At 43.6% G+C, this 71093-nt stretch overlaps 3 protein-coding genes and 2 non-coding genes across 7 annotated transcripts; all 5 read left to right on the top strand.

Annotated features, from left to right (window-relative positions):
* The first annotated feature begins 39821 nt into the window (after nucleotides 1-39821).
* On the top strand, nucleotides 39822-47639 carry LOC121531619 (lamina-associated polypeptide 2). Its single transcript, XM_041836930.2, has 6 exons — nucleotides 39822-40722; nucleotides 41042-41159; nucleotides 41442-41609; nucleotides 41873-41985; nucleotides 42209-42318; nucleotides 45228-47639. The coding sequence occupies exons 1-6, from the start codon at nucleotides 40489-40491 to the stop codon at nucleotides 45643-45645; spliced, it is 1161 nt and encodes a 386-aa protein (XP_041692864.1). The 5' UTR covers nucleotides 39822-40488; the 3' UTR covers nucleotides 45646-47639.
* A 547-nt stretch (nucleotides 47640-48186) lies between these two features.
* LOC121531618 (phosphate carrier protein, mitochondrial) lies at nucleotides 48187-57810 on the top strand. 3 transcript variants are annotated; one of them, XM_041836927.2, is made up of 8 exons: nucleotides 48187-48294; nucleotides 48659-48822; nucleotides 51742-51869; nucleotides 52272-52451; nucleotides 52923-53104; nucleotides 54272-54444; nucleotides 54719-54829; nucleotides 57047-57810. In XM_041836927.2, the coding sequence occupies exons 2-8, from the start codon at nucleotides 48675-48677 to the stop codon at nucleotides 57205-57207; spliced, it is 1083 nt and encodes a 360-aa protein (XP_041692861.1). In that variant the 5' UTR covers nucleotides 48187-48294; nucleotides 48659-48674; the 3' UTR covers nucleotides 57208-57810. The 3 variants fall into 3 exon arrangements, with proteins under 3 accessions (XP_041692861.1, XP_041692863.1, XP_041692862.1); XM_041836929.2 differs by lacking the exon at nucleotides 51742-51869 and adding an exon at nucleotides 50711-50835; XM_041836928.2 differs by lacking the exon at nucleotides 48187-48294 and adding an exon at nucleotides 48468-48484.
* LOC121532393 lies at nucleotides 53384-53621 on the top strand. Its single transcript, XR_005994297.1, has one exon. It is a non-coding gene; the product is annotated as a small nucleolar RNA SNORA53 (small nucleolar RNA).
* On the top strand, nucleotides 55080-55317 carry LOC121532394. Its single transcript, XR_005994298.1, has one exon. It is a non-coding gene; the product is annotated as a small nucleolar RNA SNORA53 (small nucleolar RNA).
* A 4464-nt stretch (nucleotides 57811-62274) lies between the features above and the next one.
* Nucleotides 62275-68792, top strand: LOC121531617 (L-lactate dehydrogenase B-A chain-like). The gene is made up of 8 exons (XM_045227101.1): nucleotides 62275-62717; nucleotides 63468-63604; nucleotides 64135-64252; nucleotides 64491-64664; nucleotides 64765-64938; nucleotides 65181-65298; nucleotides 65585-65708; nucleotides 67762-68792. Exons 1-8 carry the CDS (start codon nucleotides 62663-62665, stop codon nucleotides 67927-67929), a joined length of 1068 nt encoding a protein of 355 aa, XP_045083036.1. The 5' UTR covers nucleotides 62275-62662; the 3' UTR covers nucleotides 67930-68792.
* Nucleotides 68793-71093: the final 2301 nt, after the last annotated feature.

Genomic DNA, 71093 nt, shown 5'->3' with positions numbered 1-71093 from the left:
TAAGAGACATCTGAAAGACAGTGAAGAAATCAACTCAAGTAAATTAGATTATGATTGTGGATATGCTTGCTCTAATAGAGAGGTTTACCCTGACGACCACACACACACGCACATGCAAACACTGCGGTTAGCCCTGCCAACCTTGTTGACCAACTGGCTTAGCATGTGGTTACATGCTGTACGCAGAGCGGTCATTGACGTATTGAATCTGCTCTTCACATAAACAAACATACAGGCTCAATCCGTCATTACTGTGTCAGACTAGACGTGTGTGTGTGTGTGTGTGTGTGTGTGTGTGTGTGTGTGTGTGTGTGTGTGTGTGTGTGTGTGTGTGTGTGTGTGTGTGTGTGTGTGTGTGTGTGTGTGTGTGTGTGTGTGTGTGTGTGTGTGTGTGTGTGCGTGCGTGCGTGTGTGTGTGTGTGGTTGCAGGGGTAAACCTTTTTATTAGACTGCCTTTTGAGTTTTAAATACTCAGTAAAACATCAGAAAGGGTCTATGAAATGACCTCAGTCCATTGGCTACACACCTTCTTCTTTTTTTGACTCCTTCTAGCTTCTAGTGGTCTAAAGAGTGCATCTACTCAGAAACGTCTCTATCCGAGGGTATAACATATTTATAATATAGCTCTGTAGCTCAGCTGGTAGAGCACGGCGCTTGTAACGCCAAGGTATTGGGTTCGATCCCCGGGACCACCCATACACAAAAATGTATGCACGCATGACTGTAAGTCGCTTTGGATAAAAGCGTCTGCTAAATGGCATATTATTATATTTTTATATTATTAATAACATACTGTAACTGTTCAGTAGTAGTAGTAATGGTTTAATAACATACTGTAACTGTTCAGTAGTAGTAGTAATGGTTTAATAACATACTGTAACTGTTCAGTAGTAGTAGTAATGGTTTAATAACATACTGTAACTGTTCAGTAGTAGTAGTAATGGTTTAATAACATACTGTAACTGTTCAGCAGTAGTAGTAGTAGTAATGGTTTAATAACATACTGTAACTGTTCAGTAGTAGTAGTAATGGTTTAATAACATACTGTAACTGTTCAGTAGTAGTAGTAGTAGTAATGGTTTAATAACATACTGTAACTGTTCAGTAGTAGTAGTAATGGCTTAATAACATACTGTAACTGTTACGATCCGGCACTGTTGGTCCTGCCCCCGCTTGTTTCCCTTTTCCTTTTTTCCCCTGTGTGTTGTCTGTGTCTGTCTCCCCTGCTGTGCAGCCCAGTCAGAGGATCTAGGTCAGGGGGCGTGGCCATTCTCTCTCATGCTCAGTCACCTCCAGCTGCGGCTCATTGTCACCAATCAACCAGCAGTTATCTACCCGGGCTGGACACCTCTCCAGCGCCAGTTCGTTCCTACACCACCTGTGATCCCGTCTGTTCCTGCTGCCTGCCTGCCTGCCTGCCATTCCCACGCCGCAACCTGCTCCTCTGTTGTCTGATATCCTCGTCATCCAGCTCTCTGGACTACTGGCTCTCCACCCCACTCAGCTCCTACCCCGGCCTGAAGCTACTCCACCCTGAACTGCTTCTCTCTGCCAAAACACGCTGAATAAATTACATCCTAATTCACCCTCTTTGTCCGTGTGTCCGTCTCTGCACCTGAGTCCCCCACCCAACCTAATAGAACGAACTGGCCAAACATGGACTCAGCAGAGATGCCACATGAAACAACGGGTGATGGCGTACAACGCGCCCTCCATTCACAGGGAATGTTATTGGGACAACACGACCAACTCATCCGGACTCTATTGGATAACAACCAGCAGTTGTTGGATCAAGTATCTCATCTCACCTCTCAGGTAGCTAACCTGGTAACACTCACTACCCTTCCTCCCTCTGTTTCTCCTCCACCTGTTCCTCCTACAGTGGCTCCAGGCTCGGCTTCCGCTCCTGCCCTTCGGGAACCCCCTACAACCTCACCCGAACCTTTCACCGGGGACCTGAACAAATGCCGTGGTTTCCTGCTTCAGTGCCGCTTGGTGTTCCAACAGAAGCCCCTGTCCTTCTCCACGGAATCCTCAAAGGTACATTACGCTCTGGGGTTACTGAGGGGCAAAGTTTTGATTTGGGCAGAAGCGGCTTGTTCTACTCAGCAGATTGCCAGCCTGTCGTTTGACGATTTTTCCTCTCAATTGGAAATTGTGTTTGATCACCCGGACCTTGCCGGGACCGCCACAAAGAGACTGTTGAAGCTACGACAGGGCACGGGTAGCGTGGCTGAATACGCCATTGATTTTTGACCTTGGCAGCCGATTCCAAGTGGAATGACGAAGCTCTTCAGGGAGCGTTTGTTAACGGTTTGAGTGACACGATCAAGGATGAACTAGCTGTTCGTGATGAGCCTGCTAACCTTCATTCTCTCGTTTCCCTTGCTACACGAATAGACAACAGGCTACGGGAGAGGAGACAGGAGAGGGGCGGTCGGGTCCGCACGCAGGCGGGGCCCCTCGCTTTCTGCAACCCGAGCAACACCACCACTCGGACACCGCCCACACATCTCAGCGGATCCCTCCACGGAACTAGACGAGCCCATGCAGCTGGGCCGTGCTCGTCTGTCCCCTGCCGAAAAGGAACGGCGCATGCGGGCTGGTGAGTGCATTTACTGTGGGGACCGCACTCATTTCCTGGTTAACTGTCCGGTTCGCCCAAAAGACCAAGCTCGCAAGTAAAGGTGGGCGTACTTGCGAGTGCTACACCTGACTCAATGCCCACAGCACCCCGTCTAGTTATCCCAGCTACAGTCCAGTTCAGGAATCTGTCTCTCCCATTAGCTGCTCTCATTGACTCTGGTGCTGAGGATAGTTTCCTGACGTTAACCTGGTCACTCAGGCGGAGATCCCTGTTAAGCCCCTGCCTAAGCCTATAACAGTAACCGCTATAGACGGCCATCAGTTTGCCAACATCACCCACCAAACTGTCCCCGTTTCTCTCGTGCTGTCCGGCAATCACAAAGAAACCATCCAGTTTAAAGTAGTCTCCTCCTCGGCCTCCCCTCTTATCCTCGGTTTCCCTTGGCTTAGCCTTCACAACCCCCATATTGACTGGCAAAACCACAAGATACACAGTTGGAGCACTCACTGCCATTCTGCTTGCCTTGGGTCGGCTATTCCGCCCTCGGTAGGTTCCCCTGTTTCCCCGTCAAACCCTCAGACCTCTCTTCAGTCCCTGAAGAGTACCTGGACCTGGCCGAGGTATTCAGTAAATCCAAAGCACTCTCACTACCACCTCATAGGCCATACGATTGCGCTATTGAGTTACTGCCTGGAGCCCCTTTGCCGTCCAGTCGGCTTTTCAATCTGTCCCCGTCCTGAGAGAGAAGCTATGGAAACCTACAGGCGACTCCCTAACCTCTGGCATCATTCGTCCCTCATCTTCCGCTGTTGGTGCTGGGTTCTTTTTTGTTGAGAAGAAGGACAAGACATTACGCCCCTGCATTGACTACAGAGGACTTAATAACATCACAGTCAGAAATACGTACCCCCTGCCTCTCATCAATTCAGCATTTGAACCCCTTCATGGTGCCACCGTGTTTACCAAACTCGACCTGCGTAACGCTTACCACCTCGTTAGGATCAGGCAGGGAGACGAATGGAAGACTGGGTTCAATACCCCTCTCGGACACTTTGAATACCTAGTCATGCCATTTGGTCTCACTAACGCCCCAGCAGTGTTTCAGGCCATGGTTAACGATGTGTTGAGGGATTTTCTACACCGTTTTGTGTTTGTCTATTTGGATGACATTCTAATATTCTCTAAGTCACAGGATGAACACGTCTCCCACGTCCGTCCTGGTTCTCCAACGCCTCATGGAAAATAAACTGTATGTGAAAGCAGAAAAATGTGAGTTCCACCGGCAGTCCGTCCCTTTTTGGGCTTTATTATCGAGCGGGGACAAGTGTCACCAGACCCTGACAAGATCAGAGCGGTCGCGGAGTGGCCCACACCCACGTCTCGGAAGCAGCTACAACGCTTCCTGGGCTTCGCCAACTTCTACCGCCCGCTTCATCAGGGGTTTCAGCCGAGTGGTTGCCCCTGACCAAGCTCACCTCCCCTAAGGTGCCATTCCTGTGGACGCCTGAGGCCGAGTCAGCCGTGAGTACATTGAAGGAACTGTTCTCCACCTCACCTGTTCTTATTCATCCAGACACTAGTTTGCAGTTCATTGTGGAAGTGGACGCCTCTGATTCGGGGGTGTGGGGGCTGTTCTGTCATAACGTTCCCCCACGGACCAGAAGCTCCATCCTGTGGCCTTTTTCTCCAGGAGATTGACCCCTGCTGAGAAGAACTACGACGTGGGTAACCGGGAGTTGCTTGCTGTCAAGTTGGCGTTGGAGGAGTGGAGGCACTGGCTAGACGGAGCAGAACAACCCTTCATAGTCTGGACAGATCACAAGAACCTGGCCTACATCCAGTCATCCAAGAGGCTAAACTCCCGTCAGGCCAGATGGGCTCTGTTCTTCAGCAGGTTCAAGTTTATTTTAACATATCGTCCTGGCACACGTAATGTCAAGCCTGATGCTCTCTCTCGCCAGTTTACAGACAATGAAGACTCCAGCAATCCCGAACCTGTTCTACCCGCTTCCTGTTTGGTGGCGGCTGTTCACTGGGAGATCGAGTCCCTCGTCCGATCGGCACAAGAGTCGGAACCTGGACCGCCGATGGCCCCCGACCTTCTCTATGTTCCCGCAGCCGTGCGGCCGCAAGTGCTCAACTGGATCCACACCTCGCGCTTCTCCTGCCACCCTGGTATGAACCGTACACTGTCGCTACTGAAGAGGCACTTTTGGTGGCCATCCGTCGAGACTGACGTCCGGGAATACGTGGCGGCCTGTTCCATCTGTGCCCAAAATAAGGCTTCCCACCGGGCTCCTTCGGGCCTGCTGCGGCCTCTCCCAGTCCCGAGTCGTCCTTGGTCTCACGTGGGCTTGGACTTCGTCACTGGACTTCCTATGTCTGAGGGTAATGACACCATACTCACCATCGTGGACAGATTCTCTAAATCTGCCCATTTTGTTGCATTACCAAAATTACCGTCTGCCAGTGAGACAGCCGACCTTTTTGTCCTACATGTATTCCGTCCCCATGGAATACCTGTGGACATAGTGTCCGATAGAGGCCCACAGTTCATTTCTCGGGTATGGAAGGAGTTTTGTTCTGCTCTGGGTGCCTCTGTCAGTCTCTCATCAGGTTTCCATCCCCAGTCCAATGGCCAGACTGAGAGGACCAATCAGGACCTGGAGGCTGCTCTACGCTGTGTGACATCCCAGAACCCGTCCACCTGGGCCAAACATCTCCCGTGGGTCGAATATGCCCACAATTCCCTCACCTCCTCTGCCACCGGCCCTCTCACCATTTGAGGCGGCTTTGGGGTACCAACCGCCATTGTTCCCGTCTCAGGAAAGGGAGTTAGCCGTCCCGTCAGTTCAGGATAACCTTCGTCGCTGCCGCAAGGTGTGGGTGGACACCCGTGATGCCCTTCTACGGACAGCAGAGCGTAACAAGAGAGTGGCGGACAGGCACAGGGTAGTCGCTCCCCCAGTTCCAGCCTGGTCAGCGAGTCTGGCTCTCCTCCAGCAACATCCCCCTGCGCACTGACTCCCGTAAGCTGTCGCCCCGGTATTTGGGTCCTTTCGAGATCGATTCCATCATCAACCCTTCGGCTGTTCGGTTGAAGCTTCCCCAGGCCATGAGAGTCCATCCTACATTTCACGTGTCCCAGCTGAAGCTGGTCTCCTCCAGCCCTTTGTGTCCGCCTGTGGATCCCCCTCCGCCACCGCAGTATTGACGACCATCCAGCCTACACGGTGCGGAGACTGCTGGACGTCCGGAGGCGTGGTAGAGGGCTTCAGTACCTGGTGGACTGGGAGGGATACGGTCCCGAGGAGAGGTCCTGGATTCCCCGACGATTTATACTGGATCCTCAGCTGGTGGCTGATTTCCGTAGGGACCACCCTGACAAGCCGGGTGGGTCGCCGGGTGGCGCCCGTTGAGGGGGGGGTACTGTTACGATCCGGCACTGTTGGTCCTGCCCCCGCTTGTTTCCCTTTTCCTTTTTTCCCCTGTGTGTGTTGTCTGTGTCTGTCTCCCCCTGCTGTGCAGCCCAGTCAGAGGATCTAGGTCAGGGGGCGTGGCCATTCTCTCTCATGCTCAGTCACCTCCAGCTGCGGCTCATTGTCACCAATCAACCAGCAGTTATCTACCCGGGCTGGACACCTCTCCAGCGCCAGTTCGTTCCTACACCACCTGTGATCCCGTCTGTTCCTGCTGCCTGCCTGCCTGCCTGCCATTCCCACGCCGCAACCTGCTCCTCTGTTGTCTGATATCCCTCGTCATCCAGCTCTCTGGACTACTGGCTCTCCACCCCCACTCAGCTCCTACCCCGGCCTGAAGCTACTCCACCCTGAACTGCTTCTCTCTGCCAAAACACGCTGAATAAATTACATCCTAATTCACCCTCTTTGTCCGTGTGTCCGTCTCTGCACCTGAGTCCCCCACCCAACCTAATAGTAACTGTTCAGTAGTAGTAGTAATGGTTTAATAACATACTGTAACTGTTCAGTAGTAGTAGTAGTAGTAATGGTTTAATAACATAATGTAACTGCTCAGTAGTAGTAGTAGTAGTAATGGTTTAATAACATACTGTAACTGTTCAGTAGTAGCAGTAGTAGTAATGGTTTAATAACATACTGTAACTGTTCAGCAGTAGTAGTAATGGTTTAATAACATACTGTAACTGTTCAGCAGTAGTAGTAGTAGTAATGGTTTAATAACATACTGTAACTGCTCAGTAGTAGCAGTAGTAGTAATGGTTTAATAACATACTGTAACTGTTCAGCAGTAGCAGTAGTAGTAATGGTTTAATAACATACTGTAACTGTTCAGTAGTAGTAGTAATGGTTTAATAACATACTGTAACTGTTCAGTAGTAGTAGTAGTAGTAATGGTTTAATAACATACTGTAACTGTTCAGTAGTAGTAGTAATGGTTTAATAACATACTGTAACTGTTCAGTAGTAGTAGTAATGGTTTAATAACATACTGTAACTGTTCAGCAGTAGTAGTAATGGTTTAATAACATACTGTAACTGTTCAGTAGTAGTAGTAGTAGTAATGGTTTAATAACATACTGTAACTGTTCAGTAGTAGCAGTAGTAGTAATGGTTTAATAACATACTGTAACTGTTCAGCAGTAGTAGTAGTAGTAATGGTTTAATAACATACTGTAACTGTTCAGTAGTAGTAGTAATGGTTTAATAACATACTGTAACTGTTCAGCAGTAGTAGTAATGGTTTAATAACATACTGTAACTGTTCAGCAGTAGTAGAAATGGTTTAATAACATACTGTAACTGTTCAGTAGTAGTAGTAATGGTTTAATAACATACTGTAACTGTTCAGTAGTAGTAGTAATGGTTTAATAACATACTGTAACTGTTCAGTAGTAGTAGTAGTAGTAATGGTTTAATAACATACTGTAACTGTTCAGTAGTAGCAGTAGTAGTAATGGTTTAATAACATACTGTAACTGTTCAGTAGTAGTAGTAGTAGTAATGGTTTAATAACATACTGTAACTGTTCAGTAGTAGTAGTAGTAGTAATGGCTTAATAACATACTGTAACTGTTCAGCAGTAGTAGTAATGGTTTAATAACATACTGTAACTGTTCAGTAGTAGTAGTAGTAGTAATGGTTTAATAACATACTGTAACTGTTCAGCAGTAGTAGTAATGGTTTAATAACATACTGTAACTGTTCAGTAGTAGTAGTAATGGTTTAATAACATACTGTAACTGTTCAGTAGTAGTAGTAATGGTTTAATAACATACTGTAACTGTTCAGTAGTAGTAGTAGTAGTAATGGTTTAATAACATACTGTAACTGTTCAGTAGTAGTAGTAATGGTTTAATAACATACTGTAACTGTTCAGTAGTAGTAGTAATGGTTTAATAACATACCGTAACTGTTCAGTAGTAGCAGTAGTAGTAATGGTTTAATAACATACTGTAACTGTTCAGTAGTAGTAGTAATGGTTTAATAACATACTGTAACTGTTCAGCAGTAGTAGTAATGGTTTAATAACATACTGTAACTGTTCAGCAGTAGTAGTAATGGTTTAATAACATACTGTAACTGTTCAGTAGTAGTAGTAATGGTTTAATAACATACTGTAACTGTTCAGTAGTAGTAGTAGTAGTAATGGTTTAATAACATACTGTAACTGTTCAGTAGTAGTAGTAGTAGTAATGGTTTAATAACATACTGTAACTGTTCAGTAGTAGTAGTAATGGTTTAATAACATATTGTAACTGTTCAGCAGTAGTAGTAGTAATGGTTTAATAACATACTGTAACTGTTCAGCAGTAGCAGTAGTAGTAATGGCTTAATAACATACTGTAACTGTTCAGCAGTAGTAGTAGTAGTAATGGTTTAATAACATACTGTAACTGTTCAGCAGTAGTAGAAATGGTTTAATAACATACTGTAACTGTTCAGTAGTAGTAGTAATGGTTTAATAACATACTGTAACTGTTCAGTAGTAGTAGTAATGGTTTAATAACATACTGTAACTGTTCAGTAGTAGTAGTAATGGTTTAATAACATACTGTAACTGTTCAGTAGTAGTAGTAATGGTTTAATAACATACTGTAACTGTTCAGTAGTAGTAGTAATGGTTTAATAACATACTGTAACTGTTCAGTAGTAGTAGTAGTAGTAATGGTTTAATAACATACTGTAACTGTTCAGCAGTAGTAGTAGTAGTAATGGTTTAATAACATACTGTAACTGTTCAGCAGTAGCAGTAGTAGTAATGGTTTAATAACATACTGTAACTGTTCAGTAGTAGTAGTAGTAGTAATGGTTTAATAACATACTGTAACTGTTCAGTAGTAGTAGTAATGGTTTAATAACATACTGTAACTGTTCAGCAGTAGTAGTAATGGCTTAATAACATACTGTAACTGTTCAGTAGTAGTAGTAGTAGTAATGGTTTAATAACATACTGTAACTGTTCAGTAGTAGCAGTAGTAGTAATGGTTTAATAACATACTGTAACTGTTCAGCAGTAGTAGTAATGGTTTAATAACATACTGTAACTGTTCAGTAGTAGTAGTAATGGTTTAATAACATACTGTAACTGTTCAGTAGTAGTAGTAATGGTTTAATAACATACTGTAACTGTTCAGTAGTAGTAGTAGTAGTAATGGTTTAATAACATACTGTAACTGTTCAGTAGTAGTAGTAATGGTTTAATAACATACTGTAACTGTTCAGTAGTAGTAGTAATGGTTTAATAACATACTGTAACTGTTCAGTAGTAGTAGTAGTAGTAATGGTTTAATAACATACTGTAACTGTTCAGCAGTAGTAGAAATGGTTTAATAACATACTGTAACTGTTCAGCAGTAGTAGTAATGGTTTAATAACATACTGTAACTGTTCAGTAGTAGTAGTAATGGCTTAATAACATACTGTAACTGTTCAGTAGTAGTAGTAATGGTCTAATAACATACTGTAACTGTTCAGCAGTAGTAGAAATGGTTTAATAACATACTGTAACTGTTCAGCAGTAGTAGAAATGGTTTAATAACATACTGTAACTGTTCAGCAGTAGTAGTAATGGTTTAATAACATACTGTAACTGTTCAGTAGTAGTAGTAGTAGTAATGGTTTAATAACATACTGTAACTGTTCAGCAGTAGTAGTAATGGCTTAATAACATACTGTAACTGTTCAGTAGTAGTAGTAATGGTTTAATAACATACTGTAACTGTTCAGTAGTAGTAGTAGTAGTAATGGTTTAATAACATACTGTAACTGTTCAGCAGTAGTAGTAGTAGTAATGGTTTAATAACATACTGTAACTGTTCAGTAGTAGTAGTAGTATATGGTTTAATAACATACTGTAACTGTTCAGTAGTAGTAGTATATAATGGTTTAATAACATACTGTAACTGTTCAGCAGTAGTAGTAGTAGTAATGGTTTAATAACATACTGTAACTGTTCAGTAGTAGTAGTAATGGTTTAATAACATACTGTAACTGTTCAGCAGTAGTAGTAATGGTTTAATAACATACTGTAACTGTTCAGTAGTAGTAGTAATGGTTTAATAACATACTGTAACTGTTCAGTGTAGTAGTAGTAATGGTTTAATAACATACTGTAACTGTTCAGTAGTAGTAGTAGTAGTAATGGTTTAATAACATACTGTAACTGTTCAGTAGTAGTAGTAATGGTTTAATAACATACTGTAACTGTTCAGCAGTAGTAGTAATGGTTTAATAACATACTGTAACTGTTCAGTAGTAGTAGTAGTAGTAATGGTTTAATAACATACTGTAACTGTTCAGTAGTAGTAGTAATGGTTTAATAACATACTGTAACTGTTCAGTAGTAGTAGTAATGGTTTAATAACATACTGTAACTGTTCAGTAGTAGTAGTAATGGTTTAATAACATACTGTAACTGTTCAGCAGTAGTAGTAATGGTTTAATAACATACTGTAACTGTTCAGCAGTAGTAGAAATGGTTTAATAACATACTGTAACTGTTCAGTAGTAGTAGTAATGGTTTAATAACATACTGTAACTGTTCAGTAGTAGTAGTAATGGTTTAATAACATACTGTAACTGTTCAGTAGTAGTAGTAGTAATGGTTTAATAACATACTGTAACTGTTCAGTAGTAGTAGTAATGGTTTAATAACATACTGTAACTGTTCAGTAGTAGTAGTAGTAGTAATGGTTTAATAACATACTGTAACTGTTCAGTAGTAGTAGTAATGGTTTAATAACATACTGTAACTGTTCAGTACAGTAGTAGTAATGGTTTAATAACATACTGTAACTGTTCAGTAGTAGTAGTAGTAGTAATGGTTTAATAACATACTGTAACTGTTCAGTAGTAGTAGTAATGGTTTAATAACATACTGTAACTGTTCAGTAGTAGTAGTAATGGTTTAATAACATACTGTAACTGTTCAGTAGTAGTAGTAATGGTTTAATAACATACTGTAACTGTTCAGCAGTAGTAGTAATGGTTTAATAACATACTGTAACTGTTCAGCAGTAGTAGTAATGGTTTAATAACATACTGTAACTGTTCAGTAGTAGTAGTAATGGTTTAATAACATACTGTAACTGTTCAGCAGTAGTAGTAATGGTTTAATAACATACTGTAACTGTTCAGTAGTAGTAGTAATGGTTTAATAACATACTGTAACTGTTCAGTAGTAGTAGTAATGGTTTAATAACATACCGTAACTGTTCAGTAGTAGTAGTAGTAGTAATGGTTTAATAACATACTGTAACTGTTCAGTAGTAGTAGTAATGGTTTAATAACATACTGTAACTGTTCAGTAGTAGTAGTAATGGTTTAATAACATACTGTAACTGTTCAGTAGTAGTAGTAGTAGTAATGGTTTAATAACATACTGTAACTGTTCAGTACAGTAGTAGTAATGGTTTAATAACATACTGTAACTGTTCAGCAGTAGTAGTAATGGTTTAATAACATACTGTAACTGTTCAGTAGTAGTAGTAGTAATGGTTTAATAACATACTGTAACTGTTCAGCAGTAGTAGTAATGGTTTAATAACATACTGTAACTGTTCAGCAGTAGTAGTATAATGGTTTAATAACATACTGTAACTGTTCAGTAGTAGTAGTAAATGGTTTAATAACATACTGTAACTGTTCAGCAGTAGTAGTAATGGTTTAATAACATACTGTAACTGTTCAGTAGTAGTAGTAGTAGTAATGGTTTAATAACATACTGTAACTGTTCAGCAGTAGTAGTAATGGCTTAATAACATACTGTAACTGTTCAGTAGTAGTAGTAATGGTTTAATAACATACTGTAACTGTTCAGTAGTAGTAGTAGTAGTAATGGTTTAATAACATACTGTAACTGTTCAGCAGTAGTAGTAGTAGTAATGGTTTAATAACATACTGTAACTGTTCAGTAGTAGTAGTAGTAGTAATGGTTTAATAACATACTGTAACTGTTCAGTAGTAGTAGTAGTAGTAATGGTTTAATAACATACTGTAACTGTTCAGTAGTAGTAGTAGTAGTAATGGTTTAATAACATACTGTAACTGTTCAGTAGTAGTAGTAATGGTTTAATAACATACTGTAACTGTTCAGCAGTAGTAGTAATGGTTTAATAACATACTGTAACTGTTCAGTAGTAGTAGTAATGGTTTAATAACATACTGTAACTGTTCAGCAGTAGTAGTAGTAGTAATGGTTTAATAACATACTGTAACTGTTCAGTAGTAGTAGTAGTAGTAATGGTTTAATAACATACTGTAACTGTTCAGTAGTAGTAGTAATGGTTTAATAACATACTGTAACTGTTCAGCAGTAGTAGTAATGGTTTAATAACATACTGTAACTGTTCAGTAGTAGTAGTAGTAGTAATGGTTTAATAACATACTGTAACTGTTCAGTAGTAGTAGTAATGGTTTAATAACATACTGTAACTGTTCAGTAGTAGTAGTAATGGTTTAATAACATACTGTAACTGTTCAGCAGTAGTAGTAATGGTTTAATAACATACTGTAACTGTTCAGTAGTAGTAGTAGTAGTAATGGTTTAATAACATACTGTAACTGTTCAGTAGTAGTAGTATTAATGGTTTAATAACATACTGTAACTGTTCAGTAGTAGTAGTAGTAGTAATGGTTTAATAACATACTGTAACTGTTCAGCAGTAGTAGTAGATGGTTTAATAACATACTGTAACTGTTCAGCAGTAGTAGTAATGGTTTAATAACATACTGTAACTGTTCAGCAGTAGTAGTAATGGTTTAATAACATACTGTAACTGTTCAGTAGTAGTAGTAGTAGTAATGGTTTAATAACATACTGTAACTGTTCAGCAGTAGTAGTAATGGTTTAATAACATACTGTAACTGTTCAGCAGTAGTAGTAGTAGTAATGGTTTAATAACATACTGTAACTGTTCAGCAGTAGTAGTAGTAGTAATGGTTTAATAACATACTGTAACTGTTCAGCAGTAGTAGTAATGGTTTAATAACATACTGTAACTGTTCAGTAGTAGTAGTAGTAATGGTTTAATAACATACTGTAACTGTTCAGTAGTAGTAGTAGTAGTAATGGTTTAATAACATACTGTAACTGTTCAGTAGTAGTAGTAATGGTTTAATAACATACTGTAACTGTTCAGCAGTAGTAGTAGTAGTAATGGTTTAATAACATACTGTAACTGTTCAGTAGTAGTAGTAGTATGGTTTAATAACATACTGTAACTGTTCAGCAGTAGTAGTAATGGTTTAATAACATACTGTAACTGTTCAGTAGTAGTAGTATATGGTTTAATAACATACTGTAACTGTTCAGTAGTAGTAGTAATGGTTTAATAACATACTGTAACTGTTCAGTAGTAGTAGTAATGGTTTAATAACATACCGTAACTGTTCAGTAGTAGTAGTAGTAGTAATGGTTTAATAACATACTGTAACTGTTCAGCAGTAGTAGTATATGGTTTAATAACATACTGTAACTGTTCAGTAGTAGTAGTAATGGTTTAATAACATACTGTAACTGTTCAGTAGTAGTAGTATAATGGTTTAATAACATACTGTAACTGTTCAGTAGTAGTAGTAATGGTTTAATAACATACTGTAACTGTTCAGTAGTAGTAGTATAGTAATGGTTTAATAACATACTGTAACTGTTCAGTAGTAGTAGTAATGGTTTAATAACATACTGTAACTGTTCAGCAGTAGTAGTAATGGCTTAATAACATACTGTAACTGTTCAGTAGTAGTAGTAATGGTTTAATAACATACTGTAACTGCTCAGTAGTAGTAGTAGTAGTAATGGTTTAATAACATACTGTAACTGTTCAGCAGTAGTAGTAATGGTTTAATAACATACTGTAACTGTTCAGTAGTAGTAGTATAATGGTTTAATAACATACTGTAACTGTTCAGTAGTAGTAGTAATGGTTTAATAACATACTGTAACTGTTCAGCAGTAGTAGTAATGGTTTAATAACATACTGTAACTGTTCAGCAGTAGTAGTAGTAGTAATGGTTTAATAACATACTGTAACTGTTCAGCAGTAGTAGTAGTAGTAATGGCTTAATAACATACTGTAACTGTTCAGCATAGCAGTAGTAGTAATGGTTTAATAACATACTGTAACTGTTCAGTAGTAGTAGTATATATGGCTTAATAACATACTGTAACTGTTCAGCAGTAGTAGTAGTAGTAATGGCTTAATAACATACTGTAACTGTTCAGCAGTAGCAGTAGTAGTAATGGCTTAATAACATACTGTAACTGTTCAGCAGTAGCAGTAGTAGTAATGGTTTAATAACATACTGTAACTGTTCAGCAGTAGTAGTAGTAATGGTTTAATAACATACTGTAACTGTTCAGTAGTAGTAGTATTTAATGGTTTAATAACATACTGTAACTGTTCAGTAGTAGTAGTAATGGTTTAATAACATACTGTAACTGTTCAGCAGTAGTAGTAGTATATGGTTTAATAACATACTGTAACTGTTCAGCAGTAGCAGTAGTAGTAATGGCTTAATAACATACTGTAACTGTTCAGCAGTAGTAGTAGTAGTAATGGTTTAATAACATACTGTAACTGTTCAGCAGTAGCAGTAGTAGTAATGGTTTAATAACATACTGTAACTGTTCAGTAGTAGTAGTAATGTATTTATTTTATTTATTTTATTTAACCTTTATTTAACCAGGTAAGCCAGTTGAGAACAAGTTCTCATTTACAACTGCGACCTGGCCAAGATAAAGCATAGTAGTGCGATAAAAACAACAACACAGAGTTACATATGGGGTAAAAAAACATAAAGTCAAAAGAATACAACAGAAAATATATATACAGTGTGTGCAAATGTAGAAAGTTATGGAGGTAAGGCAATAAATAGGCTATAGTGCAAAATAATTACAATTAGTATTAACACTGGAATGCTAGATGTGCAAGAGATTATGTGCAAATAGAGATACTGGGGTGCAAAATAGCAAAATAAATAACAATATAGGGATGAGGGAGTTGGGTGGGCTAATTTCAGATGGGCTGTGTACAGGTGCAGTGATCGGTAAGGTGCTCTGACAACTGATGCTTAAAGTTAGTGAGGGAGATAAGAGTCTCCAGCTTCAGAGATTTTTGCAATTCGTTCCAGTCATTGGCAACAGAGAACTGGAAGGAATGGCGGCCAAAGGAGGTGTTGGCTTTGGGAATGACCAGTGAGATATACCTGCTGGAGTGCAGACTACGGGTGGGTGCTGCTATGGTGACCAATGAGCTAAAATAAGGCGGGGATTTGCCTAGCAGTGATTTATAGATGGCCTGGAGCCAGTGGGTTTGACGACGAACATGTAGTGAGGACCAGCCAACAAGAGCGTACAGGTCACAGTGGTGGGTAGTGTATGGGGCTTTGGAGACAAAACGGATGGCACTGTGATAGACTACATCCAATTTGCTGAGTAGAGTGTTGGAGGCTATTTTGTAAATGACATCGCCGAAGTCAAGGATCGGTAGGATAGTCAGTTTTACGAGGGCATGTTTGGCAGCATGAGTGAAGGAGGCTTTGTTGCGAAATAGGAAGCCGATTCTAGATTTAACTTTGGATTGGAGATTCTTAATGTGAGTCTGGAAGGAGAGTTTACAGTCTAACCAGACACCTAGGTATTTGTAGTTGTCCACATACTCTAGGTCAGACCCATCGAGAGTGGTGATTCTAGTCGGGTGGGTGGGTGGGTGCCAGCAGCGTTCGATTGAAGAGTATGCATTTAGTTTTACTAGTGTTTAAGAACAGTTGGAGGCTACTGAAGGAGTGTTGTATGGCATTGAAGCTCGTTTGGGGGTTTGTTAACACAGTGTCCAATGAAGGGCCAGATGTATACAAAATGGTGTCGTCTGCGTAGAGGTGGATCTGAGAGTCACCAGCAGCAAGAGCGACATCATTGATATACACGGAGAAAAGAGTCGGCCCAAGAATTGAACCCTGTGGCACCCCCATAGAGACTGCCATAGGTCCAGACAACAGGCCCTCCGATTTGACACACTGAACTCTATCTGAGAAGTAGTTGGTGAACCAGGCGAGGCAGTCATTTGAGAAACCAAGGCTATTTAGTCTGCCAATAAGAATGCGGTGGTTGACAGAGTCGAAAGCCTTGGCCAGGTCGATGAAGACGGCTGCACAGTACTGTCTATTATCGATCGCGGTTATAATATCGTTTAGGACCTTAAACGTGGCTGAAGTGCACCCATGACCAGCTCGGAAACCGGATTGCATAGCGGAGAAGGTACGGTGGGATTCGAAATGGTCGGTGATCTGTTTGTTAACTTGGCTTTCAAATACTTTCGAAAGGCAGGGCAGGATGGATATAGGTCTGTAACAGTTTGGATCTAGAGTGTCACCCCCTTTGAAGAGGGGGATGACCGTGGCAGCTTTCCAATCTCTGGGGATCTCAGACGTTACGAAAGAGAGGTTGAACAGACTAGTAATAGGGGTTGCGACAATTTCGGCGGCTAGTTTTAGAAAGAAAGGGTCCAGATTGTCTAGCCCAGCTGATTTGTAGGGGTCCAGATTTGCAGCTCTTTCAGAACCTCAGCTGTCTGAATTTGTGTGAAGGAGAAGCGGGGGGGGCATGGGCAAGTTGCTGCGGAGGGTGCAGAGTTGGTGGCCGGGGTAGTGGTAGCCAGGTGGAAAGCATGGCCAGCCGTAGCAAAATGCTTGTTGAAATTCTCGATTATTGTAGATTTATCGGTGGTGATAGTGTTTCCTAGCCTCAGTGCAGTGGGCAGCTGGGAGGAAGTGCTCTTATTCTCCATGGACTTTACAGTGTCCCAAAACTTTTTGGAGTTAGTGCTACAGGATGCAAATCTCTGTTTGAAAAAGTTAGCCTTTGCTTTCCTGACTGCTTGTGTATATTGGTTCCTAACTTCCCTGAAAAATTGCATATCACGGGGGCTATTTGATGCTAATGCAGTACGCCACAGGATGTTTTTGTGCTGGTCAAGGGCAGTCAAGTCTGAGGAGAACCAGGGGCTATATCTGTTCTTAGTTCTGTATTTTTTGAATGGGGCATGTTTATTTAAGATTGAGAGGAAATTACTTTTAAAGAACAACCAGGCATCCTCTACTGACGGAATGAGATCTATATCCATCCAGGATACCTGGGCCAGGTGAATTAGGAAGGCCTGCTCGCTAAAGTGTTTTAGGGAGCGTTTGACAGTGATGAGGGATGGTCATTTGACCGCGGACCCGTTACGGACGCAGGCAATAAGGCAGTGATCGCTGAGATCCTGGTTGAAGACAGCGGAGGTGTATTTAGAGGGTAAGTTAGTCAGGATGATATCTATGAGGGTGCCCATGGTTACGGATTTAGGGTTGTACCTGGTAGGTTCGTTGATAATTTGCGTGAGATTGAGGGCATCTAGTTTGGATTGTAGGATGGCCGGGGTATTAAGCATATCCCAATTTAGGTCACCAAGCAGTACGAACTCTGAGGATAAATGGGGGGCAATCAATTCACATATGGTGTCCAGGGCACAGCTGGGGGCTGAGGGGGGTCTGTAACAAGCAGCAACAGTGAGAGACTTATTTCTGGAAAGGTGGATTTTTAGAAGTAGAAGCTCAAACTGTTTGGGCACAGACCTGGATAGTATGATAGAGCTCTGCAGGCTATCTCTACAGTAGATTGCAACTCCACCCCCTTTGGCAGTTCTATCTAGACGGAAAATGTTATAGTTGGGGATGGAAATTTCAGAATTTTTGGTGGCCTTCCTAAGCCAGGATTCAGACACTGCTAGAACATCAGGGTTGGCGGAGTGTGCTAACGCAGTGAATAACTCAAACTTAGGAAGTAGACTTCTGATATTTACATGCAGGAAACCAAGGCTTTTGCGATTACAGAAGTCAGCAAATGATAGCGCCTGGGGAGTAGGAGTGATACTGAGGGCTGCAGGGCCTGGGTTAGCCTCTACATCACCGGAGGAACAGAGGAGGACTAGAATAAGGATACGGCTAAAGGCTTTAAGAACTGGTCTTCTAGTGCGTTGGGTACATAGAATAAAGGGGGCAGATTTCCGGGCGTTGTAGAAAAGATTCAGGGCATTATGTACAGACAACGATATGGAAGGATATGAGTAAAGTGGAGGTAAACCTAAGCGTTGGGTAACAATGAAAGAGAGCATCACTGGAGGCACCAATTGAGTCGGTCTCCGCGTGTATGGGGGGTGGGACGAAGGAGCTATCTATGGCAGGTTTAGCTGGGCTGGGGGATCTACAGTGAAATAGTACAATTAGAAATAACCGAAACAACAATAAGCTAACCATATTGAGATGGGAGAGAGGCATAAAGCAATCACGGTGTAATTTGAGAGAGCTAAGACAACAGCTGGTTAAGACGACACAGTTTGGGCTGAGGCTAAACATAAACAGGATGCGGTACCGTAAAAAGGAACAGTCCAGCAGGCATCAGCTGTATAGCTGAGTTATCATAAGGTCCGGTGAACAGCAATAGGATAGTTCGGGGGCTGCTAAAGCACTAGCGAGCAAGAGGCCAGTAATGGTTTAATAACATACTGTAACTGCTCAGCAGTAGTAGTAGTAGTAATGGTTTAATAACATACTATAACTGTTCAGCAGTAGTTGGTTTAGTAACATACTGTAACTGTTCAGTAGTAGTAGTAGTAGTAATGGTTTAATAACATACTGTAACTGTTCAGCAGTAGCAGTAGTAGTAATGGTTTAATAACATACTGTAACTGTTCAGCAGTAGTAGTAATGGTTTAATAACATACTGTAACTGTTCAGTAGTAGTAGTAGTAGTAATGGTTTAATAACATACTGTAACTGTTCAGTAGTAGCAGTAGTAGTAATGGTTTAATAACATACTGTAACTGTTCAGTAGTAGCAGTAGTAGTAATGGTTTAATAACATACTGTAACTGTTCAGTAGTAGCAGTAGTAGTAATGGTTTAATAACATACTGTAACTGTTCAGTAGTAGTAGTAATGGTTTAATAACATACTGTAACTGTTCAGCAGTAGTAGTAATGGTTTAATAACATACTGTAACTGTTCAGCAGTAGTAGTAATGGTTTAATAACATACTGTAACTGTTCAGTAGTAGTAGTAGTAGTAATGGTTTAATAACATACTGTAACTGTTCAGTAGTAGTAGTAATGGTTTAATAACATACTGTAACTGTTCAGTAGTAGTAGTAGTAGTAATGGTTTAATAACATACTGTAACTGTTCAGTAGTAGTAGTAGTAGTAATGGTTTAATAACATACTGTAACTGTTCAGTAGTAGTAGTAATGGTTTAATAACATACTGTAACTGTTCAGTAGTAGCAGTAGTAGTAATGGTTTAATAACATACTGTAACTGTTCAGTAGTAGTAGTAGTAGTAATGGTTTAATAACATACTGTAACTGTTCAGCAGTAGTAGTAGTAGTAATGGTTTAATAACATACTGTAACTGTTCAGCAGTAGTAGTAGTAGTAATGGTTTAATAACATACTATAACTGTTCAGCAGTAGTGTTTTAGTAACTTGCTATAACTGTACAGTAGTAGTGGTGGTGGATCCACCAAAGGCAACCAGCACCATGGCAACACCACAAGTCACAGAACATAAAACACCATGGTGGGTTTTTATGCTGCGTGTAAACTGTCACCACCAGAACCAAGAGAGCCTCCACACACACACACACACACACACACACACACACACACACACACACACACACACACACACACTACACACACACACACATACACACACACACACACACACACACACACACACACACAACCACCTCCTCACCCTCCTCCCTTCGTCCCTCAGACTTTACTGCAGAACTATCTTTCCTTGGGCTCGGGGGTGGAGAGAGGGTCTAACTGTGTCTGACTCTGAGCTGTGCTGTGTGTGTTGCTTGGCAGCGCGGCTGAAGTTTATGGTAATGTTTTGGGTGATAGGTCAGTCGGGGCAGTGGGGTGGCGGGTGGCAGTACCAGGCCAGAGCAGCCATTGGTGGTGACTGTGTGGTGACTGTGTGAGGTTTCAGGCCGTGTCCAGCTGGCCAGGGTTCGTTCTCTGAGGTCAGGGGAATGAGAGGAGGCAGGTAACAGGCAGGTCGACCTGGAGCTGCTTGTGGTCAGGGTGGGCGGGGGGGGCGAGACGGAGCCCCCCTCTCTTGTAGACCAGAGCACAGGGCCAGAAAGGGTAGCCACAGTCAGACACACAAACACACACACACATACACACAGAGTCAGACACCCCCAATGCTCTCTCTCTCCCCACAGACAACATCTGCCAAAACTGAGAAATGCCACAGTGACCACTTCATGAGGCCAGGGAAGAAGGCTCGGACTCTGGGCTTGATTTTCTGCTTTCTGAATCCCTGAATCTCTTTAAAGTACTGAGGTGTTATCACACAGGCAACGCACGCGCGAACACACACACAGTTTAAAAAGGAGGAGGGTTAGCGACTACGGGAGCTTAACATTTTATAGAAATTATCTACATAGTTTTCCAAGTTCGTGTTCCTTGCATTCTCCAGCAAAACTCCTTCCCCTGACTTTTAATACAAAGGCCTCTGTGAATTCACACTAAAGAAATGTTTTGGAATATTTACTGTAAATGCCTATTTTTAGGACCCATATGTATAACATTTCAGTTGCCACCCCAGTCATCTCTCCTGTCATCATCAGATCCACCCATCTGATCCCAAGGTGACAACAGTTGTTCCACCTGGTTTACCTCCCTGCATCAATCCAAGCCACATTGTAGATGCTTTTGCTACAAAGAGGTGGGTGGAGAGATAAGAGCGTCTGCTAAATGACTCAAATGTAAAATAAATAAAATGCATACAAGGGGATGGGTGCGTTTTGAAGCTACAGGGTGAAAAGATAGACTGTTGGCTAAGTGTATGTTCTTTTCATGTTCCAGGCTCCACCCCTTCTTTGAATTTCAGTACAAAAGGTTCTGTGAATTCAAACTAAGAAAAAATATATATAAATAATAAAACAAATAAATAATATTTATAAAAAAAATCAAATTTCTGAGGAAATGAGACATAGAGAAAGGTAACAACAGTTGTTCCTCCTAGTTTCCCTCCCAGCACCACACTGAGTCTGACAAGCCGCTGAAAAATAGGACCAGCTCGAGTTTCACCCCTCAGAAAGAATGTGCTGTGAGGAGCTGTGACTGCTACCAACTACCAACCCTGTGGTCTGCCCTGGCATGTTTGGTCTGGCTCTTCTGAAAATCATGTTGAGTGCCATTGAAGACCTAGCTAGGCGGGGTATGTACTGTACACCAAAGAGCTACTCTGAGTCTGTGTTCCAATTGGCACCCCATACCCAATATAGTGCACTACTTTTGACTAGGGCCCATAGGGCTCTTGTCAAAAGTAGTGCACTACATAGTGAATAGGATGCTATTTGGGATACACTCTGATTCTAACTGAGGGTGTTTCTACTCTGGAACTCGGGAGAACTTTGGAACTCAGGAGAACAGACTTTGCCCGCCAAGACCTAATAGTAGCACTGGTAATCAGTCTTAACCTGGGCCTCAACATCAAAGCGTTTTCTCAGGGGCGGTTGGGACGTTTGGTTGGTGACTTTGGCGGGATGCGTTTTCTCAGGGGCGGTTGGGACGTTTGGTTGGTGACTTTGGCGGGATGCGTTTTCTCAGGGGCGGTTGGGACGGTTGGTTGGTGACTTTGACGGGATGCGTTTTCTCAGGGGCGGTTGGGACGGTTGGTTGGTGACTTTGGCGGGATGCGTTTTCTCAGGGGCGGTTGGGACGGTTGGTTGGTGACTTTGGCGGGATGCGTTTTCTCAGGGGCGTTTGGGACGGTTGGTTGGTGACTTTGGCGGGATGCGTTTTGTCAGGGGCGGTTGGGACGGTTGGTTGGTGACTTTGGCGGGATGCGTTTTGTCAGGGGCGGTTGGGACAGTTGGTTGGTGACTTTGGCGGGATGCGTTTTCTCAGGGGCGGTTGGGACGGTTGGTTGGTGACTTTGGCGGGATGCGTTTTCTCAGGGGCGGTTGGGACGGTTGGTTGGTGACTTTGGCGGGATGCGTTTTCTCAGGGGCGGTTGGGACGGTTGGTTGGTGACTTTGGCGGGATGCGTTTTCTCAGGGGCGGTTGGGACGGTTGGTTGGTGACTTTGGCGGGATGCGTTTTCTCAGGGGCGGTTGGGACGGTTGGTTGGTGACTTTGGCGGGATGCGTTTTCTCAGGGGCGGTTGGGACGGTTGGTTGGTGACTTTGGCGGGATGCGTTTTCTCAGGGGCAGTTGGGACGGTTGGTTGGTGACTTTGGCGGGATGCGTTTTCTCAGGGGCGGTTGGGACGGTTGGTTGGTGACTTTGGCGGGATGCGTTTTCTCAGGGGCGGTTGGGACGGTTGGTTGGTGACTTTGGCGGGATGCGTTTTCTCAGGGGCGGTTGGGACGGTTGGTTGGTGACTTTGGCGGGATGCGTTTTCTCAGGGGCGGTTGGGACGGTTGGTTGGTGACTTTGGCGGGATGCGTTTTTGATCATTGGCACTGGGACATTATAAACACCTGGTATTAGATTAGCATCATAAGAAGGCTGCACACTGACTGCTGAAATACAGAAATAGCTTCAGGACAGGAGTAGCACTTAGTTTAAAGTGTCACTGAAAAACGATAAAAGCTTTTAGGAGATACAGGTAGCTTAGTGATATCTTAAATGGCAGGTAGCTTAGTGGGTAAGAGAGTAGTGCCAATAACCGAAAGGTTGCTGGTTCTAATCCCAGAGCCAACTAGGTGAAAAAGCTGTCAATGTGCCTTTGAGCAAGGCACTTAACCCTAATTGCTCATGTAAGTCGCTCTGGATAAGAGCGTCTGCTAAATGAGTAAAATATAGGATCAACAGTGTTCGTTGTATAGTGAACGCTTTGTTTGTTTTGAAACAAAAGTATACTATCCCAGCGGTGCCCTTTAAAAAAGAAAGGAACGATTATTCACAGACTGAGCCCAAAAAGAGGAAAAATTGGCTATTTAATAAAATGATGTTATTGTATTATAAACTTATTAATCTCCCATAAAACACAATAATACCTAATTTGGTCAATTCTGTTTCATAGTATGCCAACTGCTCAGCACTCACCTCCGGGCAGAACATCTCAAATACTCAACATCTCGTTTTATCAAAACCAGAAGTATTGGAAGCCGCCGGCCAAAGCAAGGCTGCGATCTGGTTCAGTTACATAGAAACATAAAGTCCCAACGGAGGAAGAAAAGCACTCAAAGACAATTTGGTCAAAGCACCTGATCTCGACTGGAATGTATTAGGTGTCACCCCCATTGGTGCTTGGTACCCTACCAAATTGTATTCCTTACACCGCGTCTGTCTTGCTATTGCACCTGTTCTGAATTTGCAGGAAGACAGAAAACACATACTATACACTAATGAGAGGAAGAGTATCGCTCCGTCTCAACTGACACCCTATCCTTATGGTTGCCCTTTGGGCCCTGGTCAAAAGTAGTGCACTATATAGGGAATAGGGTGCCGTTTGGGATGCACACTATGTCAATTAGAAAAAGGAGGTAAATCAGATTAAACCACCCAGCATGCAGCAATCTCACTGTGAATTAATTCAAATTGATTTCCCCAGCAAGGCCAATATTTTTTTGTCCTGCCTGCCACTAAACGTCGGGCGATTTATCATCCAAACATCCTAGGCTAGGGTGAGGGGTTTTGTGTATAGGTACTCTTGGACCTCAGGACCAGTGGGTTTGATGCCCGGCCAGGGACAATATGACCATCTTGCCAAGAGCCCTAGCTGTGAACGCTTGTCTGAGAGTTACCGTAAATCCTTCTGCCTGCACCACTAAGAAGCTCAGAAAGCCACAGCCCTGCTATTCGCCACCCCTGTGGTCCTTTACAGGTAGCCTAGACTGACTTACAGACTGAACTATGATCTCCCTCCTCCGTTTGTAGAAGGGAGCATTGCAAGGACAGACAAAGCTCTCAATAGATAAATGATACTTTACTTATTTTGTATTATTATCCATAGGTGAAACCATGAGCAACAACTTTGCTTCATGGATAATGAAAAATAAAATAATTCAAAAGCTTCTCTCTTTAAAAATATATATACATTGCCTTTAGAAAATATTCAGACCCTTTGACTTTTTCCACATTTTGTTACATTACAACCTTATTCTAAAACATATTAAATAAACAGAATTCATCATCAATCTACACATAATGACAAAGCGAAAACAAGTTTGTAGAAATGTTTGCAAATTTATTAAAAATAAAAAACAGAAATACCTTATTTATATGAGTATTCAGACCCTTTGCTATGATACGCGAAATTGAGCTCAGGTGCATCCTGTTTCCATTGATCATCCTTGAGATGTTTCTACAACTTGATTGGAGTCCACCTGTGGTAAATTCAATTGATTGGATATGATTTGGAAAGGCACACAAATGTCTATATAAGGTTCCACAGTTGACAGTGCATGTCAGAGCAAAAACCAAGCCATGAAGTCGAAGGAATTGTCCGAAGAGCTCCGAGACAGCATTGTGTCAAGGCACAGATCTGGGGAAGGGTACCAAAAACATTATTCAGCATTGAAGGTCCCCAAGAACACAGTGGCCTCCTTCATTCTTGAATGGAAGAAGTTTGGAACTGTATATATCTATATATATCTTGAAGCTGTCCTGAATTGGATGGAAGACTAGCCAAATAACAAATGATTGTATGAAGGGCATGCCACTTTCAGAAAGCCTGTCTCAGTTCTAGTACAGATGTAGGATCTTAATTTGACCAGTTTCTCACAGCAGTAAAATAATCCTACAGCAAAAGGAAATATGAATTATTGTTGGATTATAATTAATGGATTTGTGTAGGGATTAATTCATTTCTAGTTTTTAAAATGTTAAAGTGGAAATTGCAAAGTTTAGAAACCTTTTAAAACCTTGAATACACTACAATTTTGCATTTTCTGTTATGCAGTTAATTTCCTGTAACAACAGGGTGATCAAATTAAGATCAAACATCTGTAGCTGCTTTGTTCAGTCAATGGATCGCTATTTGTTTCCTCTCTCTTGTTTCTGGAATTGCCCTCAAGTGTTTTCTTTGGCATTCTCGTACCATGGTCTATATAGCATTCCTGGGTGCAAACGTTTTGTCAAGTACACCTCTTGGAAAAAGCTTTTAAAAAGGTGTTTGGGTATCCTGAGACCCAGCAAATATCCTTGTTTCATGGAAAGTAAGAAAAAACATAATAATAATAATAATAATAATAATAATAATAATAACAATAATAATAATAATAACAATAATAATAATAACAATTGTACTAGTTGATTCGAAAAGCTCTGAAAATATAACTGTATTATGGAATTGTATCTGCTACTATTTTTCACCAAGTTCTAATGCTAACTGTACATTAACTGCGTTTGCTGCTGATAATTTTACCTGCTGCTATTTTCTATACCCCATAATGACAAAGTGAAAACTGGATTTTAGAAATGGTAGCAAATGTATTAAAAATAAAAAACAGAAATACCTTATTTACATAAGTATTCAGACCCTTTGCTATGAGACTCGAAATTGAGCTCAGGTGCATCCTGTTTCCATTGATCATCCTTGAGATGTTTCTACAACTTGATTGGAGTCCACCTGTGGTAAATTCAATTGATTGGACATGATTTGGAAAGACACACACCTGTCTATATAAAGTCCCTTAGTTGACAGTGCAAGTCAGAGCAAAAACCAAGCCATGAGGTCGAAGGAATTGTCCGAAGAGCTCCGAGACAGAATTGTGTCGAGGCACAGATCTGGGGAAGGGTAGCAAAAAAAATCTGCAGCATTGAAGGTCCCCAAGGACACAGTGGCCTCCATCATTCTTAAATGGAAGAAGTTTGGAACCACCAAGACTCTTCCTAGAGCTGGCCGCCCAGCCAAACAGCAATCAGGGGAGAAGGACGTTGGTCAGGGAGGTGACCAAGAACCCGATGGTCACTCTGACAGAAATCTAGAGTTCCTCTGTGGAGACGGGAGAACATTCCAGTAGGACAACCATCTCTGCAGCACTCCACCAATCAGGCCTTTATGGTAGAGTGGCCAGACGGAAGATACTCCTCAGTAAAAGGCACATGACAGCCCACTTGGAGTTTGCCAAAAGGCACCTAAAGACTCTCAGACCATGAGAAACAAGATTATCTGGTCTGATGAAACCAAGATCAAACTCTTTGGCCTATATGGCAAGCGTCACGTCTGGAGGAAACCTGGCACCATCCCTACGGTGAAGTAAGGTAGTGGCAGCATCATGCTGTGGGGAATATTTTCAGTGGCAGGGACTGGGAGACTAGTCAGGATCGAGGGAAAGATAAACGGAGCAAAGTACAGAGAGATCCTTGATGAAAACCTGCGCCAGAGTGCTCAGGACCTTAGACTGGGGCGAAGTTCACCTTTCAACAGGACAACGACCCTAAGCACACAGCCAAGACAACGCAGGAGTGGCTTCGGGACAAGTCTCTGAATGTCCTTGAGTGGCCCAGCTAGAGCCCGGACTTGAACCCGATCGAACATCTCTGGAGAGACCTGAAAAAAGCTGTGCAGCAACGCTCCCCATCCAACCTGACAGAGCTTGAGAGGATCTGCAGAGAAGAATGGGAGAAACTCCCCAAATACCGGTGTGCCAAGCTTGTAGCGTCATACCCAAGAAGACTCAAGGCTGTAATCTCTGCCAAATGTGCTTCAACAAAGTACTGAGTAAAGGGTCTGAATACTAAATGTGATATTTCAGTTAATTTTATTTTATAAATTAGCCAAAAATTCGAATAAACTGTTTTTGCTTTGTCATTATGGGGTATTGTGTGTAGATTGATGAGGGGGGGAAAAAACAATTTAATCAATTTTAGAATAAGGCTGTAACCTAACAGAGTGAAAAAAGTCAAGTGGTCTGAATACTTTTCGAATGCACTGCATGTGATTTTATTTATGTTTATCTTTATAATTGTTATAAAAAATGTACAATAATAATATTAGTATTAGTATTTTTCTAATTACACCTGTTCCCCTTGTTCTTTTGACTTATTATTTCCTTTGACATAAATGCTTTGGAATGGCACGTGACCCTTCTATGTTTTAAAGGGATCCTTCGAGATTTTGGCAATGTATGTACTTTATGTACTTCATCAGAGTCAGATGAACCCGTGGATCTCATTTTGATGTCGCTGGGTCCAGTATGAAGGGGACGTTAAGAGGTATTTTTGCAAGCCAATTCTAACTAGCACAATGGCTGGAAGTCTATGGGTATCTGCTAGTTAGCAATTTCACTAGCACTAGTTAGCAACTTCCTTCAAACTGCATACAGAGACATATAAATGGTATCCACGAGTTCATCTGACTCTGGGGAAGTAGATAAAGGGCCAAACATCCCGAAGTATCCCTTTAATGTGGGATACAGAGTACCCTGGAAAAAACATGCTAGACCTTCAGGTCTCGCTCAAGTGCTAGTTCTATTTTAGTGTTAAAAATACCCATATTTTATACACAAGTTACAACATGTTATGGACCAAAGAAATGTGATGGTATCAGAGGACCAGGCAATCTGGTTTTGCTTTGAGATTTCGTACTGTGACTAAGACAGGTAAAAAGGTCCTCCCGTATGCTGCAATTCCCATCTTTTCAGTCCATGAAACTCAAGTCCATTGCCTAATCTGATTGGGTTTGAAATTCATATTCAATTCATAGTGAATTTATGAACTTCAGGAATTCCATTTTCATGGTATAATCAAGAGAGACCCTCAGATTTCAGATGCTCTCTATTTCTGTGACTTATATTAGAGCTCACTCATTGCACACTGGCTCTGCATGGGAACTAAGGATGCAAAACAAGGAATTATCCAACTTTCTTTCATTTGGATATCAAATCCTGCCGTTTGGGAGGTAGGGTAGGAGGACAGGTAAGGTCCAACACTGCCCCCACCAGGAGTTCTCATCCCAGCAGGGTCCCAGGATCGAACCCTCCATCCCGATCTGTCGCTGTCTGATCTTCGACCCCAAGCCATACAGACAGAGAGGGAGGGTAGACTTGGGAGGTAGCAGATTGGGAAAGCTAGCGGGGGTGGAGGTCTGAATCAGGGCGAGAGAGACAACATACCCTAGCTGTGTGTAACTAACTGCCCTAACTGCACAGTGAATCCTTTCGCTCGCTGCCACGCCATCCTGCGACCGCAGGATTGCAGTGTTTACTTAACAGCCGGTGCATAAGAGAAAGGCTGCATTCCAAATGGCACCCTATTCCCTCTGTAGTGCACTACTTTTGACCAGAGCCCATAGACCCTATTCCCTCTGTAGTGCACTACTTTTGACCAGGGCCCATAGACCCTATTCCCTCTGTAGTGCACTACTTTTGACCAGAGCCCATAGACCCTATTCCCTCTGTAGTGCACTACTTTTGACCAGAGCCCATAGACCCTATTCCCTATGTAGTGCACTACTTTTGACCAGAGCCCATAGACCCTATTCCCTCTGTAGTGCACTACTTTTGGCCAGAGCCCATAGACCCTATTCCCTATGTAGTGCACTACTTTTGACCAGAGCCCATAGACCCTATTCCCTCTGTAGTGCACTACTTTTGACCAGAGCCCATAGACCCTATTCCCTCTGTAGTGCACTACTTTTGACCAGAGCCCATAGACCCTATTCCCTCTGTAGTGCACTACTTTTGACCAGGGCCCATAGACCCTATTCCCTACGTAGTGCACTACTTTTGACCAAAGCCCGAAAAGTAGTGCACTACATAGGTTAAAAAAAAGCACTGTATAGGGAATAGGGTGCCATTTGGGACGGACCTAAAAAGGGAAGACCACCGGCAGTTGCCACCCGTCGGGTGCTGGGCAGGACCTGGGGCTCATCTTTGTTGAATGTGGCTCTGGTACCTGCCTGCTTCTCACCTCCCACTGGGCAGCCCGGACTGCTGGAGACTATATTTAGCAACAAACTGAAAAAGAAAAACCCTCTTCATTCTTAAAAAAGCTTTCTTTTTAGGTTTCCATTGAGGCTGGCTGGGGGTTTAAAAGAGGTGAGAGGAGAGGAGGTGAGGTGAGACACTAGGCTGCACTCTGGTGCTCTGACTAAGTGGTGATTTGATTTGCACAGGGTGGTGGTGGTAGTGATGATGGTGCAGATCTGTTTTTCCCCCGCAGCATTCATCTGTAGATGTTGTGTTTGTAATGCAGACAGTCAACCTCTGGTTAGAGCTAGATCCTCTCCTCTACAACCTCATCTCCTTTCCTAAGCTGAGTACATAAGCAGCGGACTTATTTCAAGACAATGGCGTGATTCTTCGTCCTGGACACATTTACATGACATTTCTTCTTCTGGACATCCTGTCCAACAACATCAAATTTAAAGTGGCTGATTTTACATCTTGTAAGGTGTTTAAAATAACAAATATAATGGAATCCTTGGAGAGGAAGGTCAGGAAGACTGGCAGGCTGGCAGGTAGAGAGAGACAGGGGTTGGCAGCACATTGAGCCACTGAGAGTCTTCAACCAAAACCACAGACAAAACCTGCTTTTAAAAGAAAGGGTTGACGACAGCGACCAGCGTTGTCTTTTCTGCGAAACTCAAGTAAAAAATAAATAAGTGTTATTCTACTCCAACCTCCCCAACATGTGTCTGTCTTTCAGAGGGATCCGGAGAAAGGAGATCACAAGTAATCTTATTTTTCTAAGAGACCAATCCATCTTTCTAAGGAGCGAATGGATGCAGCAGTTTCTAAGGAGGACATGTATTGAAGATATAAGTTCCATGTTCTTGTTCACCCCTACACTGTGGTGTACGTGTGCTCCAATCGATGAGACAATCGCTCTTTTCATGCCTCGCTTTCTTTCCATGTTTGGTTCAGTGGTTCAGTGGGTGGTAAGACATACAGTAAGAGGCTCACTGTGATTGGGGATGAGGGAGTTAGGCCTGGGAGTATGTTCCAATCCAAGGTGAGTAGGTGGCCTACCTACCAACGTACCTCATGGGAGATGACTGGTGTGTTCTGTTCACTCACTGCCATTAGTCTAAGTGCAGTAGTGTCAGTTAACTCGCCACTGGCACCAGGAGCACCAGGACTACTTAATGCCAGATGGAGGGAGCTGTCCTTGAAGTCTTCACAAGCAAGACATAGAGAAAGAAACCCTTTATTCAGTAGAGGAGAGCGTAGAAAAAAACGGATAACTTAGCAAGGTTACCACAAAGTGTAGGTTAAATCCCACATAGGAAAAGGGGGGATAAAGGAAGCGGGAGGGAGGGGGGGGGGTTGAACTTCCAATTCCATTGCTGACTGTAATTTCTTATTGCGTTCAAAATACAGGCCGGGATATAAAACAAAGCGGTGGTTGTCACGCTAAAGGGTCCTGCTGCTTAAGAGGTGTCAAATTATTGTACCTCAGCTGGATACGTGGGTGTTGGAAGCCAGGGGGTGAGGATGGAGCCAAACCCAGTAGACTTTGGCACATCTGTCCCCTCACCGCTGGCACGGATCAACCTTGCTCGCTGTGAGGCTTCAGACCATCGATAGGCCTCTGGTGGATTGGCAACCGACTAGTACCAAGAAACCATGGAAACCATGCAAGGACTTCACTGACTGACTCCCAAATATTGACCTATGATGAAGAGGGTCATTGGATTGGAAAACAAGTAAACATGACAACAACAATTGTCTTCCTGTTGCAGGCTTATCTCCACCCAATCCCCTTGGAACTGACACTTACACTGACATAACACTTCTTCTATGGTACAAATAGGTCAGCGCTAGACTAGAGAGGGGCCCAAACAGTACAAAGATGGAACTAATAGCGGGAAAAATGCTAGGCTGTTTTACCAGAGTGTGTGTTTTACCAGAGCGTGTGTTTTACCAGAACGTGTGGTTTACCAGAGCGTGTGTTTTACCAGAGCGTGTGTTTTACCAGAGCGTGTGTTTTACCAGAGCGTGTGTTTTACCAGAGCGTGTGTTTTACCAGAGCGTGTGGTTTACCAGAGCGTGTGTTTTACCAGAGCGTGTGTTTTACCAGAGCGTGTGTTTTACCAGAGCGTGTGTTTTACCAGAGCGTGTGTTTTACCAGAGCGTGTGTTTTACCAGAGCGTGTGTTTTACCAGAGCGTGTGTTTTACCAGAGCTTGTGGTTTACCAGAGCGTGTGTTTACCAGAGCGTGTGGTTTACCAGAGCGTGTGTTTTACCAGAGCGTGTGGTTTACCAGAGCGTGTGGTTTACCAGAGCGTGTGGTTTACCAGAACGTGTGGTTTACCAGAATGTGTGGTTTACCAGAACGTGTGGTTTACCAGAGCGTGTGGTTTACCAGAACGTGTGGTTTACCAGAGCGTGTGTTTTACCAGAGCGTGTGGTTTACCAGAGCGTGTGGTTTACCAGAACGTGTAGTTGGCCAGAACGTGTGGTTTACCAGAACGTGTAGTTTGCCTGCTTTGGCACATTGCATGAGCTTGAGACAGCTCTGAACTGAATGAAAGCTAATGGCTGGACCGAACCTGTTCTGATGAATACCTTTGAGTAAGCGAGCTCTTGTTTAAGTACATTTGCACTAAGTACATTGTGTAAGTACATTGTACTAAGTATGTACGGAACATTTATACAACATTTTAGTTTATTTTTGGGGTGTTCATCCATACCAACGATAAGCAAGGCAGTGGTGAAACTGGCAAGACCATTGACAGCCTTGCGTGTAAGCCCTCCCATAATCATTCAGTTAGACTCTCCTCTTTATTTAACTTCTTTACTCAATTGCAATTTCTTGTTTTGCTGAAACAGCAGTAATATTATCATTTTTTCCATCTTTGCTGTAGTTAAATGTATGTGTTTCTTTCTGTAGCCTATTTCAACTTCCCAATACCAGACCACCAGTGTTGGGAGAAGGGAACTACATATAGTTTAACTAGTAATTTAACTAAATATTGCAGTAGGTTGGTGGTAGTTGCACTAAATTAAAATATTGGTAGTATTTTCAGTAGTTAATAACTTTTTTGCCATGTAGCGGTGACGCTAACTACTGGAACTACACTCTACTTTTATTTACAAAAATAAAATAAAATATTGGTTTTTGTGTTTAATAGGCCAAATTAAACATTCCGTTAACTCAGATCTGACTCCAGAGTGACCCGTTCTTGCAATTTGTAGTCTTTGACATTTCAGATATGATAATTTTTTACAAAGTAGTTTGGATGTAGTGAACTATTTTTTCAAAGTAACTTTAGTTAAGTAAACTGTATTTTTCTTAATGGTAGCTTTAGTGTAGCTTAACTTCTTCCAGTAATTGGTAGCTTGGTAAACTATATTTTCAGAGTATCTTCCCCAACACTGCAGACCACCAATACCAGACACATTTTTTTCTCATACCCTAGAGATGAATTGAAAGCATTCATGTTTCATACACGGAACCTTGGAAAAATACTTTTCAACACTGACTTCCGTTTCAGTGCAAGTCTTTTATTATTTCTTAAACATAGAGCTGTAGAATAAAGGAACATTCTTTTAAGGTGGCGATTTCCTCTATAACATTCAATGCTCTGTTACAAAGTGCTTAGTATTGCTTCTCTATGCAAACAACTCACTTCACGCTGTCCACTCTGATTTTGGGTGGGCAGTGGGCACCCATAGTTTCAACTGACTGACCAAATAAATCTGATCATTTTTAAACACATATTGAGAATCTATGCTTGGCTTGTGATTCATGAACTGCTTTAAAATGTACATTATTGACATGTTATTCCTTAGGATCAAGATCATAGTTTTTTTAAATATAATTTTCTACCTTTAATATCACCTCTTCAACTACATGTAGGAAAAGGTCCCCAGCCATGCAGGCCTGACAAGCCTTTTATTATCAGATATGGTAGATCCACTCTCCATCCACTCTCCATCCACTCTCCATCCACTCTCCAATTAATTTCTTAATTGAAAAATGTAGGCTGGAGCTCTGCCAAAAATTACAGTATGGGAGAGTCGGGTAAGTTTCGTTTTTTTTTCATTCAGCATCACTCCCTCAAGGGAAATATAGTATTCTTTCTAACAAAGATGTCTACATATATTTCAGGATGTTGTGTATCCCTGGAAATAGTCAGAAATCATGTAAAGATTACAGTTTTGAAAACATAGCTTGTCCAAAGAAAGTGGTCTCTTGGCACAATTTCCCCGGATATGAGGTTAGTTGAGCCATCGGGACAGGGTAAGTTAAGCCGCCTTCAAATTTCTGTACTGAATGAAATATTACCACTACCTTTTTAAAACCATGTCTATCTTTATTTCCCAAACACAATTCAACACAATCACAATCACTTTTTTTGTCTTTTAATAATTTTAAGCATCTTTTAACAGAGGCTTAACACCTAACAAACACTTGTACTTTTTTAAACACTTTTAACATAGGTGTCACGCCCTGGCTCTGGGGACTATGTTATGTTGAGCCAGGGTATGTAAGTCTATGTTTGTATATCTATGTGGGCCTGAGTGACTCCCAATCAGAGGCAACGAGTGTCAGCTGGTTGTCTCTGATTGGGAGCCATATTTAACTATCGGTCTTTTCACTTTGTGTTGTGGTTTCTTGTTCCGTTAAGGTTTGTTCGTGTTGTAACCTTAGACGTCACGCATCGTTGGTTATTGTTTTGATCGTGTGATCATTGAATAAATATATATTATGTTCACCTTCAACGCTGCGCATTGGTCCTCTCTCGTAGACGATCGTGACAATAGGCCAGGCCCTGTTGTTACCTCATATCCCAGAGATAACGCCTTGCATTATGCCTGGGAAGAAAACACTTCAATTTGCTCAACTTGACATTGGCTCAACCATTGGCTCAACTTACCCGAAGGCAAACATTTTGACTATATTAGCCCACACAGCTACAAGGATGCACTTTCATGCTAGGTTTAAGGCCTCATATTGAAGCTTATAGAGACTCTAACTGATGTATAGAGAAATCTTAAAAGTATCTACTTTGGTTTAGATACAAGCATCAAGAAACCTCTAACACAATAAATTAATTTGACTTAGTGAAAATCTGTTTTTTGGACCTAACTTGCTGACCACTTTTTCCATGTGGTTTCCCAAAGATGTCAGTTCAACGTCTAGTTTTGATTACATTTGGTGGTGTTGTCAACTAATGTGAATTCAACGTGAAATCAACAACAATATTCACCATGTCAATGGATTTAGGTTCAAAGTTGGGTGAAAAAAAATACAAAATGCCCTTTCATTGATGACTTTTTGCAAATCCAATCAGTTTTCCACGTTGATTGAATGTCATCACATAGATTTTTTGGGTTGAAATGACGTAGAAACAATGTTGATTCCACCAGTTTCTGCCGGGTGGGTTCTTCCTTCACAGACTCCATGAAATGATGACCTCTTCCTAAATATTTGGTCAAATTATTAATTTTGTTTATGGTTTCCTAGAAACAAGGGTGGCTCAACTTACAACACTATCCCCTACAGTGAAATGCTAAATACATTGAGATGTTGACATGTCCCTCGATCTGGCCCGGTGTGACTGTGAGTGCTGCTTGTGTTTCTGCTGAATGCTGGTTGATTTATTAGGTAGGGTTAACAGTACAGTGAGGCTCCAGACTCCAGGACGACGAACGGCTGCTCCAATGGAGGGCAGACTTATATTTCAAATACTTTGAGTGTTTGCCCTAGCCTGTCAGTAGTGCCAGATGGTGCCAGGGTTTGCCATTTTGGGGCTATTCTATTGGTCCGTTAAGCCAAGTGCGCACAATCAAACCCAGCTCAATCAAACCCAGCTAAATCAAGCCCAGCTAAAGGATTTTATATGGATTGTATTTGAACCCCAGTCTGCTGCTCCGGTGGAGTGCCGCTGGGCCAGGCTGGTGAGCTCAGAGTCCAGGCATCCAGGATGGAGAGGAGAGGATGGAGAGAGAGGGAAATGGACAGAGCCAGAGGGCATGCCAATGCCATGGCTGCCACCGGCAATTCACAGCACAGGAGTCTTTTGAGAAAAGTATTTTGCTCTTTGGCTTTTCCAGGCATCGCCGGGCCGGGCAGTTGGTTCGGTAACGGTGTTCATTCAACCATGCGAGGTGGCCGGTGGGCAGCGCAGGGAAACTAAGCAGAAGCTGGTCTGATTGCTTGCCCTGCCTGACTGAGGGCTCCTGGGCCAAGTTAAGCACGGAAATATTTATTTCCTGTTAATTCAAGAGCCTTCCAGGTTACCCTCTCTCTGTTCATCCTGAGGTACCGGCCAGCCACTCGGTTCAACCGTGTCAGTCAGCCACAGGACTGTAGGCTATTTACGGTCAACTGGGTTCGTGACTTGGTTAAATCATGTAGCGGCAGGTAGCCAGGTGGTTAGAGAGGCGAGCCAGCAACTGGAGGGTTTGCCTGTTTAAATCCCGGGTCCGACAGGAAAAAATCTGTCAGGAAGTGAGCTGGCAGGTTTACTGGTATCAATTCCTAGATGCCATTGCCTGCCGTTGTGTCCTTGAGCAAGACACTTACCTCCCACTCTCACAACAGCTCCCCGGGGTCCTAGTGTGGCAGCCCCCAAACACGCAAAATAAAAATAAAACGGTATTTGTATGTGAGTCTTTTGGAGGGGTTAAAAGCGGAAGTAACATTTTGGTTGGACCTTGTGTGCAATTAACCAATAGAGTGATCTTAATCCTAATGAAGGTCAGCCATATTAATTTATGTTTGTTCAGTGAAAGTTTGAGACATGGTTAAACCATGTTTAGGTGACGGGTTTAACTGTTTGTCTGAATTACCCTTGAGAATTTCAGTGATACGTTGCTTACACACCTGGCGTTCATTTTCAATTACATTTAGCATGCTCAGAATCTCCATTGAAATAATCTCTGTCCGGGAAACAGGCCCATAGAATTTAATCGAGGACTCTTTAGCTATGGCTATTATATCAGCTGTCGCCTACATAAGGAGACGTTCACTTTGCAGGGTGTTTTTTTTGTTGGCCAGAGTAAAAGTTCCCTTAATTGTGCTGCAGGTATTGAGTTGCTGAGGGACGCTGCGAGGCTGAACGCCATACGGTTGTCTCGGAGAGCCAGTTCTGTGCTGGGGGACACGGAATGGATTTATGTTTGGGCAGGGCTGCTGGGCTGGTGATTGTGTTTGGCGTATAGCACTGTAGGTCTCCTGGCACCGGCTCTGCTTACCTATGCACACAGGGCCCATGATCTCTTAAATTACAGCGAGGAGGATAAAAGATTTACAAGGTTGAAAGTTCTAACTCCTGTACTAACGTCTACTGAGATGTGAATTGGAAGTCAGGGGTAACTTCAGGGCCTGTATTCAAAAAGCATCTCAGAGTAGGAGGGCTGATCTAGGATCAGGTCCCCTCTGTCCATGTTATCTTATGGATTATGATCTTAAAGGCAAAACTGATCCAATATCAGCACTGAGTGAGTCTCTTGTGAGTACGGGACTAGATCTTGAATATGTATTTGGTTGTGTTGACCCTTCCATGGTATTAATTAGATGTGACTCCATTACACTTGGAGTAGATGTTGGGTCAACACTTACGTTTTCCTCTAAATTACCTAACATGGCATGCCATAAGCTGCCGGTGTCCTCGACAGGGATTTTAAAAACATATTTTTCATTCATTTTGAGACTTGAAAGTTCACCTAACATTAGTCTGAACTGAAACAGCCCAGTGCAGTGCACACAGACATGAGCTGTGTTTTCTGTCTTCGACAGCCAAACAAAACGAGTATAATTTTTTTTTAACCTATAATAATAATAATAATAATGCAAGTATATGGAGCACTTAGTTGGTATGGCGCCAATGAGTGGAGAGCCATATGAGCATCAACAGAGGGTCCAAGAGAGGATCTCAGTTTCCCCTGCAGAGAGAAATGTATACAACTAAGTGTGTGTCCTTTACGTACAGTTAGTTTGAATTGTCAACAGACAAAAATATACTGTGTGAGCAGACTGAGCTGAACCACTACTGGATGGCTGGATGGCTGCATGGCTGCATGGCTGGATGGCTGGATGGCTGGATGGCTGGATGGCTGCATGGCTGGATGGCTGGATGGCTGCATGGCTGGATGGCTGGATGGCTGCATGGCTGTTCTGAGGCCAGGACACACAAATCTCCTCTTCAGCTCCTGTGAAACGAAACGCAGTCAGAGTGCCGGCACCCGCATCCTACCCTCCCTCTATCCCTCCCACCCTCCCTCCATCCTAGCGCCATACCTCCCTCTGGAACAGGAAACGACAGGGTTGGATCTTAATTAGCTTGGCAGTTATGAATAACATCCTCAGTGGATTAAGGGGACTGTTGTTGTTGTAGGTTTGTGCAAGGAGCAGGGAAAATGTCCCACCAACCAACCATTCTGATTCAGTTATTGTATAGTGGTGGTACACACACACGCACGCACGCACACACACACACACACACACACACACGGAAACACACACACACACACCTTGAATTTGTATCCAGTGCCACGGAACTGTTGGAACCTACCCAGGAACGATCAGGATCACACAAGGGGCCATATTCAATCAAACATCAAACCCGGTAAATGGGAGATTTGGGATACCAGAAAACATGTTTAAAGAATGTGGACTCCACTGGTAATCACTATTCCTTGTGCAATGTATCCAGGGATGCCCCTAGCCTTTTGGGGGCCCTAAGCGATTTTTGGTTAGGGGGCCCCACCTCGCGGGCAAAACATTTCTGTGCCCCCACCAGTGGATAAAGAATTGTTTCAGTGTTAAAGTTATTTCCTGCAACTCTGCACATTTTGCCATCGGGTGTAGAGAAAATGTTGCAGTTTTAAAGGTAATATCCTGCAATTCTACACATTTTGCCATGAGGTGGAGAACTGCTGATGTACTGCCAAATTTTGAAATTGCACCACTGGGCCCTTCGCGTAGTCTGCATATAGGCAGAGGCGGCACCGAATGTACCTGGCAGTCTCCATGCATTGAAACTATCATTTTCAACCATTTACATTTTACATCTTCTATCAATTTCACCAGTATTTATTTTGTTGTGTCAGTGGAATTGGATCAGACACATTCACTGGGTGGTAAAAGGTTGACTTTTCCTTTGCTCCTCCTGCAGCAGCGGTTGGCTCGATTGGTATTCAGAAATGCTTAAAATCCAAGATAAACTGGACCAAGGACAGAGTCTTATGTTCAACATTTTTCCAAATGATCAAAAAAATCTTTTTAGAGGAACTTTGGATCTTTGAGTTGGATTTCAGTCAAGACCTCATCCGAGTCCCCACCCATCATGCTGTTACATTCTTGATTATGGAGACTTTCTGAGTATGTGAATCTTATCTGGGCTCATCTAAGACTACACAACTCTAATTATAAGGTTTATAATAATGTTATGCCTCTCTATGACACACTTAGTCATGATAATACTAGGATGATAATAGCATGTTGTAAGGGGGTCATAAAAGTAAAGTCTTATAATGCATTATACCTACAGGCTTTAAGTGAAATGTTACCAAACTATCTCTACACAATAACTATTTAGGTCACGGAGAGCCTAAACATCTCCCATTATCTGGAGCCAAACAAATTCATTGACAAAGCTAAAATATGACAATCAAATGCTCTGCATGCTCAGATGAATGTCTTCATGACTGAAAGCTTGAACCTTATACTCATTGAATGTGCATTGATCTAAGTGCGCAGAGACTCTTCTACAATTTAATCAGGTGGGGAAATTTGAGAGAGGCCTAGTTCAGTAAGTATCCAAAAGTTAACACCATTGCAAAATCTTTATCTAGCCTCAAGAGGTTACAAACATTCATCCCAAAATATATATTATTAGCCATTCACAATCACTGTATGGTACTGTAGCCTAAGAGAGCAATGTCCTTATACAGTATTTCATTCTTACATGAACTCATTTTGAAAACATGTGAACGTTGATAATTGCAGTCTCCACTTTGATCATTTTTCAGAGGGCACGACTGTTATGCTTAAGGAGGCACTTTCTATGATTCTTGGCCCGCCGCATATTTTCTGTGTAAATGACATACAAAGAAAACTTAAGAGGTGTTTCTCAAGGGCTCAACATTTTTTTATGCCTACACCCCATTGGCAAGTCAACTATGGAAAACCTGAACTATAAACTCCAAGCACTGTATTCTGTGTGGTTTGAGGCTGGAGGCTGATGTGGGCTGGGGATCCATTGCTTGATTTCTACGGTAGCAGCAGCATCCCAGAAAGGGGTGTGTCCCAAACGGCTCTCTATTCCTTGTATAGTGCACCACTATGGGCTCCAGTGCACTATAGGGCATATGGTGTCATTTGGGACGCAGCCCCAGGTCTAGTTGAGTTACGGGTGGTAGGGGGGCAACACTCTGCCACCTCAAACCACTGTCACCATGGCATCATAGGGACCTCACCACCGCAGAGTTTAAAGGCCTGGCAACTGGCATGCCTTGAAGACGGGAGCCAGACAGTGGTCAGAAAGAGTTTTCTATGACTGTGCTCTCTAGCTCTCTCTCGCTCTCAGCTGGTCAAATTAGTCACGGACATTTATTTCCTTGTGAGATAAGGTCTTATCTTACCTTTATTTATCATTTATACTTCAGAACGATCTGACCAGCGTGTACATTATGTTAAGAATATTCCAATGTACGCCTGTGTCAAACAAGGTTCATAACGTTTAATGTAACACTGTTATAACAGTTTTCCTTTGTCAGTTATTGTCTGTGAAATGTGAAGTGCTTAAGGGGCTGCTCTCACGAACTCTGGTTTTCAGACGCAACCATTTAGTGGATAACACTGCCATCTTCAGATGGGGATGCAGAGTTTCATCATCATCATCAGTGTTATGAAATTGGAAATTACCTCTCATGTCATTATAAAGGACTTTTAACTATACGAAAATCCATCTGGGCAGAAATTCAGACAATGAATTCAACATACTATTTTGACTGCTGACTAGGCCTACTGATGTTGAAGCTCCTCTTTCTTTGTGGCAGGTGCATCTGTTATTTTCAAGACCGACCAATCACCATCTAGTTTATAGTTCATTGCGGTCTAACGTCCAATAGCTCTCCTCTTTGTTGCCTTGGGTATTAACTGGTTTACGACTGCGGACAGACAGACGCAAATAGGCCGGGTTTTAACTAATAGGGCCTAGTTTAAAATCCGTATTTACTTGTTCAGTTTCAATATACCATTAAATTGCATCTGTAGTTTTGCAAAATAATCGCAGCCTGAGACAAGCGATCGGAGGTGAATACATCTGAAGATAAAAACAAGTAACTAAACCGGATAGCTAGTTCATGCTAGCTAAGTTACATCGTTGGGCGCCAGTCTTTTCGTTTGCCGAGATTGCTAGCTCTGCACGTTTCATTGTTGTTGTTGTTAGCGACCGAGCTTGCTAACTGCTAAATTTCAGCATTACTTGCTAGCTACAGTTTTTAGCTACAAGAAAGCAACCAGGCATGGCGGAATTCCTCGAAGATCCGTCGGTTCTCACGAAGGATAAGCTCAAAAGTGAGCTCACGGCCAACAATGTCCTTCTTCCCAGCTCCGAACAGAAGAAAGATGTCTACGTTCAGTTGTACCTGAAGAACTTGACCGTTCTGAACAAAAAATGTCCACCCTCTGTAGACACGTTCTCCAGTGATGAAGAATTGCCTGCCCCTGTAGTCTCCAACAAGAGCCGATCTGGAAGAGTAAGTAATGAAATATGATGTTATAAATGGTTATTACAGTGCTATGAGTATGAATTGATATTGTAATGTTAGTCATAAGGCATGAAATCACTAGATACCTGTGTTGTAAAATGATGGTTGCCTTTCCATGTGATGTTATTTCAGTTAAATATCCTATTTTCTTCCTATTTTCTTCCCTCCTACTCATGCCTTGAATTGGTTCTCTAATGGATGTTTGTTTACTAGATAACGTTATTTAAGTCAGAGATAGGCTAGTCTTTGGTCTATTAGATAAGCTAATTAACCAGTCTATGTATTGACACCCATAATCCATCAATAGAAAGCTACCAGGAAGACAGACAAGCCTCGCTCAGAAGAAGTGGAAGTCACAGACCTCACCGATGCAAGTTTAAAAGATGAGCTGTTGAAGCATGGAGTCAACGCTGGGCCCATGGTTGGTGAGTCCTGCTTATATCTCTCACTTGTCTAAGGTGTCCTCCTCTTCTTCATCTGCACTGATCTGAGAAGAGAAGTGAAAGCGAAATGGCAGAAGCCTACTGAGGAATCTGCTTTCAACTCTTCAGTTCTTTCAAACCTGTGTAGATGAAGGGAAGGAGGCGAGGAGAGGAAGCCACTTGAGACTATTGAGGTGCGTGCACCAACAGACTCAGACAAACTGAGAGATATCTTTAACGACAGTTCACTTCATCCCAAACTGGTTTCCCTTGCCTTTCCCTCAGGCTCCAACAGGAAGCTTTATGAGAAGAAGCTTCAGAAGCTACTGGATACACCTACAGCTGAGACTACTTCCAGCCCACCTGAAACTGCCAGAGTTACTGCTGCAGCCAAGGCAGATGGCAACCAGAACGGCAACACACACTCTGGCCAGTACAGTGACAAGGAGGAAGGTGAGAGCAATCATCTTACCACTGCACAAGAACATGCACCATTAATTAGGCAGCACACCTAAACAAATAAAGTTAATTCAGGGTTGGGATCAATTCCATTTCAATTTAGGAAGTAGGCCTAAACTGAAAAGCAATGAGGAAAATGTTCATTTCAGTCTACTTCCTGAATTGAAATGGAATGGATCCTTTTTACTTTATGATGTTTGACTGTCAGTTTAGATGCCTTGATTCTCACTGACTCGTGTTCGCTTTACCTGTGCCAGATGAGATAGCTACTGCTCCTGAACCAGAGGCTGTTCCTGTTGTGGAGCAGCCTGTGAGGATCGGAGGGAAGACTCCTGTCACTGTTAGGAACAGCAGCAGATGGAGCAGTAAGGTAAGCCTTCAAGTTCAACTTTATTTTCCATATAGAATACATAATACATAAATAATAATAAAAACATCTTAAAACATGCAATGGAAATCAGGGCTCTCACATTAAAACTGCTTTCGTTTTCAACAGCAAGAAAGTTCAGCACAAATATGTACAAATAACATTATCTTGCACCCATAAAAACTCCAGCCTCTCAATCATCTGTTGTTATTGTCAATGTTCACAGCTACAGGTGGTGGAGGTGAACCTAGCAACTGGCGACCAGACCCCTAAGAAGACGAGGGAGAATGTTGAAGAGATTCTCGCTAATGAGATCCTTTCACCCACAGGCATCAGGTAAGTCTGTTGACATTTCACTTCATCAGCAAAGTAGCCTTGAAGAATGGTTGTTTTGTATAGAAAGATTAAATATCATTTTGGAAAGGTAATGCTCTTTCCAGTAGGCCTGGCACAATTACTGTATAACCGTGTAATCCACAGTTATAAATGAAGACTGTCATGAAAATAAAATAACCGTCATAATCTTTTTTTTTTTTTTTATGAACAAACAAACAGCTGACTGAAGTCTGGACGGCCGGGCATTAGTGTGGTTGAGTCCGTTTCTGCGGTAACATGGACTCTTAACAACGTGATTAAACTTTGTTTCTCCTTGCTGAAACAAGCAAGGTGTTGTAGCAAACAAGCACACATAGAAAGGTGCCAGCAAGGTGCAGCAGCACACACAGAAATATAATCTATGGTAGTACATGCAGTCAGGAGCAGAGGAGAGGAATACATTTGTGTAATCTTGTATTTTTTTTGCTGTACTAAATCAAAAATCAAATTAAATTTGATTTGTCACATACACGTGTTTAGCAGATGTTATTGCGGGTGTAGTGAAATGCTTTTGCTTCTAGCTCCGACAGTGCAGTAATATCTAACAAGTAATATCTAACAATTTCACAACATATACCCAATACACACAAATCTAGTAAAATAAAATGTATGCACTCACTAACTGTAAGTCACTCTGGATAAGAGCGTCTGCTAAATTACTAAAATGTAAATGAATGGAATTCAAGAATATATACATATATGGACAAGCAATGACAGAGCGGCATTGACTAAGATACAGTAGAATATTATAGAATAGAATACAGTATATACATATGAGATGAGTAGTGCAAGATATGTAAACATTATTAAAGTGACTAGTGTTCCATTTCTTAAAGTGGCCAGTGATTTCAATAGGCAGCAGCAGCCTCTAATGTGCTAGTGATGGCTATTTAACAGTCTGATGGCCTTGAGATAGAAGCTGTTTTTCATTCTCTCGGTCCCAGCTTTGATGCACCTGAGCTGACCTCGCCTTCTGGATGATAGTGGGGTGAACAGGCAGTGGCTCGGGTGGTTGATGTCCTTGATTATCTTTTTGGCCTTCCTGTGACATCGGGTGCTGTAGGTGTCTTGGAGGACGGGTAGTTTGCCCCGGTAATGCGTTCGGCAGACCGCACCACCCTCTGGAGAGCCCTGCGGTTGCGGGCGGTGCAGTTGCCATACCAGGTGTTGATACAGCCCGACAGGATGCTCTCAATTGTGCATCTGTAAAAGTTTGTGAGGGTTTTAGGTGCCAAGCCAAATTTCTTTAGCCTCCTGAGGTTGGAAAGGCTCTGTTGCGCCTTCTTCACCACACTGTCTGCGTGGGTGCACCATTTCAGTTTGTCAGTGATGTGTACGCCAAGGAACTTGTAGCTTTCCACCTTCTCCACTGCGGTCCTGTCGATGTGGATAGGGGGGTGCACCCTCTGCTGTTTCCTGAAGTCCACGATCATCTCCTTTGTTTTGTTGACGTTGAGTGAGAGGTTATTTTCCTGGCACCAAACTCCCAGAGCCCTCACCTCCTCCCTGTAGGCGGTCTCATTTTTGGTAATCAATCAATTTTATTTTATATAGCCCTTCTTACATCAGCTAATATCTCGAAGTGCTGTACAGAAACCCAGCCTAAAACCCCAAACAGCTAGTAATGCAGGTGTAGAAGCACGGTGGCTAGGAAAAACTCCCTAGAAAGGCAAAACCTAGGAAGAAACCTAGAGAGGAACCAGGCTATGAGGGGTGGCCAGTCCTCTTCTGGCTGTGCCGGGTGGAGATTATAACAGAACCATGCCAAGATGTTCAAAAATGTTCATAAGTGACAAGCATGGTCAAATAATAATCAGGAATAAATCTCAGTTGGCTTTTCATAGCCGATCATTAGAGTTTAAAACAGCAGGTCTGGGACAGGTAGGGGTTCCATAACCGCAGGCAGAACAGTTTAAACTGGAATAGCAGCAAGGCCAGGCGGACTGGGGACAGCAAGGAGTCACCACGGCCGGTAGTCCCGACGTATGGTCCTAGGGCTCAGGTCTCTCAGTTGGCTTTTCATAGCCGATCATTTAGAGTTGAAAACAGCAGGTCTGGGACAGGTAGGGGTAATCAAGCCTACTACTGTTGTGTCGTCTGCAAACTTGATGATTGAGTTGGAGGCGTGCTTGGCCACGCAGTCATGGGTGAACAGGGAGTACAGGAGGGGGCTGAGCACGGACCCTTGTGGAGCCCCAGTGTTGAGGATCAACGAAGTGGAGATGTCGTTTCCTACCTTCACCACCTGGGGGCAGCCCGTCAGGAAGTCCAGGACCCAGTTGCACAGGGCGGGGTTCAGACCCAGGGCCTCGAGTTTAATGATGAGCTTGGAGGGTACTATGGTGTTGAATGCTGAGCTATAGTCAATGAACAGCATTCTTACATAGGTATTCCTCTTGTCCAGATGGGATAGGGCAGTGTGATGTCGATTGCATCGTCTGTGGATCTATTGGGGCGGTAAGCAAATTGAAGTGGGTCTAGGGTGACAGGTAAGGTAGAGGTGATATGATCCTTGACTAGTCTCTCAAAGCACTTCATGATGACAGAGGAGAGTGCTACGGGGCGATAGTCATTTAGTTCAGTTTCCTTTGCTTTCTTGGGTACAAGAACAATGGTGGCCATCTTGAAGCATGTGGGAACAGCAGACTGGGAAAGGGAGAGATTGAATATATCCGTAAACACAGCAGCCAGCTGGTCTGCGCGTGCTCTGAGGACACGGCTAGGGATGGTTATATCGGAGACTGCGGTCATTTGGCTGGCCTATTTCCACCATCCAAAATTCCATGACCTTCACAGCCCTACTGGTATTTAAGGCAGTAGATGTAATTACTTTAGTCACTCACCTCATCCTCTAATTCCTCTCTCCCCAGCGCCAGCTGCAGGCGACCGATTCGCGGCGCGGCGGGCCGACCGGTGAAACCCAGCGACTACTGGCTGAACGAGTCTCTCTTGGAGCGCTCCATCTACACAGAGTCCTATTCTGAATGCAGCTCCTTGGGCTCAAACGCGCCGGCCAGGCCCGGCTTCCTCTCTGTCCTGCTGAAGCTCATGGTGCTCATCACTGTAGCCGGGTCCATCTACTTCGCCATTCAGCACCTCGATGCTGATCAGGTTCAGTCCTTCAAGGGTTTGCTAACCGACGCCAAGGGTCTCCTAAACAGCGCTAAGGGTCACCTGTGTAGCACGGTTGATAAGGTGGTGGATGCCGTGGTCGATAATGTGATTGTGCCACTGGGTATCGGGGGAGGCAGCAGCCAAAGTGCAGGAGCAGAGAGTGGCGGTAAGTAGGCAGTGCACCCTCTCCACCCTGCTCCCTTTGTTTTGGGTATTTTTTACCGTTATTTTACCAGGTTGTCCAATTGAGGTCAGAACCCCGTTTATTCAACAGACCACCTGGCCACTGCTCTGCCATCCACACCTCACTAGCTCACCACACCCCCTCCATCGCATCCTCTGGTCACCACCAACATCTTCACCTTTTTATACATGGTTACCCACCTTGAAGGACTGACTGACTGACTTTTAATCTGGGCTGGTAGACTATTACCCTGTCCCCTCCTTGTTCACTTTTCCTCACCCCTCACCCCACGTGAGGAGAGCAGGGGGGGTATTCAACCCAACCAACACCAGCTTCCTGGAAAACCAACACTGTCTTGGCGAGACAGTCTGAATAGACTTGTTTTTGATTATGAAGTTGTTTTTAATCATAGTGTGAAGTGTATTTTGTGTATTCTTTGTGTGTGTATTTTTCCCTTATGCGTGTAAATAGAACTCCCATGTGATATAGAGAGGACAGACAAGTCGTATGCATGGTTGTAGTTTTTGAAGGACATGTTTGTAGTTTTTGAAGGACATGTTTGTAGTTTTTGGAGTGTCTGTGGTGCCAGGCGTTTTTCTGATGGTGAAGTGCCTGCACACTGTTAGCACTTAGTGCCAGTGTAGGGGTCAATTCAATTTAAATTCCAGTCAATTCACAAAGTAAACAATTCCAAATTTTCCTCATTAAAAAGCATTGAAAAGAATTGGAATTCCAGTGTACTTCCTAAATCGACTGGAATTTAAATGGAATTGACCCCAACTCTGCTTAGTGCCCTCCCACTAATTCAAGCACAAAGAAATGCTACTAATTACGGAAACATTTACAAGTATTTCTGTATGGATTTTTGAATATACACTAGTAGTAATAATAAAGCTAGGTAGAATCATTTGTTGAAACTATGAATTGAATGGTGCTCAGGTCTATTCTAATCAGCTCTAAATTAATCTGATCAATGCTGGGAGGAGTGATAATGTCCAATAGTGTAAAGTCAGGTCTCGTCACTGTATGAGGAAAACCCCTTATTTTCAAGTTATAAAGGTCATAAAACTGATTTTCTTTGGATAAATTGCTCGTTTTTGGTATATGCTGCAGTAACTAATTAAGTGGTCTGACCGTTGAATGGCTCATCATGGCACCTGACTTGAGGGGCCGTGACCAAATCCCAGTATAGCTTTGTGAGTTTGTGTGAGTTTACGTACGTGTTTCATTTAGTAGTGATTTGTTGTGCTAGATTCCAGATCCTCCTGTCCTATCTACAGGGTCATGATCAGTAGGGCACCGTAGCAAAATGGGCATAATCCTCTCTGTTTTAATGTGTGTTTTCCCTGTTTGTTGCCTAATGAACATGACCCAAGACTGGCTGTCTTTTTTTAGTGCACCCACACTGCCCTTCCTAGTGGTTCCGCACACTACTGATCTGGGAAGAATAACGTTTTTGCAAAAGGTAGTTGAGCAAGTATACGAGTTAACAAAGTATTCAATTTGGTTACTTGGACTATAAATAGAAATGTACTCTGCCTCATGTACACTTCATCGTCATAGAAGAGGTAACACTAAAGGGGACAATAAAACAATTGACTGAGGAGAGACTAATGGTAATATTGATAGCAACTTAACTTATATTGACCATTCATTGAATTTTGTTGTCAAGATGTTGAAATTTTTGTCCAGTGTTTAAAATAAGTATTTTTTATTGGTGTATTTTTCTAATGTGAATTGTTAATGTTTGTCTTTTGTCGAGGTGAAAGTGAAATGTCAAAAAATGTTTAAATGCTATCCTAAAACTGAACCTCTTTGTTGACTTGTGGTTACACAGGTGAATATATTAAAGATTCAATGTTTTTTACTTTGATCAGGCAGCTAGCTTCCCATGGATGGACAGATATGATGGGGATTGTGGGGGTAAGGATTTTGAATCTGTTTTTATTTGAAACAGTATCATGAAATAAATGTGGTAATTCAATTGTCTCCCCGTGGTTTTCTCTATTGAGGCAGAGTTTGTACACTGTTCGATGGACAGCTACTGTACTGATATCTGTTGGTGACGATTATGAGAACCCTTGTCTTGCCTGAGACCGGAAGATTTGTGTTGGCTCTCTGAGGTAATGCCTAGGATTTAGTTCAGTGGGTTAACAGTCTTGTGGTGCGCACTGTGCAGACGCCCACAGTCTAACCCAGTTGGTCACATGCATAAAAACACCTCAGAGGGATGCTCTTGTTTGAGAATATTTCAACAAAAACTGAAAACATTCACTCATAGGGAGATAAGCATCCAACTCAAAGGTAAAAGAAGAGTGTTGAGTGGCATCTTTCAACTTGAATGTGTGCCTGTCACAAAGGAAAAGGACAAATCAATTAATGAACAACACAAAAAGGACACATATTGCCACCTGGAGCAATCAGAGACCTAAGGGATTTAATGCAGAAAAGCCTGGTATAGGTAGGATGCCACAGAGCGCAACACAAAGACACCAAAAGAGCGGAACTGACGTATCCTCTTACCTCATGTGACGTAGCTCTCTAGCACCCTTAGAACGGAGACTTGACATACACGACGGTCTCTACGATTCACCGGTGGTGAAGGACGGCGGCGCCATTTTGCGACTGAAAGCCTGGAAGTAAAGAACATACATAGATAACTTTTTATGAATTTATACTTTACGTAGTAACACATTTGTTGATGTGGGAGGCATTTCTCAAAACAATAATATTTGTTGCTACAGCAAGGAGAAGCTAGAAAATGTTGGCTTGCGAGCTAACGTAACGTTAGCACCTAGCTAACACTCAGGCTAGCCAGCAGGCTTTTGTGTACGAACTCTTGCTTTATCGCTTTAAAGTAACAATTGTATGTTGAAACAACTTACATGAAATGTAATTTCCATGCTAAGTTGGCCAACTATCTAACTAAATACATTTGATTTGTTTCATCTATTGTTTTTGGTCAAGCTAGCTAACCACGTTGTCTTTATCTGTGCCCCACAGCCACCCTTAAGGAACAATGTACCCCAACGCGTTGACACAGTTGGCGCGGGCGAACCCCTTCAGCGCGCCCCTGTTCACTCTACAAAAAGTCGAGGAGCCATCACAAAGCCTTGCTGCCGAACATGGACCAAGCAAACGCACATTGGCTGCCGCTGCAGTGGCCGGTAAGAAGAGGTGGTGTATGTTACTTAATATTAGCCAGCTAACGGTAGCTAGCTTGCTAACAAAGTCCTCAACGAATTAGCTAGCTAAATAGGTTTGATTGCTAATATTGCAAACTTCTGAAACCGCTGTTTTTACTAGTCCCATTGCGGTATCGGTTTATGAACGAAAGCCAATTGAACCGTCTCTTATCACTCTTTACTTATCAGTGATTACACCCATGTCTGTATTTTTGAATTACACCAATGAAGGTTAAGTCATCTGGGCCCAGTTTTTCTAAAATTATCTGCCCGGATTTCGGCTAAAGGATTAAATGCACAGAAATAGAATGAATAGAACAGACTAATCATTGACATGGATGGGGACTCGCGTTCTATTAATTATATTTCTATTAGTTTAATCCTATCCAATAGCCGAAATCCAGATAACCTTTGAAAAACTGATCGCTGATCATCAGGGCACAGACATTTTTGGTTAGCTTTTGGCCTCTACACATTCCCTTTACACTTCCTTTTGGGCAAGGCCTTGCAGTCATGCATGGAGGACACTGAAGGGCACAGTTTTGTAATAACTAGGCCAGTAGCTATGACAAAGTCTACAGATAAATCTAGCTAATTAGATAATGTAAATAGGAATCCAGCTCATACTATTGCCAAAGCCCAATCCCTTTATGAGGACTGAAGCTACAATGCAAATAACATTTTATTTGTCACATGCGCCGAATACAACAGGTGTAGACCTTACAGTGAAATGCTTACTTACCAGCCCTTAACCAACAATGCAGTTTTTAAGAAAGAATACCAAAAAAAATACAATATAAAATAATACGGAATAAAAGTAACAAATCATTAAAGAGCAGCAGTAAAAATAACAATAGTGAGGCTATATACAGGGGGTACCGGTACCGAGTCAATGTGCGGGGGCACCGGTTAGTCGAGGTAATATGTACATGTGGGTAGTTATTAAAGTGACTGCGTAGATAATAAACAGAGAGTAGCAGCAGCGTGGGGGGGCAAATGCAAATAGTCTGGGTAGCCATTTGATTAGATGTTCAGGAGTCTTATGGCTTGGGGGTAGAAGATGTTTAGAAGCCTCCTGGACCTAAGCTTGGCGCTCCGGTACCGCTTGCTGTGCGGTAGCAGAGAGAACAGTCTATGACTAGGGTGGCTGGAGTCTTTAACAATTTCTCTGACATTGTTAGACCTAAATGGTCTCATGTTATCTATAGACCTGGCACAGGTAGCTAGCTAATTACAAAGTAAACACTGTAACAGCCTAGGGGTTATTTTGTTGCAAAGAAGTGGAATAACACATGGGGGCCTAATGTCATGGTTGAGTTGAAAGAATAGTGTCATGAAGACTTGCGTATAGGGGCTTGCACTGGGTGTTACCTGATCTCCTTGCCATGTGAGTTTGGAAGTCTACCCATGACTAAAGGTCTCATTATGGCCTTGTCCTAGGCTGTGCTACTTGCTTTGACAGTTTCCTCCCTTTAGTCTATCAGTTAGTGATTTTAATGTCAACGTGTGGCTTCATTACACTTGACACTCTCAAATAGATAAGACGGATAGGCTACCGTTTACAACCCTCCTCAGTTTACGTACTATGGAAGATAAGTTGCCCCTTAACTACATGTACTCATACAAAAGGAATAATCAGCTTTAACGCAGTCATGAAGGTGATTCTGCTCTCCATCCACCGTTGCTAGACTGTCGAGCTGAGGTATCGGCTTAGAAAGAATGTGAGGCACCAGTTATAGATTCAGTACATTTGTATTCCGGTCTCTGCACCAACGACCCAACTAAAGAGTAGACCTAATACTACAGTGTATATTCACATTGTTTCCTCTTACATGTGTGAAAGAACCCCAATTCACTGTCTTTTCCTCAGAGGGGGACAGTTGTGAGTTTGGCTCGTCGCATTATTTCATCATGTGTGGCATCGGTGGGATCCTGAGCTGTGGTACCACACACACAGCAGTGGTGCCCCTTGACCTCGTCAAGTGCAGGTTGCAGGTCTGTGGCCCCGACCAGGGGTTTGCATGGCATGGATATTGTGCTGTGGATTCCACTAAGACGTTGACGTCCCAGATAACAATTTTTTCTGAAACAAGACTACATCCCAAATAACTTGTTTTTTTTTTGCAACGGTGTGATGTGTTTCCACTAATATGCTGGGGGGAAACAGCCAGTTATCATTTGATTTGCATGCTTGAACTAGAGATGTATTGTTGAGTCCCGAGGAGCTAAAATGACTAAGTCGAAGTAAGTCACGTGAGATGTGAAGCTTTGACAGAATGTGAAGCTGGCGTTCTTTAACTTTATGGTATGACTCCTAAATGGTACTGTCAGGCGCTTGCCCTTTCTCTGTGTCCAATCAGCAATTTGATACTGTACCCACATTCATTCGACATCAGTGACCTTTAGCCTAGCAACAACTGCAGTCAAATCCCTAGCCAGGACAGGACATCCTCCTTGTTACAAACTGGAGTTGGGCCTAAAATCCTTGGCCAGTATTCCTGAAGCATCAGTGTAGGAGTGCTGATCTAGGATACGTTTCCAATGAGGTTATTGACAGGTGGGGACCTGATCCTAGATCAGAACTCCAACTCTGACACTCAATGAATAATGGCCCTGGTATGGGAATAGAGGAATCACCCAAACACACCTTTTATTATTGAAGATTTGTTTTGTGCTATTACTCTCTTTACAATAAACATGAATGACTGTCGGTGTCAAGGAGAGCAAATTCTCCACTGTGCTCGAGGGTATAATGAAGAGGAAAAAGCCTAGAAAGCGTATTAGACAATCCATTGTTAACGTTGTGGTGTGAGACACTCGGCATGGCTTAGAAGTGATGTTGACTAACAGCATGGTGTGTTGTCTGTCTGTCTCTTCTGTATTGTGTTTGGTCTGCTCTAGATTCTGATGTTAGCTGCGAGTTTGGCTCTAAGAAATACTATGCCTTGTGCGGCTTCGGCGGCATCCTCAGCTGCGGGATCACACACACGGCGGTCGTTCCCCTTGACCTGGTCAAGTGCCGTCTGCAGGTCTGTATATCCGCTGGTCAGGATTGCGTCCCAAATGGCACCTTATTCTCTATATAGTGCACTACTTTTGTCAAGGGCTCATAGGGCTCTGGTCAAAGTAGTGCACTATGTAGATAATAGGGTGCCATTTGGGACGTAGTTCTAGTCTCTGTGACCAATGTGCTCTGCTGCGCTGGAAGAATGGATACATTGCAGTGTTGAGGGTGAATTCCATTTCAATCCAGGGAGTAAATTGGAATTCCTGATTTTAAATGGCATTGACCCCAACCGTAATAAATTGATAATACATTGAGTGTTATGGCCCTGTAGTATTGAATGAATTTCCCCTACAGGAACCCCACAGCACTATTCCCCCCAAAAAATCATTATCAGTTCAGTTTATAATGTACGTTCTGTCTCCAGGTGGACCCAGACAAGTACAAGAGCATCTTCAAGGGTTTCTCCATCACCATTAAGGAGGACGGCATGAGAGGGCTGGCTAAGGGCTGGGCTCCCACCTTCATTGGTTACTCCATGCAGGGTCTCTGCAAGTTTGGCTTCTATGAGGTGTTCAAGATCACCTACAGCGACATGATCGGAGAGGTCAGTAATGTAGTAGTGCTCATCGGTGAGACAAAGGCACTCTGCTGCCCTTATAGCCTACTGCACTACTTTGAACAAAAGTAGTGCCGTATATAAGGAGTAGGGCGACTTAGCCAATATATTGATTCCTATCTGCTCGACTCCTTCTCAACTGTATCGGACCTTCTTCGCAAGGACATTGAATGCGAGGAATCGAGTAAAGATGAATTGCGAAAGACCCAAAGAATAAGGTCGTCCTCTCATAATGTTAACTCATCGGATCTTTCTCAATTCATCTTTCTTCGATTCCTTGCATCCTCTCGCCTGCTTCTCAAAACGCATTGAAGAAGGTCTAAGGGATGGAATCTTGGACCTTCTTTTCCAATACAGCTGAGGAGGAGGCAAGGCGATGAGATGCGAGGAGTCTTGGAAAGACTAATGGAGATGATGATTTGCCCTTGACCTCCTACCCTCCTTGTCTGGTGAACCCAGGAAAACACCTACCTGTGGAGGACCTCTCTCTACCTGGCTGCGTCTGCCAGTGCGGAGTTCTTCGCTGACATCGCCCTGGCCCCCATGGAGGCGTGTAAAGTGCGTATCCAGACGCAGCCTGGCTACGCTAACAACCTCAGACAGTGTGCCCCCAAGATGTTTGCCGAGGAGGGACTCTGGGCGTGAGTACCCTACTGAATCAGCCGGTCACATTTAGCCACCTCTGTCTTAGCCCTAACCCTTCTATGTTTGTATATCTGAAGAGTCTGGATTGGTGTAGTCAGTGAAGTGCTGGTGCGCTTTCACCATATTGCTTCTACCTTACAGATCTGCAACCATCGAAGGTCTAGGGGGGAGGGAACACATTGGGACCAGCTGAATTACTCTGGCCTTGTTTTGTAATGACTAGAATAAACTTGGCCCAGAATAAACTCCTCAATGAGGAAGAGGTTTCAAAGTCCAACACGCTCCTTAGATCCACCTCTGGGGGGCGCTCCTGGTCTGTTGAGTCTGCTATCGCTCTCTCTGAGTGCTGACTGCAGCTCCAGCCCAGACGCTCCCAGCAGCTTTCTGGCTGTACAGTTGGAGGTGCTTGAGTCATTGGCGTGTGAGAACAGTCTACCTGCTCCCCAGCCCACTCCCTGCACTGGCACCCTCGCTGGGAAACTACCAGTGCAGACAGGCTGGGGAGCGGACAACTTTTACATGTCCCTACATAACTTTACTTACATTTTCTTTACACAGGTCATAGACCATTTGGTTCCTGTTTCCTATACCCAGTTTAAGCGTACTGCTGGTCTTAAATGCATGCTCAATGAAGAATCTATTAAAACAGCTGTTTAGTCCAGAATTAGATTAAAGGTCCAACGCAGAAGTTTTTATCTCAGTATCAAAAAACCTTAGTGTGGTTGCTTTCAGTTAAAATGGTCAAAAATAAACTAAAATGGCTTCTTAGCAAAGAGCAATTTCTCAAGCAAGAATTTAGCTAGGACTGTCTGGGAGTGGTCTGAGTCGGGAGGGGAAAACTGAAAACGAGCTGTTTTTGGCAGAGAGGTTTGGAACGCTCTTATTGGTCTAACTAATTTACCGACTGGTGATGTCACCAGGTAGGTCAAAACCCCATCCCACCAAAACAGGCTGAAATTTCAGGTGGTCTTTTCAAACGGCTCTTACACTAAAAGAGCATTATTATTTTCGCAGTATTATTCCATCCTCAGTCTGGAAATGTATATAAAATGGAGGACAGTCAGGTGTTTTGACTGCACTGGGCCTTTTTTAAATCCTGGTGTGGGAAAAGTCAATAACACAAACAAGTCACTCACGCTCTGCCCCTTGCCACTGCTCTTTAGCTTCTACAAGGGTGTGGTCCCTCTGTGGATGAGGCAGATCCCCTACACCATGATGAAGTTTGCCTGCTTTGAGAGGACCGTGGAGCTGCTGTACAAACACGTGGTGCCCAAACCCCGCGCTGAGTGCTCCAAGGGGGAACAGCTGGTCGTCACCTTCACGGCCGGATACATTGGTGAGTCCACAGTTTTTAAAGCGTTGTTAGATGGATCGTTTTTTTGTTGTTGTTAGACTTCCAACCACAAGTAGATACACTGGATATTAAATAATTAAAGATGAGTTTTACAACTGGTTTCCGTTGTGTATAAGGTGTAGCCTATAACTTTACTCCTAAACCATAGTCATCCAAAATGTATTTTTTTCCATAATCGATTCAGGAATTCCTACTTTCTCTGATATGTTCTATGTTGGCCTAATCACATCCCTGATGGTGGTTCTCTTTCCTGCAGCTGGTGTGTTCTGTGCCATCGTGTCCCACCCTGCTGACTCCGTGGTGTCTGTACTGAACAAGGAGAGTGGCAGTACCGCCATTGGAGTGCTCAAGAAGCTCGGACCCAAGGGTGAGGAGTAGTACTGGATTCCTCTTATCAGAACCCTCCCACCCCCCATATCCTTTTCACACTACCGAGTCGTACCAAATCGCGCTGTGCTGCCGCTGATATTTTCCGTTCACCTTGTTCGTTCCAGCAACTTCTATTAACTATGGTGGATGTGTAACAGGCCAGCTCAGCACAGCTTGGTTTGGCTCTGTAGTGTGACTCGCCCAGTAGGATCTTTCAGATGGAAATCTGTTGTGTAATAGAGGTTTCCAACACGCTCCTTAGATCCACCTCTGGGGGGCGCTCCTGGTCTGTTGAGTCTGCTATCGCTCTCTCTGAGTGCTGACTGCAGCTCCAGCCCAGACGCTCCCAGCAGCTTTCTGGCTGTACAGTTGGAGGTGCTTGAGTCATTGGCGTGTGAGAACAGTCTACCTGCTCCCCAGCCCACTCCCTGCACTGGCACCCTCGCTGGAAAACTACCAGTGCAGACAGGCTGGGGAGCGGACATGATTCAGTATCTCCTGCATCATCCAAGTACCACCATCAGACATTTGATTTGTTGATATTTTTGATGTACAGTGGGGAAAAAAAGTATTTAGTCAGCCACCAATTGTGCAAGTTCTCCCACTTAAAAAGATGAGAGAGGCCTGTAATTTTCATCATAGGTACACGTCAACTATGACAGACAAAATGAGAAAAAAAAATCCAGAAAATCACATTGTAGGATTTTTTATGAATTTATTTGCAAATTATGGTGGAAAATAAGTATTTGGTCAATAACAAAAGTTTCTCAATACTTTGTTATATACCCTTTGTTGGCAATGACACAGGTCAAACGTTCTTCACAAGGTTTTCACACACTGTTGCTGGTATTTTGGCCCATTCCTCCATGCAGATCTCCTCTAGAGCAGTGATGTTTTGGGGCTGTCGCTGGGCAACACAGACTTTCAACTCCCTCCAAAGATTTTCTATGGGGTTGAGATCTGGAGACTCCAGGACCTTGAAATGCTTCTTACGAAGCCACTCCTTCATTGCCCGGGCGGTGTGTTTGGGATCATTGTCATGCTGAAAGACCCAGCCACGTTTCATCTTCAATGCCCTTGCTGATGGAAGGAGGTTTTCACTCAAAATCTCACGATACATGGCCCCATTCATTCTTTCCTTTACACGGATCAGTCGTCCTGGTCCCTTTGCAGAAAAACAGCCCCAAAGTATGATGTTTTCACTCCCATGCTTCACAGTAGGTATGGTGTTCTTTGGATGCAACTCAGCATTCTTTGTCCTCCAAACACGACGAGTTGAGTTTTTACCAAAAAGTTATATTTTGGTTTCATCTGACCATATGACATTCTCCCAATCCTCTTCTGGATGCACTCTAGCAAACTTCAGACGGGCCTGGACATGTACTGGCTTAAGCAGGGGGACACGTCTAGCACTGCAGGATTTGAGTCCCTGGCGGCGTAGTGTGTTACTGATGGTAGGCTTTGTTACTTTGGTCCCAGCTCTCTGCAGGTCATTCACTAGGTCCCCCGTGTGGTTCTGGGATTTTTGCTCACCGTTCTTGTGATCATTTTGACCCCACGGGGTGAGAGTCTTGCGTGGAGCCCCAGATCGAGGGAGATTATCAGTGGTCTTGTATGTCTTCCATTTCCTAATAATTGCTCCCACAGTTGATTTCTTCAAACCAAGCTGCTTACCTATTGCAGATTCAGTCTTCCCAGCCTGGTGCAGGTCTACAATTTTGTTTCTGGTGTCCTTTGACAGCTCTTTGGTCTTGGCCATAGTGGAGTTTGGAGTGTGACTGTTTGAGGTTGTGGACAGGTGTCTTTTATACTGATAACAAGTTCAAACAGGTGCCATTAATACAGGTAACGAGTGGAGGACAGAGGAGCCTCTTAAAGAAGAAATTACAGGTCTGTGAGAGCCAGAAATCTTGCTTGTTTGTAGGTGACCAAATACTTATTTTCCACCATAATTTGCAAATAAATTCATAAAAAATCCTACAATGTGATTTTCTGGATTTTCTTTTCTCAATTTGTCTGTCATAGTTGACGTGTACCTATGATGAAAATTACAGGCCTCTCTCATCTTTTTAAGTGGGAGAACTTGCACAATTGGTGGCTGACTAAATACTTTTTTTCCCCACTGTATATGATGTAACATAAAGTTACATTTGACTTGAGTGTAAACCGTTGTGTTCTGTTGCTTTCTGTTCCTTCCTCCTTTCTGTCTCGTCAGGTGTGTGGAAGGGTCTGGTGGCCCGTATCATCATGATCGGCACCCTGACCGCCCTGCAGTGGTTCATCTACGACTCTGTCAAGGTCTACTTCCGCCTGCCCCGTCCCCCTCCCCCAGAGATGCCCGAGTCCCTCAAGAAGAAGCTGGGGATCACAGAGTAAAGAAACAAAATGGCAGCCTTATCAACAAATATCTATTCAAAATGGCGGGCCTTATCAACAGCAATATAAGATGGCGGCCTTCAAACAACATATCCTTAAGTTAACATCCACACAGCACACCGCTCTCTGCCTGCTGTAGTCACAGCTGTCCTGTTCTGCCTGTAGCCCACCTACCCTGGTCTGAGCTACTTCAGCATGTTACGTTCAGAGAGAAATATGCTATGTAGAACAGACATGCCTCTATGACATGTAGAATAAAGAATCATGTTGGCTCTATTCGTAGCGTTTCTATCTGCGTCGTTCCAAGACGTTTTCGTACTGAACATGGCCCTGGTCAGCAGGAGTGGGGTCCATTTTTCAATTAGATTCCAGAAGTAAACTGAAATGATAATTTCTTAATTTAAAATTGGAATTTCAGTTTCCTTATGGAATTGTTTGAATTGAAATAACTGAACCCAACCCTACTGGTCATAAGGCACACTGAAGAAATAGGGAGGAGGGTTCCCTCCTTAGAGGGAAGGCAATGCCACAAGTGCAATCAGGTTAACACCCGACCGCAGTTGGTTAATGTTACAATAAATAAATGAAAATGTGGAAACGTCATTTTATGACTTTGTTTTTGAAAGGTGTGTGTGTGTGACTGATTGTGGAAAGTAGTTCAATAGATGTTTTATGCTTCTTTAAACTGATCATTGCTTGCGTAGTTAGAAAAAAAAAATTTGTGGCCCCCACCCCCATCAAAGTTGCCCATCCCTGGTGTAAAAGGACGAGTGAGGCCCAACTCATTTGTGTTGTTGGGTGGGTGTGTTCATCCCCATGTCAGAGGCTGGCCCTGCCCTGGAGGAGGAGACGGTCAGTGTAATTAGGGAAATTTGCTGCCGCCTGACATGACCAGAAATACTGCAAGACAGACCGGCAGGAGTGCCAGGCGTGCCCCCTCTTATTGTTGAGCCACTGGCAGAGGCAATAAGTAGCAGACAGGACATCAAACTAGGGAAATGTATGATATGTCCTGCTTTTAGCCTCTGTCCCTGCCATAGTATCAGTTAGTGAATTGTGATAAGACCGTGGCTATTCCGCAGTTTGGAGACCTGACAACTATCCCACATTTTCTGTTCAGATGGTTGACCACAGGGTTCACATATCTGGAAATATTTGTCTCACCTAACCAAAAAGATATTTTCAAACTCAACTTCCTTGCAGTGCTCAAGAAATGTAGAATTGATCTCCAAAGGTGGTTTGATCTTCCCATCTCATGGATTGGCAGGGTGAGCCTTATTAAGATGAATATTCTCCCACGTTTGCTCTACCGCATGCAAATGATTCCACCGTGGGAAGACGTAGACTTAAAATATGCTGTACTATAATTGGGCAACCCCATGCCCGCATCATTTCTGAATGGATACAGGGCTCAGGGGTGGGCCAGAGTCTCCAGGGGCTTGTTAAGTGTACTTACTAGTAATAGTAAAGAAATATCATCAAACATAAAGAATAACCAATACAACACATTACTTGCCGCACTCCATATTTTCAAGCATAGTGGTGGCTGCATCATTTATGGGTACTACTATCGGTACCGGTACTCCTTGTATATAGCCTGGTTATTTTTATTGTGTTACTATTTCCTTTTTTAAAAATTTTGCTAACCCTCTGATCTATGGTACAGTGTGAATATGGCAGCAGCTGATGAAGCTCACTGGTAGGAAACGTATATCCTCATCATTGACACCATTGACAAGCAATAGAGATTTCCCTCCATGCTTCAACATCAGTATCAGTGTTATTGGGGACCTATACTCAAACAATGTTCTTACGTCTTTTACAAATATACAAGCTAGTTTTGGTATCCCGCAAAAGCACTTTTATTGTTTCTTGCAAGTTCAACATTTTATTCGGAGATACATTACCTCCACATTACATTTTTGTCATTTATCCAGAGCGACTTACAGTTAGTGCATTCATCTTAAGATAGCTAGGTGGGACAACCACATATCACAGTCATAGTAAGTAGCTATCTGCAAAGTCACAGCTAGCAAGTGGGAAAAAGTCAAGTGGGAGTGTTAGTTCAAGAAGGGGGGTAGCGGGGGGGCTGTGGGATTATTTAAAATACTCTTTGAAGAAGTAGGGTTTAAGGGATTTTCGGAAGATGGGCAGGGACTCTGGTCCTCTGTAGCTCTGTAGCTCAGCTGGTAGAGTACGGCGCTTGTAACGCCAAGGTAGTGGGTTCGATCCCCGGGACCACCCATATACAAAAAAATTTATGCACGCACGACTGTAAGTCGCTTTGGATAAAAGCGTCTGCTAAATGGCATATTATTATTTATTATTACTCTGCTGTCCTAGCTTCAGAGGGGAAGCTGGTTCCACCAGATGGGTCACTGAGGGGTCCAGTTGAATAATTTCCCCTCCAATTCAGACTCAAAGGGTATTACTGGAACCATGTCGTCCAAAAAGTTATACTTTTGAATCATCTGTCCATAGAGCGTTCTTCCAAGAGTCTTGATGATCATCCAGGTGCTTTTTGGCAAACTTGAGTCAACTTTTTGGACGAGATGGGTCCCATTATGCCTGGCGAAAACCAAACTCTGCATTCCACTGTAAGAACATCATACCAAAGGTCAAGCATGGTGGTGGTGGTGTGATGGTTTGGGGATGCTTTGCTGCCTCAGGACCTGGACGACTTGCCTTAATAGAAGGAGCCATGAATTCTGCTCTGTATCAGAGAATTCTACAGGAGAATGTCAGACCATCCATCTGTGAGCTGAAGCTGAAACGCAGCTGGGTCATGCAGCAAGACAATGATCCAAAACAAACAATCAAGTCTACATGAAAATTGCTAAAAAGCAATAAATTGAACGTTTTGGATGGCCTATCAATCTCCAATTGAGATGTTGTGCAGACTTGAAACAAGCAGTTCATGCTTGAAAACCCACACGTCACTGAGTTAAAGCAGGTCTGCATGGGCCAAAATTCCTCCACAGCGACGTGAGAGACTGATCAACAACTACAGGAAGCATTTGCAACAAAGCCTCCTTCACTCATGCTGCCAAACATGCCCTCGTAAAACTGACTATCCTACTGATCCTTGACTTCGGCGATGTCATTTACAAAATAGCCTCCAACACTCTACTCAGCAAATTGGATGTAGGTTATCACAGTGCCATCCATTTTGTCACCAAAGCCCCATATGCTACCCACCATTGTGACCTGTACGCTCTTGTTGGCTGGCCCTCACTACATATTCGTCGCCAAACCCACTGGCTCCAGGTCATCTATAAATCACTGCTAGGCAAATCCCTGTCTTACCTTAGCTCACTGGTCACCATAGCAATAGCAACACCCACTCCAGCAGGTATATCTCACTGGTCATCCCCAAAGCCAACACCTCCTTTGGCCGCCATTCCTTCCAGTTCTCTGCTGCCAATGACTGGAACGAACTGCAAAAATCTCTGAAGCTGGAGACTCTTATCTCCCTCACTAACTCTAAGCGTCAGTTGTCAGAGCACTGCACCTGCCATTCTGAATTTAGCCCACCCAACTACCTCATCCCCATATTGTTATTTATTTTGCTAATTTGCACCCCAGTATCTCTATTTGCACATCATCTTTTGCACATCTATCATTCCAGTGTTAATACGAAATTGTAACTATTTTGCACTATGGCCTATTTATTGCCTTACCTCCATAACTTACTACATTCGCACACACTGTATATATATTTTCTGTTTGTATTTTTGACTTTATGTTTTGTTTACCCCATATGTAACTCTGTGTTGTTGTTTTTATCGCACTGCTTTGCTTTATCTTGGCCAGGTCGCAGTTGTAAATGAGAACTTGTTCTCAACTGGCTTACCTGGTTAAATGAAGGTGAAATAAAAATAAAATTGTTTGGAGTCATTGCAGCTAAAGGTGGCACAACCAGTTATTGAGTGTAAGGGGGCAATTACTTTTTCACACAGGGGAATTGGGTGTTGCATAACTTTGTTTATTAAATAAATATGTAATTGTTGTGTTATTTGTTCACTTATGTTCCCTTTATCTAATATTAGGTTTTGGTTGAAGATCTGATAACATTCATTATCACAAATATGCAAAAGTAGAGAAAATTAGAAAGGGGGCAAATACTTTTTCATAGCACTGTACACTGTTTCTGGGATTGGCCCTCTATAGCCAGATTCTGGTCACTAATCTCAAAGGAATGAAGTTCAGTCTTTAATTGTAAGATAAAAGTGGATCCAGGGCTGTTTCTTGCCAGATAGAAACAAGGTTTTGAACCCATCAAGACTACCCCAGACCATGACGGACCCTCCACCTCCAAATCGGTCCCGCTACAGAGTACAGGTATCGGTGTAACGCTCATTCCTTTGACGATAAATGCGAATCCGACCATCACCCCTGGTGAGACAAAACCGTGACTCGTCAGTGAAGAGCACTTTTTGCCAGTCCTGTCTGGTCCAGCAACGGTGGGTTTGTGCCCATAGGTGACGTTGTTGCCGGTGATGACCTGCCTTACAACAGGCCTACAAGCCCTCAGTCCAGCCTCTCTCAGCCTATTGCGGACAGTCTGAGCATTGATGGAGGGATTGTGTGTTCCTGGTGTAACTCGGGCAGTTGTTGTTGCCATCCTGTGCCGCAGGTGTGATGTTCGGATGTACTGATCCTGTGCAGGTGTTGTTACACGTGGTCTGCCACTGCGAGGACGATCAGCTGTCCGTCCTGTCTCCCTGTAGCGCTGTCTTAGGCCTCGCAGTACAGACATTGCAATTTATTGGCCTGGCCACATCTGCAGTCCTCATGCCTCCTTGCAGCATGCCTAAGGCACGTTCACGCAGATGAGCAGGGACCCTGGGCATCTTTCTTTTGGTGTTTTTCAGAGTCAGTAGATAGGCCTCTTTAGTGTCCTAAGTTTTCATAACTGTGACCTTAATTGCCTACCATCTGTAAGCTGTTAGTGTCTTAAAGACCGTTCCACAGGTGCATGTTCATTAATTCTTTATGGTTCATTGAACAAGCATGGGAAACAGTGTTTAAACCCTTTACAATGAAGATCTGTGAAGTTATTTGGATTTTTACGAATTATCTTTGAAAGACAGGGTCCTGAAAAGGGACCGTTTCTTTTTTTGCTGAGTTTACTTCTGGTGTCCCAAAACGCAATGAAACAGTCCGGTGTGTTCGAAGCGTAAAAACAGTCGGTGTGTTTCGAAGCGTAAACCTAAAGCCTTGTCGGGAAAAGCAGGAGGAGCCTATTCTAGAGCTCTGTGCTGCTGTCACTGTGCCACAATCTGTAGTGCGCCCTCGTTTTGGGCTTGCGTCACATGCTCCGACTCTGTAGTGCTACAGCTCATCTACCGTGTTCCTCCTGACCTGAAAGGATTTGGACATAGGATACTGTCCTTTTGTGAGGTGCTGTGGTTGCACGGGGACGCACCGTAGCTCTCGTCTGGTCTAGTCGGACATGTTGATTACTGGGTGGTATTTATACCTTGCAGCTCGGAGCATCCTCAAACAAAGCAAGGATTTGTTTGTTATTGTTGTTGTTGTTATTGTTTGTGCCTTAGGAAGTTAAGGGTTTCCTGCTAGGATCGACCAGCTCTGCACAGTGATATGGTTTGGCTGTTGATTTAATGGTTGTGTGTGTGTAAGAAATGGGTGTAGGCGAAAGTCATGCAGGTCTAAAGCCTTAATCTCTCACCTCTGCTGCCAGCCTGCCATTTTAAAGTGCATCAATTATTTAATGAAACCTAAATTAATCCTAGCTGGGTCTGGCAAAGTGTTTGTCCTGCTTGTGTCTGAGGGTTCACTATTGCATCTCTTTGGACATGTAAAATACTTACTGACCAGGTACACTCTTCCTCCCCACCTGTTTATCCCTCCCTCCCCTCTTCCTCCCTCCTCTCTCCCCCCTCTCTCTTCCTCCCTCCTCTCTACCCCCTCTTTTCCACTCTCTTTCTTCCTCCCTCCTCTCTCCCCCCTCTTTTCCACTCTCTCTCTTCCTCCCTCCCCTCTTCCTCCCTCCTCTCTCCCCCCTCTCTCTTCCTCCCTCCTCTCTCCCCCCTCTTTTCCACTCTCTCTTCCTCCCTCCTCTCTCCCCCCTCTTTTCCACTCTCTCTTCCTCCCTCCTCTCTCCCCTCTCTCTTCCTCCCTCCTCTCTCCCCCCTTCTTTCCACTCTCTCTTCCTCCCTCCTCTCTCCCCCCTCTTTTCCACTCTCTCTCTTCCTCCCTCCTCTCTCACCCCTCTTTTCCCCTCTCTCTCCCTCCAGCATTGAACATGGCCTCTATCCTTCAGAAGCTCATCACCCCCCTGTTCAGTGGGACCCCAGAGCCCCCCAGGAACAAGGTGACAGTGGTGGGGGTCGGCCAGGTGGGCATGGCCTGTGCTGTCAGCATCCTGCTCAGGGTAAGACCTGACCTGCTGTGTTTTATGGACTGACTCATGTCAGACACATTGCTACTGTATAACCTGTCTAGTCTAACCCCCATCTTGTTCTACAGTATAACCTGTCTAGTCTAACCCCCATCTTGTTCTACAGTATAACCTGTCTAGTCTAACCCCCATCTTGTTCTACAGTATAACCTGTCTAGTCTAACCCCCATCTTGTTCTACAGTATAACCTGTCTAGTCTAACCCCCATCTTGTTCTACAGTATAACCTGTTACTACAGTAGTATCTGGATTACTCTCTGCTCATCTCTCAGTAGTCTGTATTACACAAACATTCCCTCTTTATTAGTGCTATAACAATGTTGTTACTATGCTTTTGTGCTGGTGTTATTGCTCGTGTAGGAACACCTCGTTCATTGTGTGTTCAACTCTTTTATAAAACATAGATTGTTAGAAGTACAAATGCAAATGATATGTAATCAATAATATTACCATTTACTTATATGAATTACCTGTATGGGGTAATTCCCCCCCATCTCTCTGCAGGAGCTAGCTGATGAACTGGCCTTGGTGGACGTGATGGAAGACAAGCTGAAGGGAGAGATTATGGATCTGCAGCACGGCAGCCTCTTCCTTAAAACACCCAAGATAGTCGCCGGCAAAGGTTAGTCTGTAGCAATGGGACACTAGGAAACCAGAGAGCCAAGATGGCCGCCCTCTGCGTGTCAAATGTCTTTGTGATATTCAGTACCCTTACTGACTGAGGGGACCACGATATAAATACATGTTTTGACTTTTTAGTATAATTCTCAACGATTTTATTGGTCACGTTGTCTTTTAATATGTGTTAAAATGTTCTAATAAACTAAAATTGAACTTGTTAATTTCTCTCCCACGGCCAGACTACTCTGTGACGGCTAACTCTCGCATCGTCGTGGTAACGGCAGGCGTACGTCAACAGGAAGGAGAGAGCAGGTTGAATCTGGTTCAGAGGAATGTCAACATCTTTAAACACATCATCCCCCAGATCATCAAACACTCCCCCAACTGTATCATCATCGTGGTCACCAACCCAGGTACACACACACACACACACACACACACACTAGTGTTAGTGACTCCAATTATTTGTTAAAGCAGTGTAGTCTAAGCCCAGATGTCTCTCCCTGGCCGTAGTTGATGTGCTGACCTATGTGACCTGGAAGTTGAGCGGCCTGCCTAAGCACCGCGTCATCGGCAGCGGCACCAACCTGGACTCCGCCCGCTTCCGTTACCTGATGGCCGACAAACTGGGCATCCACGCTACCAGCTTTAACGGATGGATCCTGGGAGAACACGGAGACACCAGTGGTAAGTGTCCGGTGTGTGTGTGCGGTGCATAATTAGGACAAATGAAAAAATACACACTCAGGAAGTCAGGACATGTGTGTTTTTGTACCATTCAAATTTGCTTTGAATTCTTCTACTATAAATAGTAGCAACCCCCTCCTTTAGGGTTACTGTGATAAAGGTGAGACGTGAGAGACCTGTTAATCTGTCTGGGCCTTAAGAAGTGAACCTTTAATTAGGTTAACACTGTGTGTGTTCTCTAGTCCCTGTGTGGAGCGGTGCTAACGTAGCAGGCGTTAACCTGCAGACGCTGAACCCTGACATCGGTACTGATGCTGACCAGGAGAACTGGAAGGAGACGCACAAGCAGGTGGTCAACAGGTAATGTAGGCCTACACAGTCCTATTCAAGCAACATGTTATCTCTATTACTATTGGTGTAAATTGTTGTCAATTAAAATGTAATTTCTGTAGTTCTGCTCTCTCACTGTAATGGAGTTCTGTAAATGTAGTGCTTAAGGTCACAACGGCAGTCTGGTTGCCTGCTCACTTCCACAATAATCTTTACTGTCAGCCCTGGGATTCGAACTGGCAACCTACCGGTTACTACCCTGCTTCTCGAACTGCAAGGCTACTGAGATTTTAAAATGTGACTGTGTGAGTTTCAGTGCCTATGAAGTGATCAAGCTGAAGGGCTATACTAACTGGGCCATCGGCCTGAGTGTAGCTGACCTGACAGAGAGTCTGATCAGGAACATGAACAGGATCCACCCTGTCTCTACCATGGTCAAGGTAAGAAGGACACACACAGTACTGTATATGTAAGTGAGAGTGTAGAATGTGTGTAAGTGTGTAGACAATGTATGTAATGTACAAGCACACACCTACACCCACAGATTACAGTATACCCAATGCACAACACACACACACACACACACATATATATATATATATATATATATATATATATATATATATACAGTACCAGTCAAAAGTTTGGACACACCTACTCATTCAAGGGTTTTTCTTTATTTGTACTATTTTCTACATTGTAGAATAATAGTGAAGACATCACAACTATGAAATAACACATATGGACTCATGTGTCTCCCGAGTGGCGCAGTGGTCTAAGGCACTAGAGATCCTGGTTCGAATCCAGGCTCTGTCGCAGCCGGCCGCGACCGGGAGACTCATGGGCGGCGCACAAGTCGTCCAGGGTAGGGGAGGGAATGGCCGGCAGGGATGTAGCTCAGTTGATAGAGCATGGCGTTTGCAACGCCAGGGTTGTGGGTTCGATTCCCACGGGGGGCCAGTATAAAAAAATAAAGAATAATATGTATTCACTAACTGTAAGTCGCTCTGGATAAGAGCGTCTGCTAAATGATTAAAATGTAAAAATTTAATGTAGCAACCAAAAAAGTGTTAAACAAATCATAATATATATTATATTTGAGATTCTTCAAATAGCCACCCTTTGCCTTGATGACAGCTTTGCACACTCTTGGCATTCTCTCAACCAGCTTCACCTGGAATGCTTTTTCAACAGCCTTGAAGGAGTTCCCACATATGCTGAGCACTTGTTGGCTGCTTTTCCTTCACTCTGCTCTCCGACTCATCCCAAACCATCTCAATTTGGTTGAGATCGGGGGATTGTGGAGGCCAGGTCATCTGATGCAGCACTCCATCACTCTCCTTCTTGATAAAATAGCCCTTACACAGCCTGGAGGTATGTTGGGTTATTGTCCTGTTGAAAACAAATGATAGTCCCATTAAGCCCAAACCAGATGGGATGGCGTATCACTGCAGAATGCTGTGGTAGCCATGCTGGTTAAGTGTGCCTTGAATTCTAAATAAATCACAGACAGTGTCACCAACAAAGATTTCCACCGGTCTAATGTCCATTGCTCGTATTTCTTGGCCCAAGAAAGTCTCTTCTTCTTATTGGTGTCCTTTAGTAGTGGTTTCCTTGCAGCAATTTGACCATGAAGGCCTGATTCACACAGTCTCCTCTGAACAGTTGAAGTTGAGATGTGTCTGTGACTTAAACTCTGTGAAGCATTTATTTGGGCTGCAATTTCTGAGGCTGGTAACACTAATGAACTTATCCTCTGCAGCAGAGGTAACTCTGGGTTTTCCATTCCTGTGGCGGTCCTCATGAGAGCCAGTTTCATCATAGCGCTTGATGGTTTTTGCCACTGCACTTGAATAAACGCTCAAAGTTCTTGAAATGTTCCGTATTGACGGACCTTCATGTCTTAAAGTAATGATGGACTGTCGTTTCTCTTTGCTTATTTGAGCTGTTCTTGCCATAATATGGACTTGGTCTTTTACCAAATAGGGCTATCTTCTGTATACCACCCCTACCTTGTCACAACACAACTGATTGGCTCAAACGCATTAAGAAGGAAAGAAATTCCACAAAATAACTTTTAAGAAGGCACACCTGTTAATTGAAATGCATTCCAGGTGACTACCTCATGAAGCTGGTTGAGAGAATGCCAAGAGTGTGCAAAGCTGTCATCAAGGCAAAGGGTGGCTATTTGAAGAATCTCAAATATAAAATATGTTTTGATTTGTTTAACACTTTTTTGGTTACTACATGATTCCATTTGATGATATTTCATAGTTTTGATGTCTTCACAATTATTCTACAATGTAAAAATAAAGAAAAACCCTTGAATGAGTAGGTGTGTCCAAACTTTTGACTGGTAGTGTTTATATATATATATATATATATATATATATATATATATATATATTAGTACATACAACAGATATAAATGCATGCACACAAATTACACACACCCCTACACTGCTCTAAATTGTCCATGCTGTTGATCTATAGGGCATGTACGGGATCAAGGACGAGGTGTACCTGAGTCTGCCGTGTGTCCTGAACGCTGGTGGCGTGGCCAGCGTGGTCAACATGACTCTGACGGACGACGAGATTGGCCAATTAAAACAGAGCGCTGACACACTGTGGGGAATCCAGAAGGACCTGCCGGATGTGTAACAGAACACCAGGGGGCGCTACACTCCATTTACCCCCAGGGTGGTCCCAATAAAATCTCCTTTGTCCTTAAGTGTGGACTCCTTCACAATCTTCTAATCTAGATTCACACAATCCAAAAGCATTGGATTGCTGGAGGCATGGGCTAGTGCGAGTTTCCACCATATTTCTTATACTAGTAATTTCCTTTCAAATCAATGAAGGGAAGTGAACTAGTGCACACTTTTGGAGGAAGGCGAGATAATTGTGACAGAGCCCCACTCTCCTGATCACCTATAACTCAACATATGCCACTTAGCAAACAGTTGCTTTTATCCAAAACGATTTACAGTACAGTGATTGCATATATTTTGAAAGTGTATTTGTTCCCTGGGCTAATTCCCGTCATTCATTTTAAATGCATGAACTCACTAACTGTAAGTCGCTCTGGATAAGAGTGTCTGCTAAATGACTAAAATGTAAATGTAGTTGAACCCACAACTTTTCCATTGCTAGCACTACACTCTTAACAACTGGGCTACACTGTAAAAAAATTACAAAATCTTGCACTCTTGTACTGTTCTTAGCTTCCCTGGCATCTGGAGGGGGTTGGGTCACCATAGAAATAGGATCTAGTCATTCTATTTCTATGTTGGTCCCATGGTCGTGGGTACTTGGTGTCAGGGTTACTTTCTACATGACTGCTTTACTGGAGAAGGGGCAGATTGAAGCGTCTTTGGGTTGGTGAACAGCGCTATAAAAAAAATAAACATTTATTCAGGTGTGGGATCAGCAAATGGTTCAGTCATTTGTCAGAATGAAGGGAAATATAATCTGTCAATCATGTTGTTTGATGTGTAAATTAATAAAGCAAGATTATTTATTGGTGCTGGAATTATGCTTAATTTATTAATGTATTAATTAATTTATTAATGAAGTCCTGTCTAATTTCTTTAGTTTCAGAGACTGAATCATTTTTAATCAATGTGTCACACCCTGGCTCTGGGGACTCTATATGTTGAGCCAGGGTGTGTAGATTAATTGTGTTTGTGTGCTGTGGTTGAGTGTCTAGTTGTTCTATTTCTATGTTGGCCAGAGTGGCTCCCAATCAGAGGCAACAAGTGTCAGCTGTTGCTGGTTGTCTCTGATTGGGAGCCATATTTAAACAGTCTGTGTTCCCACAGGTGTTGTGGGATCTTGTTTCCGTTTGGTTTGTTCCTTGTTGGTTGTGTTAAACCGTAGGACTGCACGTTTCGTTTTGTTGTTTTGTTGTTCATATTATCACTGAAGATAATAAAGTTTAAGTATGTTTGCAACTAACGCTGCGCATTGGTCTACTCCGTCTAACGATCGTGACAGAAGATCCCACCATACCAGGACCAAGCAGCATGTCCAGGAGCAGGCAGCCTGGACGTGGGAGCAAATATTGGACGGGCAGGGGTCCTGGACCTGGGAGGAAATCCAGGCCGGGATGGATCGCCGTCCATGGAGTGAGACGGTAGAGGCGCGACGGAGAGAGGAGCAACGGCGTCAACAGTGTCGTCGTCGGACGGACGAGAGGCAACCCCAAAAAAATGTTAGGGGGGGGCATACGGCATGGGCGACGGGGCAGCAGGAGGCAGCTACAGGGCGTAGTAGGAGGTTAGGTGAGGAGGCCACCAGGTTAAGGGGGCTATTGGCGCAGAGGGAGCAGGAGTTAGTGGTGCAGAGGGTGGAGCTATTGGAGGCAATAAGGGAGAAGGTGAGAATTGAGGCACGGCGAGAGGAACTCGGTAGGCAGCTGAGGGAGCGCAGGGTTATGACGAAACCCAGTCCCGCTCCTCACACCAAGCAAGTGGTGTGCGTCACCAGTCTGGTCCGGCCCGTTCCTGCTCCCCGCACTAAGTGGATGGTGCGCGTCGCCAGCCCGGCCCGGCCTGTTCCTGCTCCTCGCACCAAGCCTACGGTGCGCGTCGCCAGCCCGGCCCGGCCTGTTCCTGCCCCTCGCACCAAGCCTACGGTGCGCGTCGCCAGCCCGGCCCGGCCGGTTCCTGCTCCTCGCACCAAGCCTACGGTGTGCGTCGCCAGCCCGGCCCGGCCTGTTCCTGCCCCTCGCACCAAGCCTAAGGTGCGCGTCGCCAGCCCGGCCCGGCCTGTTCCTGCCCCTCGCAGCACGGTGCGCGGGCGGGCCCACCAAGCCTACGGTGCGCGTCGCCAGCCCGGCCCGGCCTGTTCCTGCTCCTCGCACCAAGCCAGGGGTGCATATCGTCAGTCCGGTACGGCCCGTTGCTGCTCCACGCACCAAGCCAGGGGTGCGCATCGTCAGCCCGGTCCGGCCCGTTCCTGTTCCACGCACCAAGCCAGGGGTGCGCATCGTCAGCCCGGTTCGGCCCGTTCCTGCTCCACGCACCAAGCCAGGGGTGCGCATCGTCAGCCCGGTACGGCCCGTTCCGGCTCCACGCACCAAGCCAGGGGTGCGCATCGTCAGCCCGGTCCGGCCCGTAGCTGCTCCACGCACCAAGCCAGGGGTGCGCATCGTCAGCCCGGTCCGGCCCGTCCTGCTCCACGCACCAGGCCAGGGGTGTGCGTCGTCAGTCCGGCACAACCCGTGCCTGGGTCACCGGTGCCTGGTCAGGTACCGGTCAGCTGCTCCACACCGGAGCTGAAGCAATCCGCTTCTACGATGTCCAGTCCAGCTCCGGTCAGCGGGGCCAGACCGGACCAGGGGCACCACGGGGGGATGGTTGAAGGGTGGTGGTCTAGCCCGGAGCCAGAACCGCCTCCGAGGAGGAATGCCCACCCAGCCCTCCCCTGGGTTGTTGATGTTTAGGCGCGGTCGCAGTCCGCGCCTTTAGGGGGGGGTACTGTCACACCCTGGCTCTGGGGACTCTATATGTTGAGCCAGGGTGTGTAGATTAATTGTGTTTGTGTGCTGTGGTTGAGTGTCTAGTTGTTCTATTTCTATGTTGGCCAGAGTGGCTCCCAATCAGAGGCAACGAGTGTCAGCTGTTGCTGGTTGTCTCTGATTGGGAGCCATATTTAAACAGTCTGTGTTCCCACAGGTGTTGTGGGATCTTGTTTCCGTTTGGTTTGTTCCTTGTTGGTTGTGTTAAACCGTAGGACTGCACGTTTCGTTTTGTTGTTTTGTTGTTCATATTATCACTGAAGATAATAAAGTTTAAGTATGTTTGCAACTAACGCTGCGCATT

The sequence above is a fragment of the Coregonus clupeaformis genome, chromosome 19 (genome assembly GCF_020615455.1).
Source record: "Coregonus clupeaformis isolate EN_2021a chromosome 19, ASM2061545v1, whole genome shotgun sequence".
Classification (NCBI taxonomy): domain Eukaryota; kingdom Metazoa; phylum Chordata; class Actinopteri; order Salmoniformes; family Salmonidae; genus Coregonus; species Coregonus clupeaformis.
This window is presented reverse-complemented; position numbering and strand designations above follow the sequence as displayed.

Coding starts and splice junctions, on each gene's coding strand:
- LOC121531618 (XM_041836927.2), top strand. CDS start 48,675: ATGTACCCCAACGCGTTGACACAGTTGGCGCGGGCGAACCCCTTCAGC. Junction 48,823..51,741: donor GGCTGCCGCTGCAGTGGCCG/GTAAGAAGAGGT, acceptor GGTCTGCTCTAG/ATTCTGATGTTAGCTGCGAG. Junction 52,452..52,922: donor ACAGCGACATGATCGGAGAG/GTCAGTAATGTA, acceptor TGGTGAACCCAG/GAAAACACCTACCTGTGGAG.
- LOC121531619 (XM_041836930.2), top strand. CDS start 40,489: ATGGCGGAATTCCTCGAAGATCCGTCGGTTCTCACGAAGGATAAGCTC. Junction 41,610..41,872: donor GTACAGTGACAAGGAGGAAG/GTGAGAGCAATC, acceptor TACCTGTGCCAG/ATGAGATAGCTACTGCTCCT. Junction 42,319..45,227: donor CTTTCACCCACAGGCATCAG/GTAAGTCTGTTG, acceptor CTCTCTCCCCAG/CGCCAGCTGCAGGCGACCGA.
- LOC121531617 (XM_045227101.1), top strand. CDS start 62,663: ATGTTGATTACTGGGTGGTATTTATACCTTGCAGCTCGGAGCATCCTC. Junction 64,665..64,764: donor CATCGTGGTCACCAACCCAG/GTACACACACAC, acceptor CCCTGGCCGTAG/TTGATGTGCTGACCTATGTG. Junction 65,299..65,584: donor CACAAGCAGGTGGTCAACAG/GTAATGTAGGCC, acceptor TGTGAGTTTCAG/TGCCTATGAAGTGATCAAGC.